Source organism: Drosophila nasuta, chromosome 3 (genome assembly GCF_023558535.2).
Source record: "Drosophila nasuta strain 15112-1781.00 chromosome 3, ASM2355853v1, whole genome shotgun sequence".
NCBI classification, from domain to species: domain Eukaryota; kingdom Metazoa; phylum Arthropoda; class Insecta; order Diptera; family Drosophilidae; genus Drosophila; species Drosophila nasuta.
The window spans coordinates 19,410,228-19,467,136 of NC_083457.1; the positions used below are offsets into that span (position 1 = coordinate 19,410,228).

General features: G+C 38.9%; 1 protein-coding gene and 1 long non-coding RNA gene across 6 annotated transcripts; both read right to left on the reverse strand.

The window, feature by feature from the left end:
* Nucleotides 1-8,918: 8,918 nt before the first annotated feature.
* On the reverse strand, nt 8,919-35,361 carry LOC132791201 (nephrin). 5 transcript variants are annotated; one of them, XM_060800039.1, is made up of 12 exons: nt 15,684-15,771; nt 15,009-15,542; nt 14,778-14,948; nt 14,420-14,710; nt 14,055-14,354; nt 13,705-13,995; nt 13,344-13,646; nt 12,999-13,283; nt 12,659-12,940; nt 11,792-12,594; nt 11,315-11,698; nt 8,919-10,515 (listed from the first exon to the last, which is right to left on the reverse strand). In XM_060800039.1, the coding sequence occupies exons 1-12, from the start codon at nt 15,754-15,756 to the stop codon at nt 10,507-10,509; spliced, it is 3,726 nt and encodes a 1,241-aa protein (XP_060656022.1). In that variant the 5' UTR covers nt 15,757-15,771; the 3' UTR covers nt 8,919-10,506. The 5 variants fall into 5 exon arrangements, with proteins under 5 accessions (XP_060656022.1, XP_060656021.1, XP_060656023.1 ...); XM_060800038.1 differs by having other exon boundaries at nt 11,315-11,719; XM_060800040.1 differs by lacking the exon at nt 15,684-15,771 and adding an exon at nt 34,748-35,361 and having other exon boundaries at nt 8,920-10,515; nt 11,315-11,719.
* A 7,468-nt stretch (nt 35,362-42,829) lies between these two features.
* LOC132790973 (uncharacterized) lies at nt 42,830-43,310 on the reverse strand. The gene is made up of 2 exons (XR_009632847.1): nt 43,175-43,310; nt 42,830-43,107 (listed from the first exon to the last, which is right to left on the reverse strand). It is a non-coding gene; the product is annotated as an uncharacterized LOC132790973 (long non-coding RNA).
* Between the last annotated feature and the right edge of the window lie 13,599 nt (nt 43,311-56,909).

Genomic DNA, 56,909 nt, shown 5'->3' on the forward strand with positions numbered 1-56,909 from the left:
CTCCTTCATAAGTGAGGATTATTAGATTTATTTTTATTTTATCAAAATGGCTTATCGACATAGGAAATAATTACTTTTAAATCGAAAAAGTAAGAAAAAAATACAGTGAGATACCTGCTATGTTTTTTAAATAAAAGTAAAACAGTATTATACTTAAAATATACCAAATTAATATACCACGAAAATACAGAAATATACTTAAGACTGTATATGGTGTATTATAATACTATTACTTTCACAATATACCAGATTGTCAAACAAAGCAACTAATACTCAATTAGAACAGCAGTTTTTTGACACACATAAAAATATTTCTTAAACAATTTGTATCTGACTTGGAAAAACAAAGTTATAAGACCCTTCGGCCCTCCAAGTAGCGGGTATAAAAATGATGTAGTAATAATGACTTTAAATTTAATTATTATTGTAAATGCAAATAGAAACAGTTTGTTTTCCCAATTAAATCATCAACATTATATATTTATAATACAAATCGAGAGCTGAGAGCTGTCTCATATGTGCTCTGCTCATTTGTTACGTCAGCAAGAAGTGTCGAGCCTTACCCAATTTGCTTTGTTTCCCCCAACTCTGTGAGCATAAAAAATGGAATCTTAAGCTCACTCTAATTCTAATTATATGCATACAGACTTAAGATTCTGTGTGTTACCACCACAGAAGACCCAAAAAGCACTCATCAACGCCTAGCCGCCAAAGTTTTTCACTTTGTAATCCCGCCGTTTGCCTCAAGACATTCCCATTTGCCTCAAAGCTCTTGCTGTTGTTGTTGTTGTTGTTATTGTTGTTTTTTGGCTTTTATTTTACTTTATGTTATATATATACACACATATATATATATATATGTATATATATACGAAAAGCAGCTCGCGCTTTTCATCATCGTCATAATCTCAACAGCAACATCAACAACTTGAAGTGATTTGTGTTTTTTCATCCGCCTGCGACGGCTAAGACTTACCTGTCCTCCCGCTCCTGCTCCTGTTGCTGCTTTAGCTTCAGCTTCTGTGCCAGCTTCTGCTTGTATAGGTCCTTGCAGATCCCTTTCCCCATCCCTATCTCGCTTCCATTCCCATTCCCAGCCATCACCACTTGTAGCAACAGAAGGCTGCTGACGCTCCTGGCTGTCTGCCTTTTTTACTTAATCACCTCACAAGGCGCTCGAGCACACAACACGGCTTTAATCTATTTTAATTAAAATTATAATTATTTAATATAGCCCAAGAAAGAAGTTGGCGCAGCATTGGAGATGCGATGCCAGCTAGTGTAGTGACTCAGTGTGGAACCTTCCGTGAATTCATTAATGTGAAGAAAACAGAAGTCCAGTCAGAAGCATGAGATGAAAAACCGACAAGGAAGCGGCATTTTTAGAAAGCAAATGGTAAACAAGATGTTGTTTTGAATTATTACTTGATTATATGATGGATATAATCTTTCTAAAATGTGATCACATCAGAAGAAAGGCATAGAAAGTGAAGAAAGATACAGAGAGAGAGAGAGAAGTGAACGTCATGCTTTTGCATATTCTGCTCGTTTATTCCTTTTACTATGCCACGTAAACGCAATTCACATCACAGGGTACAAAGTTTTGGAGTTGCTAGTCCAATTTGTAGCACTTCTGACTGTCAGAGAGCTCGAAAGTAAAAATGCTAAACACATGACGTCGACAACGTTCCGCATAAAATTATAAAGTATCTGTAACTGGGCCGGAAGAATGGGTAGATGTTGTTAAGCAGAGAAGGATGATGAGTGGAGAGGGAGGGTAGAGGGGATTGTGCTAAGGGTTGCCGACACAACTTGTGGAAACTTTGAAAGCTGTGCTTTGCTGTGCTGTGATGTGCTGTGTGCAAGCAACATTTTGCTGGCAAATCTGTGCAGGCTTTTGTCGCAAATTCCCAGTACATCATGTGTAGAATTCATTAAGGTGACTAAATACATTCAAGTGATTCAACGAGCTACAACGACAGAGCGACAGGCAGTTTGGCAGTTTCTCCAGCTGCGTGTAATTTGTAGCAACTGTGGCAAATAAAGCGACTACGAGAGAATCAGCCAAAAAGAGACAGAGAGAGACACAGAGACACCTCACTGCTGCTGCATCTCAGATATTAATTTCTTTCTGCTGTTGGTAAAGGCAAAGTAACTTAAGCCTCAACTTGTAGCAGCAGCTCGGCAATGAGATTGAGATACAGCCACCGCTAGCTACACTTGTACCACGCTTGAGCCGCCTTTGCTTCCTTAAAGACACCTCGGCAAAAGCAAAGCTCCAGCTCTTGTTGCTGCTCTTCTTGTTCTTGTTGTTCTTGTTGTCGTTGTTGTCGTTGTTGTTGTTGCCGTGCACATTAATTCGTGGGAATTAATTATTCTCAGGCCTGTGACGATTCCCAAGACACTCGCTCACTCATTCGTTCGTTGATACCCAGCACCGATGCCATTTCCCTCCTTCCCCTTCGTCTCGATTCGCAGTCGGTTCGTCACTTGCTTCTTCTGCTGTCTGCGGCAAGGCGAAAATTTTCGTATCACCTACTTGCCGCACTCGCAACACACAGCTCACAGCACACAGATACAGATACAGATACAAATGTATCTGCAGCTCTCCTTCACGCTGTATATAAAGACTGGCAAAAGTTTATGTACTGCTGCCGTTTTTCTTCAGCTTTTTGATTCAACGCAGACTGCGACTGAGACACCGACGTTGAGCTAAGCGGCACAATTACAACAGTGGCTGCAAATCGCTTCATCTTTCTTTATGGTTGCACTGCAATGGCCATTTTGGGACGGTCTTATGGATGGCCAGACACTGTTTGTGCCAGGCTCATAACAAATCATTTGGCTTGTTTAAATGGACGAGCATCGTTTGTTGCTACTCCCATATATCTCACACTCCCCTCCACTCCACCTGAATGTGGCAGCGAGCTCATTAAATGTGTAGATAAAAGATCAGAGGTTGTTTCGCTACTAAATTTGCATTATTTTCAAACATTTGTATTTGCAGCATAATCGCGTGTAAATAAATAAATTCTATTGAATTTCAGCTGCAATTGATAAATAAATTCGTGTATGCTAATTATATTTAAACGTAATACGACGTAGGTCAAAAGGTATTTAAAATATATATGCAGACTTGGACGCACATGTATTTATTAATCATATGCTTTAGATTATTACAGGATAATGTCATTCAACTGACCAAAAACCAATAATAATTGCACTAATTTAAACCAAATATTTGTTATGCTTTATAATTAAAATTGCGACATATTTTATCAATATTTGGACAATGCATTCAAGATTAGAACAAAAAGCATGTTTTTCGGCATTTCTATTTACCAATAATGAAATTGCAAATAAATTTATGTAATTACATAGTTGTTTTCCACATCGGTAGACCTCACGATTTGCGCTTTGAAACACATTAATTATGAGTAATTTATCCATCGAATAGTTGATGTGTAGCGCATCTCAACAGTCTCCCAGACTGATCAAAGTTCACCCCTTTTGTGTGTGCTGAACATACGTGCAACTTGCTGTTGATTTTCCTGAGCTCGCTTTAGCATAAAGTCTGCCAGTTTTTTCCTTTATTTTTTTTTGCGCTTCTTTAGGCACTCGGCATTGCATTATTTATGTATGTACATACAGAGCAGTTGTCTAGAATTTTTGTTAATAATTCTTTGTAGCAGCTTGTAAAAAATATAATTTCGTTATTTTTCTCATTCATTCTATACTGCGGCTATTAAGCTGATGATTTTAATGAGTGAATAATGTGTGTTCGGCCCCCCCTGCGGCATTAATGAAACATCAGCAGCAGCAGCAACAGCAACAGTTTTTCTGCTTTAATTTTTTAATAACTTTAAAGCAGCGAACTTGCCACTTGAAATGGGGGCCACATGTAACCCCAGACAACAACAACAACACCAGCAACGAAATAACTCCCAACTCACAAACCGACTCCATCTGCAATTGTGACTGTGACTGAGATCCCAAGTGCGACAACGACAACAAGTGAAAAAGCTACAGAGAGTGCTCGACTATGAGATACCCGCTATAATGAACGCAAAAAAGTGTGATATTATTCATTAAATATACCCAATTAATATACTGTAAAACTACTAAAATATACCAGAGCCTATATACCCACTACAGTGTGGAATTATTTTTCAAATATACCAAATTAATATACTGAAAAGATACTACAATATTTTGAAGGCTACTTCATATCTATATACCAACTTTCAATATAAGGACAACATTGAGGTATTGTTCTTTAAATATACCAATTTAATATACCGAAAAGATTATACAATATACTGAATATTGTATATCTATATACCAACTTTCAATATAAGCAAAACGGTGCTACATTATTTGTTAAATATACCAAATTAATATACTGAAAAATACTACAATATACTGAAAGGTTGGTATATCGGTATAACAACTTTAAAAATATACCTAAAATACCAAACACACCGATGGCTATTTTTGGTAAATACATACGCACACTTTCAATAAAATATACCGAATTAATATATTGAAACAGGACCAAAATATACCGGATATAATTGTTATATTTAAAATGTATCATAAGTACAAGATACATCTGAAACCATAGCAACTCCTGACTATAGGCAAGCCTTATATTATATATCGTCTTGGCTCTTGACGCTGATCAACAATATACATATGTATGTATGTACTTTATGGAGTCTGAGATGTCTCCTTCTGACAGTTAAATACATTTCCTGTTGGCACAAAGTTATTATACCCTACTACCTTTTGCGTAGCGGGTATGACAACTCCGACTTCACTTAAAGGTCAGAGGCAGCCAACGAACGCACTCCAGAGTCGTCTCGATGTGATGTTTGTTTGTTTTGTGTTGCTTGTCGACATGTGTCTGGGGTTGCCTGCCCCCCCAAAGAGCTGGCAAAGCGAGTGGCGCATTAAATTTGTCATTAGGTTTTGTGGCGCATCTAGAAAATTACATAACTGCCGCAGACACGCATCAACTTTTTAAATATTTAAACGTTCTAATTGCCCAAAGACACAAAATTCTGCTAGCCGTTGGCCACTTGAGGCTGAATAGCTAGCTGGCTATGGGAAAACATTTCTTTCGTTGACATAGATAATTATGCTGATTACGATTGTGTCACAGATTATGTACACACGGAGTGACAAAATGCCCGAGTTGGGGGAAATGTGGTTGAAGAAGCTTTTGTAGTGCTGCATTTTCGGGAGTGTCAACTGTAATGAGCCCTTGGCTTGACTTTTCATTGCTCTGCTTGGCTGACAGAAAGCATTTGTAGTACTCTGCTTTCGGCTTCAACATTTTTTTAAACGTCATTCTATCTGTTATTCTCACTCACCTCTCTCTTTCTCTTTCAGTCTTTCTATGTCTCTTTCGCTCGCGCTCTCATTTTCAGTGGCTTGCCACTGCATTTTTCCTCTAAGCTGTGACATTTTTTATGGCCTGTGGTGATGTTTTGACCTACTAATTTAATGATGCTAAATGGCGTGGCAGTTGATTGCCAAAGCATGCGGGCATTGCAGGCGCCACAGCCACACCCACTTCGCCTCCGCCTCCCACTCTTTTTCCCTCTTGAACTGTGAATGGAAGGAAGCTGTGAGAAAAAGCTCGAGTTGCGCTTCAAGTGCTACAAATGAAAGAAATTATATTTATTGCTTAGACTTAGGCCTATGAAATACTCAAGTAATGCACAGCCCAAGTGCCCAATATCTTACCAAAAAAACAACACAACAAAAGTTGTGCGACTCTTTGAATAAGATGCTTCCTCTTTTTTGAGGCTTTCCAAGTATAATTAAGAGCTTTATGGCGGACTAGAATCTGTGATTATGTATGAACAACCAGCATGGCTTTTTCTTTTGCATGCTTCTATTATAAATCCTCTTTCATTTCTTCTTATTCATCTAAGACAAAATCCTCTTAGTCTTCAGTCAGACTAGACTCAAAGTTGAAGCGCATTTCAGTGTCTCAGTGTGGTGTCCCCATCTTTATCTAGCTGGCAGCTTCATCTCCGGTTGGATTTTACACTCTCTGACTACGTAAAATTCCCCAGGTGCTCGATGCACTCTATTTGGTTCTGTTGGTTCTAGTTGCAGCTCTGCAGCAGCTCTTCAGCTCTTTTGACTTCGGCCAAAAGGAAGTAATCCATTCTGCGGGCAGTTTTCAATATCACTTTCAGCGACAACTTCCTGCGCGTCGCATCATCAAAAACTGTTGGCACTTTGCATACAAATGTGATACAGAGGAGGAGGAGAATGAGTCGAAGGAGGGGAAAGGGAACACAACGCGGCAAAAAAAAACTTATCGCAACATTTTAATAACTGCCGGCAACAGTAGCCAACTACTCTATACAGTGGCTGCTGTCTCCACAGTCCGCTTTGTCTCTGGCTGGTGGCAGCTTTCATTAATTACCAAGAAAAGCGAGTTTTTTTCTCCTTTAAGCCGCTGCACTTTTCCTGCCAGTCAGAACAGTCAAGCAGTCAACTGTGTTCGTACCTAGTCTATATATAAGTATTTTCCGCAAAACTGGCGAGCACGTCAACAGGTTGGCGTTGGCCCTAACTGGGCACAGCTCCAGGCTCTGGATCTGGCTTTGGCTCTGGCTCTGGCTCTGATTCTGACTGTGGCTTAGGCTCAGTTGAAGCTGGTTCTTATCTAGCGTCAACATCACGCAACATGCGCGTAATTTTATGAATGAAGTGCTTGCTGCCGGCCAGGATTCGACTCTGACTCGTATTCATACTCGCCAACTGGTCAGGCAAGCTCTTAATTGCACTCGCACCTATTTTTTACAGCAGCAACAGCAACAGCAGCAGCAGGCAACATGGAACATGAAACAAGAAAACGGGCAACAGTTTGTCAGTCAGGTTAACAAATTGCGTTAAAGCGTTGCAGCAATCGCAAACAGGTTTTCTGCACATCTGTGCCTCATTCTGGCGCACTTGTTGCATCAGCAACAGCAGCAGCAACAGCAACAGAAACAGCATCATCATCATCATCGTCATGAGGCACACGAGAAAGAGCGAACGAAGCCTTTTCACTTGCTGACTGCGACGCGCTTATTAAATATGATTATGCGTTCGATTGCAGCCAGGCTGGACTGGCCAGAAAGGCAGGCAGCAAGCAGCAAGCAGCTTTCAGTTTGGGGCAACTAGGGACTGACTGGCTACAATCACAGGAAGTGGAGCCGCGCCAGGCGTCGTCACATTTGGCGGGGCAATGCTTAGAACCTGCCCCCAGAATGAAGCGAACACAATTTCATGCAACCTTCCTTCCCCTTCCCCATCCCATCCCCTTCTACTGCCTCTGACACTGCCCCCGCTTGGGGCAGGCAACGGCTGCTGCCAACTGCTGCCCACTTTTAATGAAGTTTTCCGTTTCGTGCCGCTGTTTGCTGTTTGCTGCTCAGCATCCTCTCGGAGGTGGGTTTTAATTTACCCTGCAACAATTCGATAAATTTGCCATACTCTTAAACGGTTTGTAATTTAATCAAATTAAATGCATACATTTTATTACACAACAATTAGCAAGCCACCAAATAAATTCAAAAGAGTAACTATAAAATTCTCAATTGTGCTTTTCAAGAGTTTATCTTGACAATTGTTTTTTTGCAATCACTTGAAAATAAAAATACCAAAAAGAGAGCATGTGAGATTCGACTTTTTTTTTTAACAATATCTTCTCAATATGCTCTAAAGTCGAGCTAAATAAAAATCCATTGCCCGTTTCAAATGTTTTAATTAAAATTTAATGAATTCACTGTATTTAATTATGCATTGTGTGTGTTTCTGTTTTGTCGTTTTGTGCACATTCAAAGTATGCTGAAAATTAATTTTAATTGTTTTGCCTGTTATTGTTGTCTGCTGCTGTTGCTGTTGCTGTTGCTGCTTCTCTTAGTGCAACGAGTGGCAATCGAGGCGATTATAGTCGTATTTTGCAAAGACTCTCCCTGAGCCTAGGCAGAGCTCACTCAGCAAGCAGACAACATGATAATTAAAATAGCATTTATTGCATTTTATTTGATAACAAAAACACACAATCTGCTGATGCTGCTGATGCTGATGCTGATGCTTCTATAACTTCGTTTCTGTGAAATTGCAATTTTAATTAACTGACATTTTGCACAGTCGGAGCATAAACAAATACTCAATTTAATAAGCAATCATAACAAAACGAATATTTTTACGCAATGCACAAAATAATAAACACAAACTGCACAACATATAGTTTATTACATTTATTAATAATTTAAATAAAAGCCATGACGATGTAAAATCAATTAAAATATGCAAATGTTAAATATTGATTTCTATAATTTATTATTCTGCTACTGATCACTTAAAACTCTCCTCCAGCCTGAGGTCGGTGAAAGCAACGCATAGAATAACTTTTTGTGTGATCCGCTAATGTTGGCCACATAAATTAAGAAATAAATATTATTAAATGCGCTATTAATTAAGCGGAGCAGCGACGCTATTAATTAATAAAATTTCTAAACAAAAGCCGCCGTTAAGTCTCCGGCCCCCCAAAAACAATTAGGCGTCATTTAAGGTGCAAGTCGACACGCCCACTTAATAGAGCCCCAAAGAGCCAAATGAAATTGTGGCCTGAGAACATGATGAACGTGAACAAAAAGCCAAGCGCTGATTGATGGCAATAGACAAATTTGGGTACAGCCGCAAAGCCATATACCACATAATGAAGCAGGTGCTTTATCTCTGTGTGCGAGTGTGTATGTGTGTGGGTGAACTGTACCCAAAAAAACCATCCCAGAATAAAATATGTAAATTTGTAATTTTTCAAAGATTTGTAAGTTATTTATTCAAATACTTTTGTTTGAAGTTACAAAAATTTGTTGTGGGTGATTTTTGTATGTTTTTTTTTTTTTGTTCGTTTTTATTTTGTCTTTGATTTGGAAATATGTTTTAAATATTAATTACATATTTATATATATGTATATATATATATATAATTTATTAAAGTTTCATTTTATACACATGCTTATCTTGATTTAAATGCAAAGATCCCAAGTCTAACTTTAATTAACATTTCGTTTCATTCATGAATTATCTTTTTTTTTGTGTGTTTTCTTTAGCATAATTTTTGGCGCTTTCGCATGTTTTATCATGTATATAATTTATTGTCATGCATGATAAAAACTTAATCAATTTCATTTGTTCTTTTTGTAAATACGTATATATTTATATGTATATATTATGTGTATGGTATGCATGTACTTAATTATTAATTTCATGAGCTCTTACAACTAACGAAAATCACACTTACAATTAGTTTTATAATTGATGTTATGCATTTTTTCAAGTTTTCGCTGTTTGTTCACTTTTATTTATTTTATTTTTTTGGTTTTTGGCTAATTTATTGTTTGTGATTTCGAATCGTTTTGATCGTTTTTTTATCGTTGAAAATCGTTACGCTTGTCGGGCCTTAGGGTTGTAGACATATACATAAAGATTTATATATATGTATGTATATGTTTTACTCGTAATTGTGTTTATGTTGAGATTTATGTTGATATTGGTATGTCTAGAGCTTAAACTTGAACAACTGCTAATGAGAATGAGTCACGACGACGACGACGACGACGACGACGTCGACAGAGTCGTTAATATATTTATGCTAAATGCTAAAAATCGTAATTGCTACTACTTAATATCAAGAAAATGCCTACAAATTAATATTTGAGTGTTTTGTTCTTGTGTTTCATTTTGTTTTTTGTTTTTCTGGTTTCTTCTACGAATGCTGCTTTCTGTGTGTGTGTGTGTGTGTGTGTATTGTGTGTTTGGGTTGTAAGTATATAATTGTATTGGTTTCTTGGTGATGAGAGGGGCAAGCATTTGTAGAGTGGGTTGCGTACCTGCCCCAAAGGCTAATCCATTGGCATCCAGACACCGGCAGCATCGATTTCATTGATTGATGTGGATTCATCATTTGACGTGCGTGCTGATGTATATATGGTTGATGTTGTGTTTCGTGATGTGAGTCGAGTTGGTTTGGATTCGATTGGAGAGCCTTGGATACAGGTACTTATCACAGCCTTCGAGCGCCGCATGCAAATGTCTTTTCTCAAAATACATTCAACATGTTTCCTCCATTTGCGCTCCATAATAATCAACGTCATTTAGTAATAATTATAAACAGAAAACAAAACATAAGAAACTGGCAACAGCAGCAGCAGCAGCAGCAACAGACACAGTAACAACAACAATCGAAACAACGCAACATCTTAAAATCCCTATTAATGACTGAAATTGACTCAATTTCAATTTCTATATCTATCTGCTAATGTTGATGTTGTCTTTGTCGTTGTCGCTTTTGTCGATGTTGTTATTGCTGACTGTGTTGCTCTGTTGTCTGTTGTGTGTGTTCATGTGTGTATGTGTGTGTGTCAATCAGTCTAGCTGGGTTTGGCTGGTGTTTGTTGGTTGCCTTTCGTCTTTGACGCGCTGCACGGCTTAGTAGGTCTGTAAGATAAATTAAAGTGAAGAGAGAGAGAAAAACAAAAATATATCATTTAATAAGCCATTATCAATATTAGAGCTTAACGAGGGTCGCTCAAAAATGTGTGGAAACACTCACAATATTAATGGAACAAAATTCAATTATGTATTTAACTATGCTTTAACGCTTTTCTCTTCTTTCTGCTCAAGAAATTGCTTAAAATTAGTTTTAATGTGCTTAGCATATATATTTTGTAATTGAAAGTTTTTTAGTAGTCAATAAATATAGGAAATTTAAAATATTTTGAAGTATTATTAAAGTTCCTAAGCAAAATTAGGAAATTTTGGAAAATTCAAAAATATTCTTTACAATAATTCGAACCTTTATCTCTCACAATTGCAAATACATGCAGAGGAAAAATAAATATATGGTTTGAGTTTAAAATAATGTATTCACTAGAAAAAGCTGTTAATTCAGAATGTTCTAAAATATTTTTGAAATTAGCTAAGGTAGGTTATCATTTAAATTATAAGTTCATAAAATGCAAAGAATTTTAAGAAATAGTTAATACTCTGAAATATGTTTAAATGCTCGATATTTTTGTAACATTGCGGATAACATATATAAAAATATCTGATTTCATAATTAAAAAACATTCATGTGAAATATAGCTTTAAAGATTTCAACGAAAATAAGTTTAAATAATTTATAATATTCTGAAATATTTTTGAATAATTCCAATTTTAAGATTTTTCTTTCAGTATTTAATAGTTTCCAAAAAAGAAAATCCATAAGGATTTTTTGACAAAGAGTTCAACTTACCACTGGTGGATAGGACATGTACTTGTCGCTCATGTTGAAGTAGGATCCATCAGCGGGCGGCGCTGGCGATGGCGATGATATGTAGCTGCCCTTGATGACCAGCGAGGAGGCGGGCGACGGCGATGGTATGTACAGACCATTCGAGATCAGCATGTGATCGTCCTTGGCCCGCATGGGCATACCTTCGATCAGTCCTGTGGCGCTGTTGCGCTGACTGTGCCGCTTGGGATTGGGCAGCGTGCGAGTAAAGTCCGGATTGCACATCGGATAGGGCGGCGTGCACATCGAGCTCTCCTGGTACTTGGGTGGATATGCCGTCGACTGTATGATGTCCACGTTCTCCACGAGGTACGTGGATGCGGCTGTCTTCTTCTGAACATCCGCCTGCAATGCAGTGATGGGCAGCTGGTTATTGGAATTGGCCAAGTCAGTAAAGTCAGGTTAAGAGAAAATTTCAAATGAATTGCTGATAATTACCTTGTAGACTGACTGATTGTCGTCCTTGGAGTAGGCATCATCGTTGCTGGGCTCCGTCTCGCCCTGAGACTTGTTCTGTCGCCGGATGACGAACCAGGCCACAAGCGCCGCATTCAAAACGAGCAGGACCATTGCAGCCGAGGTGATGCCAATGATCATGACATTTGGCAGCTCATCCTTTTCCGTATATTCCGCCGAATGTGGCTGCGATCCTTTGCTCAGGGTTAGCTTGATGTCCGGCAGGAATTTACTAACTCCCGCCTCGTTGTGAGCCATCACCGAGAAGTAGTAGGTGCCACCGGGCTTCAGGTTCTCCAGCGTGCTGTTCTGTTGTCCCACCTTGGCGTCCAGATACTTGTACTTCTCGTCGCCCTGCTGCTTGAAGCGTATGCGGTAATACACCTGCATACCGCCATCAAATCCAGCAGTCCACAGGAGCTCCACACTCGTATCGCTCACGTTGCCCACGCGCAGCTGTAGCGGAGCATCCGGTCGAGAAGGTTTGCTGAACTCAACTGTGGTGCTCGCCTGACCCATCGAGTTGCGCACCACACACTCGTACTGTCCGTAATCATCCGCCGAGGTGCTTTCCAGCAGCAGTGCAGACTCAAAGTGCAGCGGATCAACCTGACGATCGACGCTGGTGAACTTGTTGCGACGCTGCATCTTCAGATCCTTGCCATGACGGCGCCAAATAAAACTAGGCTGAGGTGAGGCCAGCGCACGACAAACGAGCTGAGCTCGTACTCCTAGACGAGCCGCATACCTCGTATAGCTGGGAGAATGATCAATCTCAGGAGCAGCTGCAGATGAGGGAAATGCAGTGTTAACTACCATCTAAGATTGTCTTACTCCTGTTGTACTTACTTTGCACCACTAGCAGCACTTGCTGAGTGGCAACAGCGCCGCGTTGATTGTCCACGATGCAGGTGAAGTTGCCAATGTCGTCGCGCTGCACGTTCTCGATCTGCAGGAAAGCGGTGTTGTTCTCAAAGCTGGACGTGGTGCGCATGGCAAAGTCATAGCCAGGCCGAGACCAACGCACATGGGCTGCCTCCAAGGGACGCGCCTGAATCTGACAAGAGAGCACAGCCTGTTCGCCAGAGACAAAGCTTTGTCCCTCCGTCACAGAGGTGATGATGGGTGCATCTAATTTGGTAATGGAAATAAGCATATGCCTGACATTTGGAAGAATCTCTCTACTTACATTCAACCACCACCTGAATCTCCAGCAGGGCGGTGCCTTGAGTGTTGAGTGCTTCACACACATAGATGCCCGCATCGTTGCGACTGAGACGACTGATATTGAGACGGGGTCCATCGGAGATCAAGCGTTGCCCACTCAACGCATTGTTGCTGATGGGCAGACCATCCTTGGTCCAGGTATAGCTGATGGACATGGGATTGCCACTGGCATGCAGTTCCACCTGCATCGGAGCACCCTCAACACCCACAAAACTGGTAATCTGAGCAGCATCGAACTTGGGAGGAACTGTAGAGGCAGAGACTGTTGCTTAGAGAAGGGACAAATGGGTCAACTGAATGAACTTACAGAGTATGTCCAGGCTTATGGTTTCATGCACGCTGCGCTGCAACACTTCGTTGTGGCTCTGGCAGGTGTAGATGGAGCCATCGAGGTCCTGGGTAATATTCACATGCATCTCCAGAGTGGAGACCGAGCCACCCCAAAGACCCGGACGATTGGCCAGATTGAGTCCCTCCACCGGAATGCCGTCCTTCCACCAACTAATCTTGGCAGGCGGGTTGCTGGAGCTGGAGTCGCAGATGAGTTTGGCGCGTATGCCAGGCACGAGGTTTTTGGGCGCCACGCTGATCTTCACAGTCTCGGGTGGGACTATAGAAAGCGACATTCTTGTAGGGAAATATTCTCAAAAGAGTTTGTGGTTACTTACAATGCACGCCTAGGGTTTTTGTGGCAAAGAGCGGAATTTCGATGGCAGCATTTTGCACCTCGCACTTGTAGATGGCATTGTTGTCGGAGGCATTCACCAACAGCGACAACTCGGAGGTAATCTTGCTGTCCGTCACCTTAGAAGCAGCATTCACCCGCTTATCGTTCTTGTACCAAAGCAAACTTGGCGGCGGATTACCGCCCGCCGAGCTGCATTGCAATTTCAATATGGAGCCCGAGATAAGAATATCCCCATTGTTGTAACCGGTGAGCAGGGGAGCCGAAGGAGGATCTACAAAGGGAGTTGGCTAAAGCAAACTGCATAGCATCCAATTAAAGCTCTTTACTTACACAACACATTCACGGTGTGGGAGCCAACGACATTCTGTGAGAGCTCCGCATTCAGAGCATGACAGACAATGATGAAAGTGCGGCTTTGCGAGTCGATATTTAGGGTAATATTGGAGCTGCTCACCCAGCCGCCATCCGAGCTGCTTGTGGTCTTGAAGGTGCCATTACTCAACGGACGTCCATTCATGGACCAGTTGATGCGTGCCGGGGGATTCGAGGGAGCCGTAACACAACTCAGTTGCACCGCATCGCCAACTTTAGCTTGCGTCGCACCGCTCAGAAATACGTCTTTGGGTGCATCTACATACGAAAGATGTTACAACTGAGAATGGGAATGGGATTGGGGATGCAAATGAGACACTTACAAAGCACAGTCAGATTGAGTTCAGCACGCAGAGGAGTATTCGACAGCAGATTCTTCGCCTCGCAGACCAAATTGGCGCCATTGTCCGATGCGTTCGCCGTGAACTTGTACACATTCTCCGAGAGACGTCCCGAGGTGCGTTGTGGGGAGTTTAGGACCTCGCCATTGCGATACCAGACCAGTTGGGCTGGAGGATTGCCGCCACGACTGCGACAGGCGATTTGCACCTGCTGACCACGACGCAAATTCTCCCCCTGACTGTATCCCTCAAAGAATGGCGGACCGGGAGGGTCTAAGCAAGGGGAAGGATAATGTAAGTCAAAAAGGGGTAAACACAAAGCATTGTCGATAGGACTTACAAAGCACTGACAGCTGAACCTGAGCTCGCATTGGCACATCCGGAGGCAAAGCCTTGTGACGCGCCTGGCACGAATATTCCTTGTAGTCATCATCGGAACGCGGCTGCAGGTGCAGCGTGGAGCTGGTGCGGAAGCGTTTAGCTGACGTTTGATTCACCGACACAATGGGAACTGAACACAGCACACGAGTTAGGGGATTTCGTCAACGAAAAGAGAGTGAAAGGGACTTACCCGATGTGGAGACTGGCGTCTCGCCCTGATACCAGACAATCTCTGCAGCAGGATTTGCATTCTCAGTGATGCACTGCAGCGTTAGATTCTGACGTTCGATGACCTCAACCTTGGCATTGCGCGAATAGCCATCGATGTAAATGCTGCTGGGTGCAGCCACAATGCTCAGCTTGGCATTGGCGCGTATCGCAGGATTGCCAGCGGCAGGACCCACCTGGCATTGATACTCCGCATCGTCCTCGAGTGTGGCATTCTTGATTTGCAAATTGTATGTGCCATGGGCGGCATCGACGAGCACGGAATAACGCGGATAACCCGGAATAACCGCCGAGAATCCCAACGCAAAACCATCCTTGGTCCATTGCACCTTGCCAGCCCGAGCGGAGACCTCACAGCGCAACAGCGTGTCCGTGCCTTCCAGTATTTGCAGATCGTGCGGCGTAACCCGGAACTTTTGCACAGCCGCAGAGGCAGGCGCTGAGGCGGGGGGAGAGGCAGCGGGAGCGGTTACCTGGCCACTGCAGTCGCAGGCAGCTGAAAGAGAGGAGAATCGCATAGGAGTTGTGTTAATCGGCACGTTCGACAATTGCGCACGTAGTTGGGAACTGCAGCAGAGGCGAGTTGAATTGCCAACGCCATCGACAAGTCGACATATCGACAAATGGTCGATTCGACCTGTCACAGCATTGGCATCAGCATCACAGTCAGCATCGTAGTCACATTTACCTACTTTTCGCAGCCCACACATATAAAATACACATTACTTAAGCGTAAGACTCAACGACGCAGCTCAGTCACATCTCACTAATTTGGAACAACTTTTATTTTATTCCCTCTTCTTTTCTTTGCCTTTGCCTTTGCGTTGTCTTGCCTTTGCGTTTTTCTTTTCTTTTATTTCAAGCAACACACACTCAAACACATGGCTCACATGTGTCAGAGCACTCTGCTCTCAGGTTGTCATTGAGACATGGACATGTCTCAGTCACTCCCTCTCCCTCTCACTCTCTCTCTCGCTCTTGCTCTCTTTGTCTGTTCGTTGGCAGTCTGTGTGTCGCTGCTTCTACCCACACCTAACTATAAACGAAGTAGGTCTACAGCTTGCGGCTCATTAGCATTAAAATGTCTTAAAGAAAAGACCAGGCCACGTTCGATACCAAATTGAACCGACTACTTAGCTGTTCATACACAAAAGTGCGTGTGTGTGCGATGTAAGTGTGTGTGTGTGTGTTGTCGTCGACCTAATCAGCATTAGAGCAATCTACATAGGTAATATAAAAGCACGCACAGTGTGCCCGATCAACAAAAAAAAAACAAATGTCGAACTAAATTGTGCTACTTTTGCAATAATTCAACACAGATTCTTTTTTCATAGTTTCTCTAGTAGGTAATTAGACCGGAAATTTCACATATTTTATTGTGTTTTAAATATTTTTGATGACATGGTTATTCATTGCGAAAAGATACATTACTTAAAAATGTTGGTCATACGTCATCAAAAATATGAATAATGACAATATAAGTGATGACTTTTTTATTAACAAATTAACTTGTTTCAATAGCTGATCTTTTTCAATATTCAAATTAAATTGGTTTAACAAACATATAAACTATTCTGCCATGCCGAAAGCATTTAAAATTGATTATATTTAAAATCGAATGACTTAAAGTGATTAACTTATTGCGTCTGTCAATATATCGAATAAACAATACGCTTCAGTATTTTGCCATTTGCCAATTAATTATCATTTATCAAACATAACACAAATTTCTCATACATGATTGGCAATCAAAACAAGTTCAATTTGTTTCAGCCAATGCAATTAAGCCGAAGAAGCATTTTAGTTCGTTTTGAAAAACGAAATGAAACTGGTTTCCTGCGCTGCTTTTGTGCCACTGTGCAAAGGCAGAGCAAACCTCCGAACGCAGCGTGAGACGTGCCTACAAATGGCTCAACAAATAAACGTCGCTGTCGTGGACTTCATCAATGGATTAATTGATTATTTGTCGTAGACAAGACGGAGCGAGGCTACCACGCTCTTGAAATGAGTCCGATTTCCGTTTGTCTTGGCCACGAATCCGAACTACATTCGACTATATATACACATAATATGTAAATCAGAGTATATACAGACAATAGATAGATAGAGCTATCCATGGTATATGATTTAGTTAGCAGCGGAAACGCAGCGACCACCCGCAGTTGGAATTAGTCACCTCAGGTTCTTTATTTTTTTTTTTATTCGCTGGGTGCCTCAATTTGCAACTGGGCTGTGCTGCATTACTTGGACCCAAAGTTCAAGCAATTAAGTCCAGAGACCAAGAGACAGTTGACCAAACTGCACAGCCAGAACATTTCCTGCGGCAATTAACCAACAACAACAACAACTGCAGAAGCAGAAGCAGGCAACAAAAACTGCACAAGTTGACAGGTTTTGCAGCGACGACAATGACAACAAAAAACAGAGGCCAAGCCCAAGCAACGTCTCCGGTTGGCTACAACTCATTTAGTGTCATTACGAGGTGACTCTGTGTCGCCTTGCCTTGCCTTGCCTTGCCCTCTTCCCTCACTCCTCTCTGTGTATTTCGTTTACTACATTTACATACACATGGCTTGGGTAAGTATATGGAACGAGTACAAGACAATAAGCAGTGGGTAATTGTCACACACATATGCATGACCGGCAGGATGGCCAACAAAGAAATCCTTGAAGTGTGACAGTAGGAAGAAGCACCGGCAGTACACTCAACACAAAAAGATAGAGGAAGGAGGACCCGCAGAAGGAGAGAGAGAGAAAAAAGGGAAAACACACGCTGTAAAGTGAAGTAAAGTGCAAAGTAAATGAAAGACGAACTAAAGGCGGGTAAAGTAAACCGGTTTCCCATTTCATTCATGCCTTCTGTGACCAGTGACCAGAGCACAGTGGTCAAGCGAAGGCAAGGAGTTACTACCTCCCTCCCTCCCTTCCCTTCGTCCTGTTTCGCCCCTCTAGTAATTCTCAACTGGGCCCACAAATTGTACGCAAACTAAACTAACAGCTTAACCGCAAAACCGTTCCAAGCAGTCGATGCTGATGTTGATGATGATGATGCCGTTTGGCATACTCGATGTCGATGTCGATGTCGATCCTGTGACTCTGACTCGGCCACAAGTTAAGTGCGTATACTCTACACACACACACACATACATACGCACAGTCAGAGGCAGAGGCTAACACACATGGCTTGAGGCAAAAGCTTGCTAATAGTTTCGAGCATGGTCTGTGGACTACGTGTGGCAATAGCAAGCGATGCGCAACGCCGGATGTCGCACTAATGGTCAACGCAAAAGACGCCATCCCCTCGCCCCATGTTTCTCTCCCCAAAAGCTGCTGCTGCTGCACTTTCCCTCCCTTTTGTCACTCTGGGCTGCTTTGTAAGTTAAACTATCTACAAGTCATTAACTCATACAAAGCCTGCGACTGTCGCACAGCAGGCCTACGACCACAAGAGTGAAAGAGATAGAGAGAGAGAGAGGACAGTGAACATCTTTGTTGCTGTTGTTGCAAGACAATCCAGAGTGAAGTGGCTGGCCTGAACCTGGATCTGGACTCAACACTCTGCCGGACAACGCACATTTCGTTTTATTCTTTTTTTCTTTTTCTGCTTTTTTTTGCGCTCGCCTGCTGTTGTTCTTAATATTTTCCTTTTCTACTAGTTGTTGCTGTCTTATCAAGACCAGTTTCCAGTTTGTGCTGCTGGTTTTCTCTGGCTCTTTGGCTCTTTGGTCCTCTGTTTTCGGTTCGCTCTGTTTGCCTGAAACTTCAGCGCGTTAATGGAAAATATTGTGGCTTATCACAGGAAATCCGGTGAGGTTTTTTTTTCTCTCCTTCTTTCTCGCACTCCTTTTTGCGCCAGGACACTTAGCGTGCACACAACCATCAACAGCAACAACATCAACGACAACAACAACACGCACTCGAATGACTTTGACAAAATTAACGGTCACATAAATCTCTCGTATAGAGCTCTAGGCGCTCTTTGTGGCTTTGCGTTATAAATTTAATTAAAATTTCTTCCTTCTTTTTTTCTGTGTTTGCTGTGTTGGTTTTTGCCGTTCCCATTGTTGTTGTTGTTGTTGTTGTTGTTGGCTTTTTTCGGCATTGTTTGCTGTTGGTGCGGTCGCAACGAGTTCTGTTAATTTAACAAATGTCTTTTATTATATTGATTAAGCGGCTTTGGTGTCAAATTTGTTGTCAGCTATGTTAAGCGCCCACAAAGTGTTTGGAATTGTTTTAAATGGCGCAGCGAATAGGATTTTCGGTTCCATGACAATTATTTTCAACATGTGGCTTACGGCTCAAAACCCCAACCCCAACCCAACCCCATCCGGATATGTGTTCAAAAAGGCTTATAATTTGAAAACCAGCTAAATAAATGGTGTGCACTCAACTCAGTGGAAAGCAACTCGTCTCGTCTTGAGCCGCTTAGGTCCAGAGGCTTTTAAGATCATTTCTCCAAGCGGCTCTAATATTAGCTTAGACAACAATTCCTAGCAATTTTATTTATAGAATACGGTAATTGCTTCGGTTGCTGCTCTCACGAACGAACAAATTTCGCAGCATGTTGTCAAGTTTTAGCATTGATTGAAAATAAAATAAATCGCTAGCAGCCCGCATCGAAGACATCAATCTATCAAAATTCTGGTTAAACTTGTTCAGCAAAAAAACGAACTTTAAATTAATATATTTAAGTGAGTTTCTGTCTGCGATGAATTCATTCATTGTTATACACACACACATTTTGTCCTTTCGCATTTCATGTAATGTGTAATTTGCATGTGCAAATGCATTTCTCATATTAATATCATTTAATTCGGATTGCTTTGCAATTGACAGCCTTTTGGGTCTTCCCTTTCATATTTTACAATAAAATAAAAAATTGCTCAGCATCCTTTATTCCATTCGTTGTCATCCTCGTCGTTGTCGATTTCAATATTCTGCTCGGTTATTGTTTGTGCTCTTGGCTATCTTTATTGCTCAGTCCTTCAGACTGTGTCACACGGGCCGAGCGAGCCATTTAATGTGCGCCTTGGGCACGCTTAATAAATTCACAATAAAACGCATTTGACTCAAGTGAATCGCACAGCCCACAATAACGACCTCCCTCCCTCCTCCCCTTTCCGCTGTCTTGTATCTTGTGAAGTTCTGGGTAAATTTCACACAAATTGCCGCATTACCAAGTCTGTGTGTCTGTGTGTGTTTAGTTGTATGTGTTTGTGTGCTGTGCTCTCTGCACTGATTGAATTATAAAATTTGCAGCTGAACAAATGGGACCAGCCATATCAAATGGTCTCTCTCACTCTCCATCTCTCCCTCTCTCGTTCTCACTCTGAGCCTCTTTGGTAGCCACGTTAAACTAATCAACTAATTTGCTATGAACTTTGCGGTCTGCACAAATTAGAGCGCCATTGCCTGGGACAGCCTCCGACAGAGACGGAGTCGGAGACAGACTTGCGGGGGTGCCAAAGAGTGAGAGAGAGAGAGGGAGAGAGAGAGGCAAGCAACCCGGCCAGCCATAGCATTAACATTAATTATTTTCTGCTTCATGAGCATTTTAGATGAACATGAACGAGACCGAGCGATGAAGATGTGCGCCCAGCTGCTGACCGGAGTAGCTTTCATCTTTAATTAATTAATAAAAATTATTGCCCCTTTTGAACTCTCTCTTGGCCTATGTCAACTATTTTTTCAAATATGCCAACGAAATAATTTTCATTTTGTTCTCATCTTGTGTCTGATTTTGTTCTTTGTTGTTTTATGTTTTTTTTTTGTGTGCCGTCTGACCGCAACCGAAAAAATTGTTTTTGAAAATTGAAAGTATTTTGCGGGCAGCGGGCAGCGAATGCGGGCAAGGCAATTAGCTAAATTAAGGCTGGAATTTACCAACACAGAAAAATATACTAGTATACATATATGTATGTTAGTATATACTAGAATCCAAGGCATCGAATTTGCATGAAATAATATTTAGTGTCGAACACACACAAATATTAAAGTGTAAACAAACAACTTATAAACATTTGGCCAAATATGCCAAATTGAGCACATAAACCACAGAATAGCAACTAACTAACCCCAAAAAAGGGATGAATATAGCTGCAGCATCTACCAATATCTCTTTCTATCTCTCTCTCCCTCTCTCTCTAGTCTATAGGACAGCCATAAAAGTTGGGCAAACAAAAATACTAGCATAGCTTAACAACACTTTTAAAATGAAATTTAACAGCATTCGGAAGAGTCGGGAAAAATAACAACCCAACAACAATAACAACAACAACAACGACAACGACAGCACAAATACTAAATAAATAAATAAATCCAAACCAATTTCTGTGTATTTTTTGGTTGTCTTTTTTCTGTTGTTAATAAAACGACTGAGAGAGAAGAGAACTGTAATAGATTTGATGATTTTATGACTGTAAGCCACTCAACGCAACATTCAGAGGTTTATACATTCGTCCGGTTGTTTGTTGTCACCAGAGTGTGTGTGTGTGCGTGTGTGTGTGTGTGTTGGTGTGTAGGCTGAGGTTGAAGATCTTTAACACCCACATGCCCAGGCGGAGGCAAAAATAAATGTATTTCTCCAAAAAAATTGACAAATTTTATTAGTCATAAATTTTCGGCAGAGGCAGAGCATTAAAATCATAGGCAACACCTAGGCAAAGTGCCGCACAGCCCAAAAATTGGTAAGATGGAAAATGTAAAATGAAAGAACGAACCAACGAACGAACGCTGTGTCGGCAGTCTATGAAAATAAATTAGTCAGTGAAAATATTAAAGAACCGAAAGAAAAAGAAAGTTTCGGCCCAATGAAGCAATGAAGCAATGAGGAACCGCGAGCGCCTTAAAATATGCAACAAAATATTATTTAGTGCGCTCGTAAAACTTCGGCGGGTGTTTGTCTGCAAATGGGCAAAGTTTGTGCCACTTCTTGTACTTATTGTTGTTATATTCTGTGGTAGGCAAATTAATTTTTCGCTGGCTTTTTTTTTTTTTTCTTTTGTTTGCTTTTGCTCTTGGTGTCGCTCTTAAGCACTGAAAACGCTTTAATGCGCGAGCTGACATTGGGTTTAATGTGTTAAGTTTTTTTTTGGGATTTTCGAGCACTGTGACTACCGGTCTTAAAGCCAAAGACAAAGCCGCAGCCGCAGTCCCAATACTCCCACACACACACACGCACACACAGTGTGACACAGCCCACAGAGGTCCGTAGGCTATTTGAATAAGCAATCTAGCCAGAGCCCAAGCCATAGAGTAAATGGTACAGCAATAGACTCATAAAGAAATCAAAAGCAACATTTTGCGCTAGCCAGCTAGCCATGGCTTAAAAAAACCAGTTCGAGTGCCACTAACTAACTGAGCCGTCGTCGTCGCCGTCGTCGTCGTGGTCGCCACAACCTACGTGCCTCAAATACGGGTTTATGAATGGCCACCGCCATATGAATGGCTCACAAAGACGACAAAGACGTGGGCCAGCTATGATCCCCCTGCCCCTACACCTTCCTCTTTCCCTTCTCCTTCACCTTCCCCTTTAAGTTCTCTATATTGCCTAGCAATTCCCCCTTTTGTAGCCTAAAAGACAGTCGCGTCGAGCTTTCAGTTACGGCGCATATTAAACTGAATTTCAATTTAACTCAAGCTACAACTATAGTTGCACTATCTGTGAGTGTTGTCTCAGTGTGTGTGTGTTTGTTGGGCACCCAGAGCACGCACCTGGCTTTGACGTTTTTGCCCGGCTTAGTTTAATGCGCTCAGCGAATCAACGATTCGCTCGGATCGCTTCGGATCGACAGCTCTGGCTGCGATCGACGTTTGCACTTGTCGTTTGGCAAATGCCAAGACATGAAGCTATTGCATGCCACACTTGCCTCTTACTGTTGCCATTGCCTTGTGTATGTGGCAGCTGCATAATTATAATGTCTGGGCTGTGTATTAGTTTTTTTTTCTGTGTTCGTTTTTGTTTTTCTGAATGTCTTGTCTTTGCCAAGCTGTTGCCCGTCGTCTGTCTCGCCAAAAGGTCAAACTGCATATTTCTGTGTTGTTTTTTTCTGTTATTTTATTGACGTGCTGAACTTTGTAGACGGCTTAGTGTGAGACTATAAAATAAGTTTATCATGCAACTGGGTTATTTATACAGAATATACTTAAATTGAATTGAAATTTGATGTTATAAAATACTCAAAAGTGTCGTCGAATTCAATTTGCATAAAAATGTGCAAAAAAAAAACCATATCAAGGCAGGTTGAGAGAAATAAACTTTTTCGAATCCAGTTTCACAATGAAAGCTATAAAACACAATGAATTATTTTACGAATATATTAATTTATAGAGCTATTTTAATATCATCCGTATTATTCGCAACTACCGCGTACAATTTCAAGTTTCTCGTATTCCCCCATTAAAATCAACGGCACAGAAAATACTATGCAAATAATTTTGCCTCTCTTATTTATGCTATTTTGTATACTTTTAATTTTATTAAAAACACGTCGCATATCCATGAATGAATGAATGTGCTCGCGCGTCTCGTTTGAAAAGTTTTTAGTTTATTTTTGACTTGTTGTTTAATATTATTTATGTATGCAGATTGAAACTTTTTTGCCGGCTTTGGGACGGTTTCGTTTTTGGCTTTTTGGGAGACTCGACTCACGACTTGATTGTTGTTTTTGTAAAATTTAATGGCCATCTGATTGCGGACAAAACTGTTCAGATTACCTATTTATAATTCCAAGGATGTGTTCATTAAGCTATAAGATTTATGGTCATACTTATGGGCTGCATGTTTTTAATGCGTGTGAACAAAATGCGGGCGATGTCACTTCATTTGTGTGTTTCGATGTAGAAACATTGATGTATTTTGCACGTCTCCATGTTTCTTTTTTTTATATGTTGTGCCCAGTCTAAGAACTACAAATCCAGTCAAGCGCGTCGGGCCTGAAATTCAAGTTATCTGACAGTGTTTTAAAACTGCTCGAGCATAACATTTGACTAAGGGGGCCCCAAACCCAAATGTTAGATAATCGCAGCCAAAGCAAAACCGAAGTCGAAGTCGAAGCCAGTTAAAGAAATATGTTTGTCGTAGTCGGACTGAAATTCAAAACGCACACGGCCACACTGGTCAGATTAATGGCTTCAAGCTGATTAGTTTGAGGCCAAGACACAAAACACAGTCACCAACTGCGGCGACTTGACTTGAGACTTCAGATAAGATGTAATACAAAGGCCAACTAGCTTTGGTGGGCATAATTAGCCAAAGCTCAACACAAGTCTCTGTTTAGTCCGAATTTGTCAGAGGCAGTCCGAAGGGAGGAGCAAGAAGAGATATGAATAATACTCCAAATTGTGCCCCACAACCAAAATCTTCATTTGTCAAAATTAACACTCCAACCATAAGCCAAGAGCTACAAATCTCTTTGTTGTGTTTTGTTTGTTGCTAATGTTTTGCTAGTTAAGCAAAATAGCCGCGTAGGTGAGATCAACATTTCATTATTTTTACATTAATCTTTTAATAATTGATTTTGATCTCCAAAGTTTTACATTCTTCTAATTAATGAAGTTAGATATGTTACAACTTCTGAGTTGCTAGTTAAACTTTTAATTGAACATTGCGATTATGAACTTTTTAATCTTTAAAGATTAACATTCTTTTAATATGGTTTTATTTTAGATACGTTTTCTTTAAATTACAATTCATAATTGAACGTAATTTCAAGCAACTTTTTAATCTTTAAAGATTTACATTCTTTTAATACGGTTTTATGTGAGATATGTTTTCTGTAAATTACAACTTATAATTTACTAGTTCAATTCTTAATTGATTGTAATTTCTAGCCACATTTTTTGTACATTTCCTTTCATTATTTATTTATTACTTCCGATCATTATCAGCGTTTATTTTGTTCCCACACTCGATCAATCTTAATTCTTGATCAAATTTTCAACATTTTCGAGATCGACCTACTATTGCACACTTATTATTATTCGTGTTGTTAACATGCTTATACCTGTTCTTGCTAACTGAAAACGGCAAATTGAAAAAATAAGAAAAACCAAAAAAAAACTGAACAGAACGTTAAACAATTTTCACATTGTCGCGTCTTGTTATTAATTCAATTTTTTTTTTTTTTTTTTTGTATATTATGTTTTTTGTTCTTTTTTTTTTGGGCCAGAGTTACCGTACACTTTTGTGGGTTTTCAGACACGTCCCTGGCAGTTTAATTGAGCCAGCAGCGGAGGGGAAAAAGGCACTGACAACTGCTGTTGTCCAAAACCGGCATGGGCGCGTCACACACACACACACACACACACACACACGCAAGTCATAGCCATCCATCATTATGAAATGTGTGTGTGTGTTTTTATACAAGTTTGAGTCGAGCTGCACCTGCTCGCATTTTGTTGGCCTGGGAAGAGCGAGTTTGAGTTTGAGTTTGAGGCCTCCTTCATTGATAGTTTTCATGCACTGGGAGCTCAACTTTCGCATGCGCAAACTTGTCGGACAACATATGCTGACCATCCAGCTATAGTTCCAGCCTCAGTCTCAGCCTTAACTCCAGCTCCAGCTTCGCTCCAATTCAAGCTGAGATCTGTGCAGCTGGAACCGGACCAGCTGGCTTGCTTCAGCTACAGCTTCAGCTTCTGTTTTTGCCGTGATTCTGCGTAGAGTCTCCACTTTGCTTTTGCTTGCCTCACTTTTTTTTTGTTGTTGTGTTTGCCTTTTGTTTTTATGCTGTTGTTTTTTGTGTGTGTGTGTGTGCGACCAACGTAAGTTAATATGACTTGTAGCACGATGATTGCTTCCTGTGCCGGGAGAGTGACTTGAAAACTGGCAACTGGCAAACTCGCAACTCGAAAACTCGCACGACGCTTCGCTTAGGCGCTGACAGCGCTCTGACGACGACGCATCAGCAGCTTTTGTTGGCCAACTTTTTCGAGCAAACGCTTTGTTTTTTTTGCTTCTTTCATTTTATGAATGAAAAATCGTTGGCTGCTGATGTCGCTGCTGCTGCTGCTGCTGCTGCTGCTGGCGGAAGTAATAAATTAATTGAGTAAATATCGATTCGCACTGCGCTGGCAGGGCTGACTTGTTAATTGGCAGCACTTGAATAACACACACACACACACACACACAGATACCTACACGTTTACAGTAGTCGAGCATTCAACTTGCAGCTGTGCATTTCTCCCCCTCCATTTTGCATAGTCAAATTGGCTGGCAAAAGGGAATCCGAGCTGACATCGCAGTAGAAATAGAAATAGATATGGAAGTTGAAATCCAGCTAAATCATGTTAGTCAGTCGTACAGTCAACAAGCGAACTCGTCAAGTCAACACCACATCCAGCATTCAGCATCCAGCATCCAGATGATGCTTCGTGGTTGGTAGCTGGTGTCGCATCCTCCGCATTGAGTTGTCGCCTCGCTTTGCCCCTTCCCTCCCTTCTATCAACATCCAAGTGGAAGCTGGATGCTGAGCAGATTAATGACCATTGATAGCGCATATTCAACTGCTCAGCGAGCGTATTAATGCAGCTTGATAATTTATTGAAAGCGCTTCTAATGAATTTTTATGTTTTGCCTTAAAGTAAACATGAACATGACTCGACTTGCGTCGAAGCCAAAGATGCCCCCAATAGAGGAAGAGGAAGAGGGAGGAGTACTCAGTACTTTACTTTCAGCTTGGGGTACTTCTGGGGTGCTTCTAAAGCGCTTCTAAGTGCCTTTTAACGGCTGCTTCCGCTAGCGTTTTCAACGTTTGACTTGTAATTTGGTACGTAAAGCGTTTTTTATGGTAGCTTTTATGGCAGCATATGCCAACAAGCTGCCTCATCGTGCGTACTAAACTTAATTAATTGGCCAACGGCGCTGTGTTTGCCAATTATTATTGCCACATACATAGTTCTTTAACCTTTTTTGGCTTTCGTCTTAGCCTCTGCTTTAATTTAAATCTTCAGCGCTTAGTGTGAAAAACTGTAACGCATTAAAAAACAACAACAAAACACTCATATTCAGTTTCTCACAACTTCGACAAAGCTTTTAAACTTGTTTCGCCCCGAAGGCATAGAGTTTATTCACAGAAGAAAGTAATAGTTAATAGGTGTAATTAAGCTAAATAAAGTGCAAACATCAATTATTATTTATTACAATGATAAGCGAAAGAGACATACGTATTTATATAAAAATGCAATTAAATGATTTATTGGCGCCTGAAGTCGGAGATGCGATGCATCATAAAATACTTTATTTGCACGTGCGAAAAGTATTTAATACTCTAATAAAAACATGTAGGTTGATAGTATTTAGTTTTGGCATTTTTTAGTATTTTCTTCAAGCAATAGAAAGTAATATGCATAATTATGCAAATTAAAGTGCAAGCTTCAATTAATATTTATTGTTTTTGAACTGTATAGCCATAAGCTATCTGCATAAATAAGCGTATGCATGTAAATAAATACAAATAAACAAAAATCCACATATTCCATTATTTTGGCACACTGCATATACATACATATGTATGTAAGTGTTGCGTAAGCTTATTTCACTTCAATGAACAAGTTCTTTCGTTCAGTTTTGATCAGAGAACTAGGTTCTTTTCGTTCACAAGCAGGAAACAGGAGCGAACTAAAATGAAGTGAACAAATGAACAAAAATGAACTAAATATTAAAAGTGAAACGTTTGAACAATGAACTAAAACATTTTCAGTTCGTTCACCTTAGTGAATAGTTTGTTTGACATGGATCTGATTTATTGACGCCCTTAATTGGAGTTGCAGTTGTGACTTTACACATTACATATCTTGCAATATCTTTAACACAATATTTTGCAAAAATTGTAAGCGGTATTTTTTTTTGGCTCTTTTGAAGTGGCTTTCGCAAATGTTGCTGCTGTGTTGCTGCTTTATCGCATCGATCTGAGCTTCATGCATAATTGCATATATCAGATGCAAACACCTAACTGTACACATGTATGCATGTATCAGTTGCAAACACACACTCACGTATGTATGTGTGTATGGTCGTTACGAACGAGCCGTCATAAGCAGCGCTGGCAACAACAATCAAAAGGCAACAGCAACTGCAACTTGTTTGCTCTTGCAGCCGCTGATGTTGCTGCTGCTGTTGCTGTTTTACTGCTGTTGACGCCACCTAACTGTCAACTTTCTTTTTTCGCCGTCGCACATAATTACAGCTAGCAATACACATGTATGCACATATAATGCATGTATATGTATATGTGAGTGTGTGTTAAGTTTTACTTGCATGCAATTAGCATAAAAAATATCAACAGCGTTTGCATTTATATAACGCTACAAATTATGCATCATTGAAGCCTGCCACAGCAGCACCAAATTGCACTGACGTTGAATAATGACCGAAAATGCAACAGCAACAACAAGGCAACAGCCTCGACTCTGGCTCAGACTCCAAAGTGCAGCTCACAGGCCGCCAGTTGCCACCGCAGTTGCCACAGCTTCAGTTGCAGCTCCAGCTTCAACTTCAGCTGACGACAGACAGCCGACGATGATGGAAATGAAGCGCTGGCTGCCTCGAGACGCCACCAGGCACAAGCACACAACTGCCCCTGCCCCTGCCCCATGTGGTAGGTGCCACACCGTGCCGTGCCACTGACACCTCACGCACGCCCACTCCCAGTCTCTGCCGCATGCCACACGCCGCAGCCGCAGTCGCTGCCACAGTTGCAGTTGCAGTTTCAATCACAGTCTCAGACCCACTTCAGCTGCTGCTGCTGCTGCTGCTGTTGCATTGGCAGCAAATCTGCAATAGGCATAAACATTGCGCTTGTCGGATATAGAGATGGCAAGTAAGTATAATTTACACCGACATTAACAAGGAAATAAAGTGGTAAATTAATATTATACAAATAAAATGCATAAATAATAATTATGTCTAATTTATATACAGCACTGAACAATTAATAAATAATATTTCATTTTATTATTTGTACTGCATTTAGACAATTGAATAATATAGCCATATCAAATAAAACAAATACCAAAATACATATTTATAATCGTTTTCAACATCTCAGCTTTTTTTTTTTCACTAACAATGAGAACATAATAGACCATTTACATATAATCGTAAACATTTGTGAATATTACCAAATCGGAAATACGCTTTGAATGCCATGAATAGTATTTATTTTTGTGTTTTGTTTTGCGACTCCCACAAAAGCGACGATGAAGAGTGCGAAAGACAAACAAAGTAGGGTCACTAAAATAACAATATCGATAACACGAACGTGCTCATCTCTAATTCACATGCTCATATGCATGTGTGTGTACATATGTATGCATGCATGTATGTGTGTATTTGTGTGGATATGTCTGTCAGCAAATACATTGAAAATAGGCTGGAAAATGGGAAAATGGCGCGGCACGCATGAATAGAGGCATAGAGTCATCCATAGACAGCTTGGCGCTTTGAAAGGCGCATTCGATGGGTGCCCACAGAAGAGGTGGGGAGGGCGACAGGGTTTTCACTCACTTGACGCGCAAAGTGCTGCAAAATAAGCGCAGCAACATATAAAGGAGAAATGCACACACACACATACACATATACAGATGCACAGTGTGTACACATCTCATTGTGTGAGTTTGTAAAAAGACAAACAAAATGAAAGCGTAGAGCAGTTAAAAAAAAATAAGTACAAAACGAAGAGAAGAAGATGAGAAAAGTTATATAAAAAACACACAAAAAATTGGTTCAATTTAGCACAAAGACAACACGGTGCACACAGCTGAGAAGCTGAGATAGAAGGAAGGGTGATGAGGTGATGAGGAGGCAAGGCAACATCACAACATTGGCAGCATCGGTTCATGATGGGAATGTGAGATTGGGTTGGGGTTGGGCATAGGGCACTGACAGCGGCTAAGGACGGGGGCAGGGGTGGCGGGGACATGAGCCTATTTGCAGCTCAGTTCAGCTTGGTTGTCTTTATTTTTTTTTTTTTTTTTTTTTCTGCAGTCCAAACGAGCGACGACAACTCGTTAGCACAAATTTGCTATGTGGGGTATTTAATGGCAGTGGGATGGGCCAGTCGAGAGGGGGGGAGGAGGGTATTTTTCGATGAGGTCGACAGAGTGCAAAGAGAAGGGGGCAGAGGGCTGAGGGGGGCACTCCTCGTTGCTGTCAACGCCTTTTAAATGGGCAGCGACGAAAAAGCTTTTTACAATAGAACGAAAAAAAAAGCCAGCAAAACGCGTTCCCAAAAGCTGCCGCCAAAAACAGTAAAAGTCACTCCATTTTAATGTTGTTTTTGTTGTTGTTGCTGTTCTGATGTTGCTGTTGATATTTTGGCAAATTTTCATAAACTGTTATTTATTTTTATTGCATAAAGAAAATGTAAGCAAAAAGCCAAAAGACGCTGCAAAGTTGCGAGCAATTTTCTGCTGCTTTTCGTTTCTTTCACGGTGTGTGTCTGTGTGTGTGTGTGTGTTTATGTGAGCGTGCGTTAATTTTTTTTGATGTCGTTTTACTGGCAAAAGTCTGTGGCGGAAGTGAATTTGCAAAAAACACAGCAACAGCAACAACCAACAACAACAACAACAACTACACACCCAAGTACCACAGAAAAACAAGAAAAGTAAAATGCTGTGCGCTTTTGACCAGCACCCTAGCCAAAGGCGGCACAAACAGAAAATGTTTGCGAAACACACCGAAACAACAACAACACAATACATATACATTTATATATATAGTATACTAGATATGTAAAAAGAGTGTCAGACTGAGCAGAGGCAAATATGCAACAGCAATAACAACTTGGAAGCGCATTTTATTTACATAAAAACAAATGACCAGCATTTTGTGCGGGTCTCCTCCGAGTCTTCTTCTCCCCGTCAAAGTCAAAGCTGGGAGTGAGTTGTAGAAATGGAAGGAAACAAAAAAAAAAACACACGAACACAAAAAACACACACACACAGACAAAAAGAAGGTAAGACAGGGGTTGTAATTATCCCAACTTGGAAGATGGGGGCAGCGCCAGTTGAAAACCCTCAACAAAGTTGCACACGTTGGTAGGTCTATTAGGGAGATTGGCACAGACTCCTTTGGAATGTGCTGGGAAAGTTGCAACAGTCGCAGCTACAGCATGAGCTGGCAAATATTACAGAGAACTTTGTGAAGGGGATGGGGACATCATAAGCCGCAGATAGACTCTACTTAACTAGACTCTATGAAGTAGCCAGCTGAGAAGGCAATAAGTGTTGTAATTTAAGTTTTGAAAATTTAGTTCTAGCGTGTGTTTAAAATAACTGAAATCCTGGAAGATAACAAACTGTAAAGTATACAGTGCACACAAATGGAAGTCTGTTAGCTAACAGCATTCACTATGAATGGAAGTCTGTTATCTAACAGACTGCAGACATGTTAATTGACAGCACATGCAAAGCACCGACAATATCGATAACTCGTTCGATTAATTTATAATCGATATGCAGTCTGCAGTTAGCAAATGAAATGAGTTATTTATTTTAGCAAACGCTTGCTTATTGAATAAAAATTAAAATTAAAGTTTAATTTGATTTGTTTATTTTAATTGTGTAATTCGTGTTCTACAAACATCAAATAATGAATATGTGTGTAGAATAAAGTCATATATTGAATCACACCTTATTTTAAATTTAAATACATACTGGCTAAGAGAATTACCACGTATTTAAATACAAATTTATTTAAATATAGTTGCGAAGCTGAAAGTCGTAAATTGCAAATATTAATTATCCCTGCGAGTAGTTGAATAATTAACGCTTATCCTAGGCAAATGAACCTATCCAATAACACTATCGTACACACGAAAAACACTTTTGCTAAGCTTCTCTTGAGTTCTCGAGCTGAAGAGCTGAAAAGTTTTTGGGCCGGCTCCAAGTGGAGCAGAGGTCCATTACCATTTAGCTAAAGCAATTGCGGTCAGATGGAGCGTGTCCCTCTTTCCCTTCCTCCTCCCTCGCCCACTGCCTGCCCACTTTTAGTTTTCCATGTTGCCTAGCTAAATAATGTGTGTACTATGTGGGATGGGATGGGCAACTACTTACCGCTAAAACCTCCCCGCAACCTGTTCAACATAATTCGCAGCACTTTTTAATCAGAGCAAGTGGCCGAGTACTCATACACTCATACACTCACACTCATAGTCTATTCATTGGACGTTTTAGCTGCTGCTTTTGCTGCCCACCGATTAGCCAAGCCCTCTGAGCCGAGTTCTAAAACGGAGCCAGTTCAATGCACTGCGAAGAATGCGTTGCGTAGTTTTTAACCAGCTTTTAAAACGCGTCAAAAGTTTTATGCCAGCAACAACAGCAGACGACGACACGGCTTTAAGCCAAATCATTACTAAGTCCAGTCGAATGAGCCATGTGCCTTATGTTTGCCGAGGTTTTAGCTTTAATTCAATTTGCCTAGCTAAATCGCTGGGATTATGCATATATATAGCACAGCATAGCAAAGTCGGACAATCTCAGGTCTCTCTCTCTCTCTCTCTTTCCACACATAAACCTACATACGTCTAGTACATATTTGGCTTATAGCCTCTGCCTCTGCCTTCTTCTCCTCCTCTGCCTCAGTTTATGCTCTATACCATCAACGTTTATGTAGGCAAAAGAGATTTGTAAATTCTACACTTCGTTTTTTTTTTTTTTTGTGTTTTCCCCCCCCTGCCTCTTCACTCTTTCATGGCTTAAAACCACATCCTCAATTTTTCTAGTTGTGCCAAAAAAAAAAAGAAGAGAAGAAAAAAGTCTGAAAAACGTAATCATAATTTGTGTGCCGCCTTTTGTAGGTTGCAAGTTGAGCTGGCCGCTTGCTACACATGTTGAAAATTTGACTGCCTTCAAAAGTGAGTTGCCTGCCTGCCCCATTGCGGCAACAACTGGGGGCAGGTGTATTTCTTTTTACTGCCGGTTTTTCTCTACGTTTTCATATATATGGTATGTATGTATGTATTTCTCGGTTTTGTTTGAGTTTTGCAGCTTGGCTGGCATTAATTTTGAACGCGTGCAAATGGAGTTGGCTCTTGAGGCATGCCACATGCAGTGGCAGCTGCTCTTCACGACCATGTCCCAGGGCGTGTGCCAAACTCAGACGCTCAGCTCCTGGATGCAGCTTCATTCAACTTTAACTTCAACTTCCACTGCGCTATTAATGATGTTCTCCCTCAAAAATCGTTTAATATATATTACGAAAATATTCTTTAAGAAAAAATTAATTATTTAATGATAAACCGAGAAGCAGCTGCAAATTGAGTGTGGATATTAAATATTCTCATATATATTTTCGAATTATCAATTTAAGCAGATTGAATGAAACAATCATAAACATTAAGAACCTCCTTTATAATCTGCTTAGTTGCAAAATGAATTCAGAGATAAAATAAATTAAAGACAGTCGGCAATTTGTTTATTGCAGCTTGAACAAATTCTTCTTGAAAACTTTAAATTTTAATAAGAAATCCAAACACACGTTTTATCGAGTTGTTAATTAGAAATTCTCTATGGCCACTAATAGATTTGTCATGCGGTGTAAAATGATTAAAATTGTGTTAACTGAAGCTCGAATTTCAAGTTCTTAATTGCATTTTCAAACATCGGCTTTTCATTTTTGGATTTTCATAACTTTTTTCTCTTTGTTTTCGGTTTTGGTTTTTGATGTCGCGCTCAATTCATTAGCAGCTGCCCAATAAATAAATCAAAAACAGAACACAAATTGAGTATGGAAAAAGTTGGAAAAACATTTTACATTTTTTATGCAAATACTTTTCAATTAGCAGGCGAAACAAATTGCCAAACAAACTATGCAACAAAAGCCCAATAAAAATGCAAAATCCCAAATAATTAATAACAACGAAGTTGCTGTATGTTGCATGTTGCATGCTGCATGCTGCATGCTGCAAGCTGAATGGCTTCAGGCTGTAGGCAGTAGAAGAAGAGGTAGATAGAGAGCAAAGTGTTGTGGCTAAAATTAAATTATGTGTGCCACACAAAGTTCGCTTCGAATTATGTCGCATAAATCAAATAAACAGCAGCAGTAGCAAAAAAAAAAACGCAAAGTTGAGGCTGCAGAAAAATGTTGAGGAAAATTACTGTGAAAAAATTTATACGAAAAACTTTTGCATTTAAAGTGCGCCCGAGGGCGAGAGAGAGAAACGGGGTGGCAAGTGGCAAGTGTCTCCCGTGTGTTAGCGCAACACTTGTAGCCAAAAAACAACAAAATACAAAAAAATGAAAATGAAAGAAAAACAACAATTTTTATTATACGTTGTGAAGTAGAAACCGCAGTCGAGAAAACGCGACAAACGCGACGGCAGCGGGCAAAAACAAGTGTTTAAATGTCAACAGCAAGCGGCAAGAAAAACCAGCAGCAGTCGACGGAGCTCTGTGTGGCAGCTACAACTACAACGGCTGCAACAACAGCTAGACAAAAGGAGTTATATGCGAGTGTATCTGCGGAGTCTGCAGAGTCTCACAATTCATATGGAAAGATAACCGAGCGCGTCTGTTTCTGCCTCGGCTTCTGGGACTCATCTTCTATTTTTATGTTTGTGTAATTTTTTATTTTTTAGACTTTTGCGCCAGTCAAATGTCATGAACTTTTGTGGTCCACACACAGCGGTCAAAAGCATCTATGAGATACTTTTTTCTCGCTGCTGTTGCCGCTGTTGCACATGGCGTCGCTTAATAACTTACCCAAAAGCAATGCAAATGTCAAAGTTATCCAAAACTGCATCTTGCCGCCGTTTCTGATGATTGTATTTATCGTTGTAGTTGTAGTCGTTGTTGTTGTTGTTGTTGTTGTGGTTGTACTTATTGTTAACTTTTTGATTGGTTTTTTTTTAGACACTCAAACTCGCACACACTCACTTCGTTTTGGGCTGTTTACAGTTGCAGATACTTTGTGTATCTTTTGTTGTGTTTAATTGCAAGCCACAGCCTCTTTTAGGCTTGGCCACGCATTTGAGCCATGCATTTGGGCAAACATTTTGCGCAATAAACCCGACGACACTCAACAATTCACAAAGCACCCACACACTCGCACATTCACATATATAGTAACAAAGCGTTAGCGTTGTCAATTTGAATTTTGCTTGAATTTTGAAGAACTTCTTCACTTCACTTGTAGTCGGTGTTGTGTGTATTTTTGTTTATTTTATGTTTCGACTCTCGACTTTTGGTTTCGATCGTTGTTGCACTTGACACGCTTGCCACAGATACGCGACGAACAGATACAACGCGCAGACCGCTGAAGACTAAACGCAGATACAAATTCCGATTCCGATTTCGTAGCTCGCCCGCCAAACAGGTCCAAGTCGAAGCGCAGCTCACAGGCGATTGAGACGAACTCGAACCTTGAAGCACATGGCTCGCAAAGGCAGTTGCGACTTCCAACTCGAACCTCAACTCAAACACGAACTTATACGATGGGAAAAAAACAGGCGAGGTTCTGTGTGTGCCTTGTGGTTTGGGTCATTGCTAAATCAGTCATGCGACTCGAAGTTACAAATTGTTGCTAAGCATCCCATATTGCAATTGAATAGTAGATCAACATAATTTACGAAATTTTTAACTTTAATAGTAAATTCATTTTCAAATTACGCCTTTTCATTTGCATAGTTGAAATTAGATTTTCATTTGTCATATTGCTCTCAACAATTTCAAGTAATTCTTGTAATTTTCCTTCTGTAGAGCTCTCAGCATACCTAAAAACGATTTGAATACATTCACTTACTCGTTTCAACTTTTAGAACACGCACTTCGTTAGCATCTTCGTCGAAATAGTTCACGACTCTCACACAGCAGCCACGACGTCTGCGCCTTACCGTATTCGAAGAGGTGCGCAACTCTGCTAATTCGTTTCGAACTGTGCAGACGCACTCTTATACAAAACTCTGCTACGCAGGCAAATTCAATTGCTGAATATAATTTCGAAGTTGTTTAGCAGAGATCCAGGAGTATACGTCGAAAATGAGTTGTTGAATCGCATAATATAAGAGTATTGAATCGAGACTTATATCCGAACGTAGAAGAGCTCAATTAGAAGAGAGGTAGCAACATGTCTGAAGTGCGCCTTGTAACTGAAGTGTTGGGATTTCGGTTATGAAAGTAAAAGTGTCCGTCCCATCTATCCCGCTATTTCTCTAACCACCTATCTGTCTAACTCGGCTGGCTTGGCAGGCAACGTAAGTAGAAAAACATGGGAAAAACTTTATTGAAAATCGAGGCAACGCAACAACAACAAGCTTTTGAGCAAAAGATTCTAAAAGTTTCACACACAAGTGAAAGTGGCAGCAGCCAAGCCAAAGCCAAGGAAGTCAATTTGGATGCTTAGTGCACTGGCAAATAATAATACTATGTATGTATATTGAAAGATAGATTATGTCGAACTTTATGCACTTTACGCATTATTCAGATATCTTCGAGATGAATTTTATGCCTCACTGAGTTTCAATTGAACTCCAAAGTTTCAGAATTTTCACTGAACTCAAGACATTCATTTCAAACGTCTTCAGGTGTAAAGCAATTTCAATCGAACTTCGAAACTCTACTTGAAACATTAAGAAGTTTCACATTCTAATAGAAATTTTAATATGCAAACTAAAATTATAACATCATCGTGACTACTGAACTCATTTAAATAAAAAAAAACTCCCTCTTTTGAATTTGCACCATGACTCGAATAGTTTATCAACCGTGAATACGTGTGAATTTATAATTGTCTTATTGAAATTCATAAATGTGGTGGAATAATAATAATAATAATAATAATAAAAATAATAATAATAAAAATAATAATAATAAAAATAATAATAATAATAATAATAATAATAATAATAATAATAATAATAATAATAATAATAATAATAATAATAATAATAATAATAATAATAATAATAATAATAATAATAATAATAATAATAATAATAATAATAATAATAATAATAATAATAATAATAATAATAATAATAATAATAATAATAATAATAATAATAATAATAATATATATATATATAATAATAATATATAATAATAATAATAATAATAATAATAATAATAATAATAATAATAACAATAATATTAATAATAATCACCAAATTAAATTATAATTTATATAGATTGATTACATATTAAGTTCCATGTAATTTATTCTTTTCTTGAGTATAAGGATTAATTGCAGCTTTGTGCTTTCCTTTAATTATTGAGATGTTCTTCAAGTTTCACACACTTTATAAAAAAAATCTTCTATACAAACACATCTTTATTATAGGCCAATAAACTTCATCCAAATACATTTTTTTATAAAATATATTCCATTAAACCGCAAGTGAAAATTGAAACCATAATTGCTTTCAACAAAAAATGTGTATCGAATATTTTGGGTATTAAACCATTTTGGTTTTATCTACTGCGATATATTCAACATCGAATAATCTAATAAAAATCGACTAGAGAATAGAAACAAAGGAAAGCGCCCACCACAAAAGAATGAAGAGTCAAACAAACAACTGCGCCAGACAATTGGGCGCATCATCTCCATCTCCATTCACCTCAGTCCACGTGGTTGATTTTCGATGCGAGCCATGAGTTGTGAGCTGTGAGGTGAGAAGTGTGTGTGAGGAGCCCGCAGACATCAGACAGATAGTTATATGTATATAAGTACATTTATACCTATGTAAGCTAGTTGGTAGGGCTGCGGCTAGTCCGCAGCAGGCTTTATTAATGGCTCATAATGACTTAAGTGAAATTACTGAAGCATGGCAGCACATTCCCATCCCATTCCCCCCATCGCATCTGTCTCGCTCTGACTCTATTTGCCTCTTCCTTTGCCTTGTACCTTTCGCCTCTGCGTCTCCGTCTCCGTGTCTGTGTCTGTGGCAGGCGAGGCGAACTCGACTGCAGTCATAAACAGCGAGAATTCCCACGCGGCATTTAATATTCTGTTGGCCAAGTAAATTTTCGCTGTTCACATGTTGCTGCCTTCGCAATACCTATTGGATATCCAATGTCCCAAAAGGGGTATGCTTTCCAACTATGTGATGTCCAACAAGTAGAAGTCGAGTACTATCGATAGTTGGTGGAATCGATAGTAATTGATAGTTGGTCATAGAGCATCTACTATCGATGATGTTATTCTTAAATAAAAACAAGTTGCTTAATAAGGTGTTTATAATTATAAGAATAAAACAGGGAAGAACTCATTTCTTATCCAAATTACAGATATTTCAAAATGTTTATAGAGTTAAATTTTTATATTATTGCTAGTTGAATAGTTATGAATAACGTAGAAATTTCTTAGTCACTTAATTATCAGCAAATATACAGCATATCATTTAAAAATGTTTAATTTCTAATTTCAGCTAGACTGTATTTGATGGAAACTTTATACAGCATAATAATCGATAGTACCGATACCGCTATCGATAGTAATACACATCGATGAGTAATACAAATATGTGATATTCATCAAATTACTTTTTGTATTAAACAGTCATTTAAGCAAATTTGATAAACTTCATTAAATTATGTGAGAGATATAATCGCACTAATCGTATTATTCATTAATCGTTTAATGATATTTCATTATCAAGCCTAAAATCATAATGTTTCCTTATAAGAAACACTTTAGTTTGCTGCTTTAAGATATTTGGGCTATCTCAGAAAACAGAGCAAAGCAAATAGGGCATTTGAGAGTCAAATGCACGCTTAAGCACAAAACACTCTCACTTGTTGTGCTTCTCACTTGCTTTCAGTATTTGAAGCATAGTTGTGGGTTGTTCTTCTGCTTCTGTTGCTGTTGGGTTGAATGCCGTGCAAGCAAGTAGTTAAGGTCAGTTCATATATTATGCTTTGCCAGGCAAAAGGTGCCATAAGTCTATGAGTTTCAGCGAGCGAGCAACTCGGAGTCTATGTTTTTGTTAAAAGACAGAGAGAGAAAGCGACTTTACATATAGTTCAGTGTGTGCGAGTGTGTGTGTTTGGTCTTTGCCCAGCAGCTCTTATTTATTTTCCCAGTCTGCCGCAACTCGGCAACTGTTGCCTACTTTTCTGCGTCTCTCAAGTCTGTTCTCGCATCCTGGCATTCTGGCATCCTGGCAGCCAACCCGCCTGTCTGCTAATTAAGCGAAATTTTGCGTAATAAGCTCGTCTGTAATTTGCGCTATCTTTTCGCCTTTTGTTTTAGGCCAACATGCGTAGTTGTAGTTGTACTCTGTGTGTGTGTGTGTGTTTTTGGTATTGTTTTTGTTATGATTCTGGTTGTGGCCCTGTCGCCTTTTGTGTGTTGACTTTGTTAACTGTCATCAAGGTGTTCATTGGCTTTGTTATTACGCCTCAATGAATTTTCGGGTGTGCGTCGTCTATCTGCACAAATTGTGCGCCATTCAAGTGATATATGCGTGTAATTTTTCATACTCGCCACTCGCTTCCAAGGAAGATAGTTCGAGGGATGCGGCTGCTACTGGTTACAGTTGAGAGCCTCTCTAAATCATTTGCGACAGTCCACAGACTATATATATACATATATATATATATGTAGGTTGGATAAACGGAACAAGAAACAAGGGTCAGCCATGGGAGAAAATGAGAACAAATTTAATGGACTATCGAAATTTATTGTCTTTAATTTGTTTTATTGAGGCGAGTCCTTTGACTCAATGCAATGGTTAATCGAATTAGATCGATTTTCAGATACATTTATTCAAATGGTTTTACATTTCATGATTGAAATCATGCAGCATCAACGTAATTATGATATTGTGCAACAACAGAGGTCAACAGCCTTCTTCTTCATCTCCCCCTTCAACTCTCTTGGGGGCTAAATGCAATCTTTTGACTGATAAGCCGCATTATTAACGCCATGTCAAATTCAGCACACGCATAATTTCATCAAAAACTCACTTAGCTCTCATTGTAAATGAAAGTGTAAGTCGACCCCATGACTTTGGCTTTTTTTGCACCTGCTGCTCATGTTTCATTTTTATTTTCACAATTTGTTGAGCTCTTCTCCCCGACCGAATAGATATCAGCGGCAGCATAATAACAACATTATTTATACTGGCGCATGACAACAACAACACACAGAGTGTGAGTGTGTGTGTGTGTGTGTGTAAAACACACGCACAACATGCTGGCATTTTAAACACATGTAAACAAAACCGTTGAATTAAACCGAAAATTAGCATCGATTAAAGTCAAGAAGCCGCGACAGTGACTCTCACTCTACCTTTCCCACTCCCACTCCCCCACACACACAGACACATCCCGTTATCGGTAGCAAAGCCAAAATACACGCTCGCTATCTCACTCTCGCTCTCGCACACACACTTTATCTTGCACAGCCGCATTGCTTTAAACAAATTTTAACATAATTTAAACATGTGTTGAAGGCGCACACGCTGCTGCGTCTGCTTAATCCCCTTTTAATCCGTTTTTAGGCGCGCCAACGCAACGTGCTCGACTCGCCTCGTCTCGCTTCGCAACATAACCTCAACAACAAGAGCGAGGACTAACCTAACCTAATCTAACCTGCGCAACAACAGCAAACAAACACCAACAGCAGCAGCAGCAACAACAACAACAAGAGGAAGAGCAACAAAATGCAGCCTGTGATAAGGTAACGTCGACGTCGCCGCCGCTGCTGATGCTGCTGCTGACGTCCTTGGCGGGTCCATTGAGGGTGCCAGCATAAATAAATAATAGGGTGTATAAGTAACTGTCTGTGTCTATGTGTGCGTGAGTGTGCTCACGTGTTTGCGTGTGTGTGTGAGTGTGCGAATGTGGGCCGCATGTTGAGGTGTTTGCAAAACTGCAAAAATATTAGTGCGCTAGCGGGCTTCAACTCAGTTGTTGTTCTTCTTCTTCTCCTCAGTTGTTGTTGTTGTTGCTGTTCTTGTTATTAGACAGTTGCGGCCTCACTCCATAGTGTGGCGCATGTACTGCGTTTAGGGTTGCCCCCAGTGCGGTTATGTCTGCTTGCAAGGGTTGCCTGCCCGCCTGCCTGCCTGCTACTTATCATATGCAAATGCTTAAAAATGTTTGTGTGCTCATAAATTCCGCTGCCGTATGAATAGCGTTTGTTAGCGCCTACTGTGAGTGTCACTTCTCCACCTCCACTTCTTCTTCTCCTGCTTCTTCTTCTTCGTCTGCTGCTTCTGCTGCTCTTCTCCACGAATTATCCATAAGTTGAGGCTGTTTGTCTGGCATGTCATAAATTCATTAGCAAGTTTTTATGACGCTCGACTGGCAGCAAGGCTATTGCCTTGAAGTAAGTACTCGCATCTCACTTGAATTAGTGGCGCAAAAGTAACTCCTGCCTCGGATTTTATGCTCATCATAAAAAGTAAATAGTATAAAGGTATAAACTGACCAAACTGATCTAACATATAAACTACTTTTTCGTTATACGATGTGTAAAAACAAACTAACTATATTACGGATATCCCATTAATCGTAACTCGCTGTTTCAGTTCTCCAGCTAACATTATTACTTTAACTCCCTGCAAATGCGTTCATTAAATATTCTTTTTAAATTATCAATTTGAGCGTTCGCAGTTAATTTCACAACATAATTAAATTAGCTGATTTAGTGCACGTATCGACCACTCCAGCTAATTGGTTTAATTCTCTCAAATTTCAAAACCAAAATTGTACCATTAATCACTGGCAAATGAATCAACTCAAATTGGGGTAGAATATTCTCAGCTGGTGAAAGTTTAAAAAGCTTGAAAGATGCATTAAAATACTGATTATTATGATTTTTAAAGAATACAGAATAAAGTGAATGCTGCCTTGAGCAAATGAGCAAAAGAATTTGCTGAATAATATCTTTTCGACCTGCAGCTAGTTGTATAAAATTTATATATAAGTGGATTATATTCGATAAGCTTTAAGTGCTGTGTGAAAATTAAAGTCACCCGCTATAGTTTCCGTTGAAACGTTTACAAATTGCAGCACCTTTCCTAAGGTTTATTGTCTTTATAATAATAACAACATTACAAATTTGTATATCTTTTTTTTTCCAAATTTTAAAGTTTTTACTATTTCTAAACAAACGCTTAATGGAATATTCGAATCAAGATATTAGAGATATACAGATATATATCACCACCGATCTTTATGAAAAGATCGAAGTTTTTTATTTCTCGTCGTTATGTATAATTTAGTAATAGAAAATTTATGAACTTAATATAAATATGAAATAGAATTTTGTGTTTTAATGCTCTACAAAATCGTGAAGTCTTCTTGCAGTAACAACTATGATGTCACATAATTAAAATAAAAACCCAGCCTTAGTGCACAATGAAATTTTATCACGAATTTACGTTGTGTAAAAAGTTCTTGCCTCTTGAGCTATCCGTTGATAGTTCAGTTAGTTTGTAACTCTTAGATTAAAACTCTAATTTTGTGATTAAACTGAATTTTATCCTTAAATAAATATTTGTAAACTACTATATATAGTATTTGTTATTAAAAAAATGTTTTTGAAATTTGTCTATATTTGATGATTGTATAATAATATTTCAAATATTAAATGATTACTGTATTAACAAACAAACATTTCCAAATATTTCATTTAATACTGTGCAATGTTGAATGTAAAATTAAGATGCGCAGTTGAATCAGTTAGTAAACCAAATACTGAAGAGCTGCAGATGAAGAATTTACTATCCAATAGCAATAACATTTTCAGCAGCTTTGCTTTACATATAGGTTTAGACTTAAGTTTGAACTACACGTGTCTATCATTCTTATGCCCCGTAATAAAAACGTTGTGTGGAAGATGAAATTGGATGCACTTAAAGCAAACTTTATGTTTATCTTCAAACGTTGCAAAACTCTTGCTGTGCATTCCACTTCTTTGGCAATTCTAATTAATGTTACTATATTTCAGTGTGTTATTTGTGAAACTTTTTTAACTACTCGTGTGTAGTAAAATGTATTTTGACTGATGATAGACCTTTTCACATCTGTTTCCAACGTTTTTCACATTGCCTTTTGCTGTCCGTTTGCAGTTAGCAGCTAGAGAAGCCTTGGCCTGCTTTCATCATGTCCATCTTCAATAGGGCAAACATTTGAGCCATTTTTCAGATTACAATTTACAGTTTACAGTTTAGAATTTACAGCAGTATTAGATTGCACTCGCTTTTGACTATCATTTCTTTATTTGTTTTAATTTTTTTTGTGTTTTGTGAAGCTTGACGCGTTGCTTTCTTAGTTTTTAGCTTCGTTTTGCATGGCAAATGTAATTTATACAAAATTAATTTACGTCATAAAAAGACTTTTGTGACTGGGCAAGCGGAGGGGAAGGGCAGGGAAGGGGGCAGAGCTTTACTGACTGCCGACTGTGAGCTGTTGATGTCATAAATGTTGCATGGCACAAGCACACACACATGCACAAAGAATGGAGCACACATACAATGAGAGCAACAAATATGCATCGAAATAAAATAAAGTATAAGCCCAAAAGTAGTAAACCCAAAAGCCCTGGCCAAAAGGCCCAAAAGCTGTGCACAATTTATGCATGAACACGCCCCCTTTAGCGCCTCCAATGGCTGGCAACATTTTGTTGCACTCGCACTCCAACGAAGCAGAAGAAGAAGTCACAGTAAAGGAAAGGAAAGGAACAGAAAGGAAAAGGCAAGACCCGTTGCCTATTGTAAATGCAGCTTAGAATTTGCTGCAAATAAAGTGAAATGGCAACGGGCTGCTCCAAAATTCCAAACACACAGAGTAGAGAAAGCGAGAGGGGGACAGTGGAAAATGCAAGGGACAAACACGAATGTATGTGTGTGTGTGGAGAGAGTAAAGCCAGCAAGGCAGCAAGGGCAAGAAACAACAAGAACAACAACAAAAAATTGGCAATTTAACATTTGACGTTTTCTACGAGACTTGTTCAAACAATATACTTGGGAATTTGTTTTAATGCTCAGTCGAGGCAAGAGTTGGCGTTTGGCGGAGTTGACGGGCGACTGCCTTAAGCTCCATATGAGCACTATATAGGAGGGGGGCAGGGGGGGGGAAGGGAGGAGGCATGTGGGCAACTGGCAATAATGGCTTTAAATTTTTATTAGATGACGACGCTTATGCGCCTTAGTTGCCGTTGCCTTTGCCGTTGCCATTGCAAGCTGCCCCGGCACGTTGCAGCTGCTTCGAATGTTGAAATGTTTGTTGAAAATGCGATGCAGTTGTGTTATTATTGTTGCAACACAACTACTACACTTACACATTGTTGTGCTGTATTTGAGTGCGAGTTTCAGTTGTTGCCATCAAGCTGCTCATGTAGAAATAAGCATAAGCACTAATTACCTGAAATACGCCAGAACTAACAAAGTCGAAACTTGGCTACGCTACTGTGTTAACATATTTTCATGTTAACATGTTAAGAATAGACCAAACTGTTTAGCCGAAATGTTAACTTAACTGTTAAATGTTAACTTAACAGTCCAGTCTTAACATATGAACTGTTAAAGTCATCATTTGCATTTATTAATAGATTAAAATGTTAAATTACTTAAAAGAATTATTATCTCAATAGTGCAGCCGTGCATTTATTTATAGATAAAAGTGTTAAGTTGTACATAGCTGAAATGTTAACTTAACAGACCAGCCACTAACCATATAATATTTATAATGTATTATATGGTTAGTGGTCCAGCTTTAAAATATCGGCTGTTAAAATCATTTGCTGTGGACGTGCTTTCATTGGTAGATTAAAATGTTAAGTTACTTAAAAGAAATATTATCGTGCATTCATTTATAGATCAAAGTGTTAAGTTACATAACAGAAATGTTAACTTAACTGTTAAAGTTGAACTTTAGAGTCCAGTCCTACCTTGTGGGCTGTTAAAGTGATTACTTGCATTCATTAATAGATTAAAATGTTAAATTACTTAAAAGAAATGTCAACTTAACAGTGCAGTCGTGCATTCATTGATCGATAAAAGTGTTAAGGAACATATCAGGAATGTTAACTTAACAGTTAAAGATTTACTTAACAGTCCAGCCATGAACCATATAATATAATGGACCACTAGCTTTAAAATATCGGCTTTTTAACTCATCTGTTGCGAACTTGTATTCATTGACAGATTAAGATTTTAAGTTACTTAAGTTAACAGTGCAATCGTGCATTCATTGATAGCTTAAAGTGTAAAGATACGTAACAGAAATATTAACTTCACAGTCCAGTTTTAACATATTGACGGTTAAAGTCATTTGTTGTGAACGTGCATTAAATCTTTTAATTTAATTTAATTAATTTAAGTTACTTAACAGAACAGTGTTAAGTTGACTTAACAGAAAAGTTGTGCATTCATTGACCGATCCAAAGTGGTTAAGTTGCATAACAGCAATGTTAACTTAACAGTCAAGACTTAACATATGCATCTGAAAGTGCATTCATTAAAGTTAATTTTGCAGGGCATTTTCAAATGACTAAATTGAAACTTCAACTGGATGCTTACTCCACATGTATTTACTAAACTGGTTTTTATTTTGTGCATTTATTTCTTAAAATTTGTAAATTCAGCATTTGGTGTGCACTTTTAGGTTTTGGGAAATAAAGTCAAACTTTGAATAGAGTAAGGGTTTCCAGTGAAGTTAATTCCTAATCACACATGGCCACATTTCAATCAGCCGTGTCAAGCTTGACAGTATCTACGAATGTAATAAATCAAATTGCAGTAAGATGGGACATATTTAATTCCTATCTTCAGTATAGTAATTCACGTATTTAATTCCTATCTTAAGTAATTCACATTTACTGTGAGAAGTTTGTTAATAACCAAAGCTGTCGACATCTTATGAACTCTCTCGCTCTGCATTCACAATTTGTAAAGCAACGCAGTACATGAGTGTGTGTGTGTGTCTGCATGTGTCTCTCTGTGTGTGTGTGTGTCTGCTTGCTTGTGCATTTAGCCAGCTGCCCCTGAGCGTATGCTACACTTTATTTAATGTGGCTGCTGTCGCCTAATTCGCATAATTACGCGCTTATTATTTTTGCAAACTGTTTGTGCCATCTCTGTATCTCTCTCCCTCTCTCTCTCTCTCTTCCCTCTCTCTCTCGCTTTATGTATGGGAATTTGTTGTGTATGCGTAATTGTATTTCGCTTTGCGTGTATCCAGTAATTGTATTATTTGCATGATTTTATTATATGGTGTTCCACGCTGCCGTTCAGCAGCAGCAGCGAGTCGAGGAGGCACAAAACGGCGCGCTGCGGCCATAATTAACCAAATAAATAAAACAGTCGAAAACTGTCCAGCAGATATAACGGCATTATACGTAGAGCCTAAAGGGAAACGGAAGTGGGCAAAATCCAAATACAAATACACGAACACAACAAGAACAAACAAACACACACTCACACATACACCAATACATTCACATACTGTACTTGTGGTTGTATTATTGAGTATTGTCTATGCCCCGTGGGTTAGATTTGGCCTTTTTGTTCATTGCCGCCATGACAACAGCAAATTAAATGGCTGTCATTTCATTTTTTATACCCTTTGGAAACGGACGAAGCTCTTGGCATAGATATTTCGACCACATAAACTATAATTATATCAGTAAAAATTTGATCACAAATAACACAATAATGCATTTTTAAAATCTTTACATTTTATGTACAATTTTATTTAGCGAATTTCATTATTATTCAAACAGAAATAGTAAAGAAATAAAAAGCTTTGCGTAGCATTTTAAAAAGTTTATGTATTTTGTTAATACACTGCGCATAGATTTATTATAAATTGAATTGATTATTGCAATACGATTGCCAAAAAAAAAAAAAATGCCAAATTTCAATTTATGCAAATAGTTTCTAAATAAAGATAATAACAAAATTAATAATTATCTCATTTTGTATACTTGATTATGTTGTATAAACAAAAATGTTTGCCTCAAGAAAAATATATTTTTGTATTTGATTTAAAGTGATTTTAAATATTTTGTGTTTAATAATTCACAATGTAAAGCGTATTTGCAATTCTTCTCAAAAGAGTTTTCAATATTTCTAGTGATCCATAGTTTGTTCGTTGGATTACTTATTGGCTACTTTGCAAATTTGGCATTACTGTTTGTTCGCTTGTCATTTTGGCTATTGGTATTATGAAGTTGTGAACATAGCTAATTGAAAACTTTTTGTCACATTTAGCACTTTGCAGTGCTTTGCTTGGCTTGTGGACTTTCAACTTGCAACAACGAGATATGGATTTATCTGTTTTGTTTTTATGCGTTTTGCGGTCGTCCTTCTTGTGATCAACATAAAAACTGTTTAAGCAGATTAGCAAATGGACCCCAAAGCAAATAATGCGAATTGTCAATGATGTGCTATACGACTTATGCACTCGTATAAACTTAAGATTACTAGTTTAAGGAGAAATTTAGTGAGAATTCTTTAATAACATTATTTATGACTGAGAACTAATATGTTTTATATTTTCCTCGAAAATGTTCATTCTATATCTGTTGTAGACAACTCGGGATTTCTGAGAATCTTTTGGAAGTTGGTTCCTAGAAATTTAAATTAATTTTGTAGTCCACTCAATTGTTGAAATATGATATTCTTCGCTGTCAATCAATTTGATAATTTAGTAACTGAAATACTCAGAGACTTTCACTGCACATTTTGATTGAGTCGCTCGAATTTTTTATTCTTCTACATTTTGGATTTGCTAATTTGTATAATTACAAATTCAAATAATTGTTAAAGATATGTTCTTGATATTTAGTGAAAGGAACTTTATATATTTATCATTAACAATAATTGAACCTTCATATAAATAAATAAGTAAACTGCACATTTTTAGATTTGAGACATCCATCTTTTAGTTATGTCCAGCAGCTGTGATAGTAGACAATTTCCAGCTTAAGTCCTCTCCTTTTTTTTGTATATGCATTGCACAACAGCTGTTGTTTAGCAGCAATAGTCAACTCAACTAGTTTGTAATAGTAAAGGAAAACATTACTGACACCAACTTTAATTCAATTTCGGAACGTTTCCACTTAAAAGAGTAAAATAAAAATAACAAACAAACCAAAAATTTTAGTAATAATAAAAATATTTATAAAGCTATGAAAAAACAAGTAAGAAAATTACAGTAGAGTGTGCTCGACTGTGAGATACCCGCTACCCATTTTGAATAAAAGCAAAATATTGCAGTATTATTTTAAAAATATACCAAAAATAAAAATATACTTAAAATATACCAAACGGTATATTTGTTATATCGATATAGTACCACATTCAAAATATACCATAGACGGCACAATATACCAGACTGTCGGCCAAAGCAACTAAGACCCCTCGTAAGTAGGCGTTTTTGCCCATACAAAAGTATTTCTTTCTTTACCAAAATTTCAGGAATAACGACTACTATTGTTATTATTGTATAATATACAATGTATATACCAAAATTTGTTGGTTTGCGGGGGCCGAAGTGGGCGTGGCAAAATTTTGAAACAAACAACAAATGCTGTCGAATAAAAATTATAGCTCTATCTCTTTAGTCTCTGAGATCCAGTGTTTTATACGGACAGACAGACAGACAGACGGACGGACATGGCTAGATCGTCTCGGCTGTTGATGCTGATCAAAAATATATATATAATATACTTTATAGGGTCGAAGATGCCTCCTTCTACCTTTTACATACATTTCCTGCCGGCACAAAGTTATAATACCCTTCTACCCTATGGGTAGCGGGTATACACATACAATTACATATTATACTGCTCTTAAGCATCTTTATTAGCTGTCAAAGACTATCCAGATTATCCCATATTTCACCTCTTATAACCATATAAGATCTCATTGTTCACTTCTTAGTCTGAATCTGCATTGATCAGCCATTGGGTCAGCAAACTTTGCTTGCATAGAGAACAAATAATAAGTTGGCACTTGAAAGCGTGTTCGACTTGTAAATACTCTGTGCGAAAAGTCACTTGGAAACTTGGGCTACTCTGGTGACTAAAAGTATGCACACACTCGCTGCTAAGCCACCTTGTAATACTATTATAGGGATTTTATCTTATTTCAAAAGTTTTTATGAGGCTAATTCGATTGTTTATTGTTTATTAAATGTCTACTCAAAACTTGTAACTTGGGCGTCCAGGCCAAGCCCCATCCGGTTCCGCATACAAACAGGGAATACACACAATTACACCCACACACACACACACACCTAACACACACACACACATTAAGTGAGCAATTCAATAGCCTTTTGCAGGCAGGCTGTTAGGTTATGGGCTCATGGCTCACCGCCGCCAATAACCACACAAATTACATTTATTTAAGTTCCGTCACATCAAACGTTTACGGCCCTTGGCCACAGACCTGCACACATACATACACACACACACACACATACAATCTGCTCTCTCCCTATGCTCATAACTCAAAGTCTCCATGCAACAATTGCCCATCTAATTCACTCAACTGCTCACCTGTTGGCACACTCTCCGCTCTCCATTCTTCACTCTCCACTCTCCGCTCTGACATCGTCATTTGCTTCGCCCTTCGCTTTTCGCTGTCTCCAGCTTCGTCATCGTCAACGTCTTTTTTCGCTGTCTCTGTCACTGTCGCTCTCGTTGTCTTGGCTGCCGGCGGCGCAGTTAATGTTGTCTGATTTCATTAGCGCAGTTCTCGAGACTTTGCCTCGTTTTCAACCCTCCCTCCTCTTACCCAGGAACGGAACCCAAAACGCAAACGCGTATTGACAGTTTTCGTCGGATGCCTTGCTCGCCTTTAAGATACACGCGTAATTTATCTCTTCACGTTTCTTGACTGCTTCGCACGCCAATTAGACGACGTCCCCGTTTCCCCTCCCCCACCTGATCCAACAATTGCTAAAGCATTTTACATGAGCTTGAATGAGCTTATTATTGGTTTTGCTTTTGTCGATGGCTGTCAATATTATTGATACCCATATTAAACGCATTTGTTTTCATACATACATACTAAAGTATGTATTTCTGCGCTGTTTTATAGGCATCGACATTTTCCCACTGGGCTAAGCTGCCTCACCTCACCTCTCCACGCCAGCTCATCAATGCCAGAAGCAGTTCCAGCCAGACGCTTGTTGTGGCTAATTTGCTTTTATTATTCGCATTAAATTTTATGCTTATGTTTATGTTTTTTTCTAATAAAATCCAAAAGAGCCAAACCGAGAACCGACTGTCGACTGCCGATCGAAATTGAGACATTGTGTTTGGCAGTGCGAATTAGCCGGAAAATGTTTCGCCCTTATCCGCTTCGTTGCCGTGCATTTTAATGGCCAGTTTAGACCAACAGTTGCAACACCAGCAACAGCCACAACATCAGCAACAGCAGCTGCTCATCGGCATACGCAATGATTAGAAATTGGCAGCAGCGATGAAGCTGACAGCTGAAGCCTACCATAAGGTAATAGTACTATTATCATTTTCTGACATGTGATTCGGGCATCGAGTGTGAACAGCACACATCGAAATTGGCCATCGCCATGACAATCTGATTACCATAAATTACAGCACATTACAGTTGTCCGCTGAGGCTTGATTAATTAGATCAATAAACAGCCAATAATTTGCATAAAAGAAGTTTAGTTTGTTGAGTTTATAACTATCACAAATGGAAATCAAATTAATGTTGATATGAAATTATAAAACAGAATATTGCAATAATTTAAAAATATTATATAATTAAAAGTATACTTTTAGAATTATTTTAATAGGTAACATATATTCTAACTAAAGGTATATACAAAAGAAATACAAAATTTGAAATCGCAAAGAAATTCCTTACTCAGTAAAATGAACAAATAGTTCAAAATTATAGTTCTTTCTTGTTCACTTTACATTTTTAGTTCGTTCTTTTTCACATGCTCGATTTTTGGTTGTTAAAATTCATTTGTCAAATTTATTATACAAAAGCAAAAATTCAAATTGAATAGGTACTCAATTTTCTATTCAAATCATTTTACAATTAAAATTAATGTATTATACAAATTTAAAGTAAAAATTCAAATTGAATAGGTACTCAATTTTCTATTCAAATCATTTTATAAATAAAATTAAAGCAACATCAAAATGTGAACAAATTTGACTATTAGTTTTTACAACACTATTCTAAATTCACAAATTATCAATATGATATTGATAATTAAATACGTACCAAACAACATTAAATTTCAATATTTTACTCCTCGAAATGAAACAATTCACAATCGAAAATAATTACATGTCCACATCATTGATATTAATAAAAAAAAAAAAGTCAAAAAATATAATATGAAATATTTGAGATGACAGCTTGCAAAAATAAAATCAATATTTCTCTTTACATGTTTTTTATAAATCATAGCCAACACGCCTTCAAGTATTTGCTGTGCTTGATTGACGAAATAAAAATAGCATAAAAGCATATTGCTGAAATAAAAAAGCAGAGATAAAAACAAATGAAATTCAATCTCTGTTTTAAGGACACACATAGCAATGAAACATTGCAAAAATATAACTGGAACTGGAATTTTTTGGTTCTCGCTGTTCAGAATTCGCGAACAAACATCAAAATTTCTAACGAAAATCAAGCTTGACTTGTTGACTTTGATGGTAGTCTGGTCCCTCTGTTTTTATACGGAGCTAACAGGTTTTGTGACCCAAAACAACCCTAACCCACCTTAATTAAAATCTCGCTGTCTGGCAAATTTCAATTATATTTTGTGACCTATCAGTGACAACAATAAACAAGGCGAATCGGTCGACAACAGCAAGCATAAACATACCCACACTCTTCCTTGTTTTTGTTATGATATTCGCATATATCTACATATATAATATATGTGTGTGTGTATAGGTAAAAGACTCCCTCCCCCTCTGCCAGGCCGTGGCAAGCGCATATGTGTCATAAAAACAGGCGTCGCATAACTCTGGCCCCAACATCGCAACGAGGGAGAGAGAGAGTAAAGGGAGCTGCCTCTGGCTGGCTGACGCTGTCCCCTGCACTCGGTTGTTTTGTTTTTTATGCCACACCTCGATGCAAATCATTGCCACATCTGACGCACATGTGGCACGTAACAGACACAGCGACAAGCTCGTGTACATCGCTGTTCCCGTTGCAGGATTTTGTCTGTTTTGTGATTGTCGTCGTCGTCGTCAGCAGCAGTGGCTGGGACTTCACTCCCTTCTGCTCCTCATGCTCCTCTTGCTCCTACTGCTCCTCCCTTAGTTATGCTCGCCATTGCTCTTCCCTGCTCCCTTCAGCTGTCTGCTCTGACATTTTGTAGGCGCTATGGCGTGCGAAATTGTAAATTTTTGTGTTGTCTCCTGTTGTCTCGCTGTGTACCTCTCTTCCTCTCCCTTTCTCTCTCCTTCTCTGGTGTGTTGCTGTCCATGTTATGCTTTGTTGTTGCCTTTTTTGGGGGTATATGCATTATTAAGAATATACTCAGCTGTCAACAAGTCAGCGTCTGGTATCCCACGCATCTTTCCTCCCCCTTTTATTCGGGGCGTTGATTCGCCCCGCCTTTCAATGCCCGAACAACATTTGAATTTGTGACGCCTTTTTTCACCACTTCACTTCAGGTCGATGTGGTTTTCGGTTCGCTGCCTGTCTCGACTGACCTGAGGCTGCTTTTAGTCCGAATTTAGCGTTTAAATGTATTCTCGGCCAGCTTGCGTGGCAAGTGTGGGAAGCGACAGCTTAACTAATCCTTGATTTAGCCACAACGCGAACAACTCGACTGCTGGACTGGTTTAAGTGCCTTAACGACCATTTTGTGTTTCACCCCTGCGACTACTAATGATCGCTGTTATTGAACTCCCAACGCCCCAACTCTTAGCTGACAGCTTCAGTTCTGCAGTTGCCAGTTTCCAGTTTCAGCTACCATTTTGACTACCCCACCTTGCCAACTTGCCAGCAGTCTAGCCCATGGCCTTAACTGGCCCGCCGATGAATCATGAGTACGTGCCGAAAGTTTTACTTTTGAGTTTTTCCGCTTCTGCTGCATGAGCTGCAAAAAACTTGACACTGCTTGACCTGCACCAACAACAGCAACACAAAGACACACAAACACAGTGAGCGCCTTTGCTCGAGTTTCTACTTAAAAATTTATTTCATATTTTCGCTGACAAAACGAAGCTCGAACTGTAACTGGAACTGGAACTAAAGCTGAGCCAGCCGCTTTTGCTATTTACTTTTCATTTATAGCATTAGACCAGCGAAAGAGAACAAAACAAAGAGAGAAAAGGGAGTGGGAGAACAACGAAAAAAGCGCGATTGTTGCAGTTACGTGCTGCGTCTCGTTCTCTCTCCCACTACTGGAAAGGCTAACCACACTTTTTGGCTCGTCACTTTTGCTCATTGGACACGTGTTCACAAATATTTGTGCTACGTGGCTGCACACCTCTGTACACCTTTTTCCCCGCGCTCTTTATTCATTGGCCCCTTTGTGTATCCTAGACTGCACATAAGTGCAAACGGGTATGCTTCACATTAAATTCATTTAATCAGTGGAATAACTTTTATTTTATTCAGTTAGCTATAGTTAAAATGTATACTAACACTATTGGTAAAGCGATGGCTACAAAGGCCTTCGGCTATTTTATTAATTATTTAAAGAATTAACATAATTATTGTGTGTCAAAACATGCTATGCTTTTGCTGTTCGAATGATAAGCTTACGTATGAAAGCTCAGCTCCTAGTTGTTCTTTTTTGCTCACTAACTCACTCCTCACTCGTTCACTGCTCACACAATGTGTGATAGAACTAGTTCCATTGATGAGTCGATATGATGTTTCAGAACTAGTTATCGAATTATCGAACCATGCGCATGAACTACATCGACTGCTACAAATGATGGAGCTATTTCTGCAATTTGTAGAGGGTATTTTATTTACAGCAATTGTGTGCCATCAAAGCTGTTGCCTTATGGGAATTGAAAATTATTTTATGCTATGGTTTTAATAATCCAGCGATTTTTTTGCGATCTCGATTATTGACATAGCTTGCTCGTATGTAAACAAACAAGCAACGCAAAAAAATGGGAGACGGAAGCGGAAGCAAAAAAAAAGTTCGCCAAATATCGACAAATTTACCGGACGCACATATTTCCATGTTGTTTCCCTGTCTCTTTTTTTGTGGCACGCTGATTTTCAATAAACACGAGACACACTCAACACACTCCACAGACAGGCGGACAGACAGAGAGAGATTCAGACTAGCGATTGGTTTAAAACCATTTGCCGGTCGCTTGGCAGCTGATAATTTTTCCATTTTCATTCTGCGGCCCGTTGCAATTTAATTTTTGTTTAGCGGCAATTTTAGGCGACGACACACACACACACAGACACACACATACACAAAGTGTTCTCCAGTCCATTCATGTGTGAGTTTTCCTCTTGCATCCCTCTCTTTTTGTTGTTGCCTCTACGTTTGCAGTGTTTGATATTGAAATTTAATTTCGAGGTGAAATTGTAAACCATTGACGTATGTAGGTTTGGTCTTTAAGCCCAAAACCAAACGATGTGGCCAGGAATGTTTGTTGAATGTAGAGAAGCATGTTTATGTTTGTACTCTTGCCCCGTATTGAATGCTGCCTGGTTTTGCATACAAATTCCTGTCGCTTTCGGCGAACAGCCGTTTATTGTTGCCTCTTGTTGCAATATTCGTTTTCCTATTCGTATTCGTATTTGCACAAGTCAGCTTTTTGGCATCTCGTCCTCTTATTGCCGGGTTATTACATTTTGCCAATTGCCTGCATTTTTGCGGCTTTCTAATTGATGCCACCGTTCGGACCAAACATCAATTCCAATGCACATATGAAACTACGCACTAATTTATGGTCTTAAAGTAAGTTCAAACGCATTTCGAAATGTTGCAATTTCATTTTACAAAATTTAAGTCTTATTTGTTATTCAATATTTTGCTTATAAATTACATATAAATTCAGATATGCAATATGAATAATATATGTATGTATTTGCAAATTAAATATATGTGCTTTGTTTTGGTTTAACTGTGCAAGGAGTGGGAAAGAGGTTTGAGAATAGAAAGTACAGTATAGAAAGTAAGTTCATTTTAATGCTGACAAGCTAAGAAATGTGTCTACAACATCTCCTGAAATAACTACAATCCAATTCTTTCTATATCGTCTATCTATCTTTCTAAGTGTATTGCTCATTGGCTTATAAATTCTTTTGTCAAAGCTGCTTTAAACTCTTTCAATTTAAACAATTGACAGACATAAAATCACATCTACATATTACATTCTTAATTAAAAATGTACACAATTTTAAATGTAAACAAATGCGTAGACCCATTAAGTGTTTATTGTTCTATTTAATTTATTCAACTTTTTGTTGAAATAAATATACAGTGTTTTCATAGCCGAAAGCAAATAAAAACAAAATCATGACATCACTAATTTTATGTCAAATAATTCCTTTTATTTTCAGGGTATGAATTACACTGAAAAATGAAAACCAACTAATAAAATCAAGAACATTCTCATTTTAAATAAAACCACTTTAAAACTAAGAACTTTAGTCTGAAGAATGGAACATTTTCAAAATAATACCAAATACTAGATTTAGGTTACAAAATTCTATAATCTTTTGAAAATTCTATAATGTTTTTAAATACGTTTGAATTTTTCAATTCAACTAAGCTAAGAGAGAAGGTCCTGGGTTCAAATTCGAAAATCTCTGATAAGTATTTCGTAATTAGGGTGATTAACATACTAAATAACTAAACTAAATTGCTGTTAAATCATAAAATCGTAAAATAATAAATAAAAAGTAAAAAAAAAAAACTAAAGGATTCTCTCCTCTTGTTTGGAACTTGGGTCTTTTATTAAATCTTCTTAAAATCAAAGTGTGTTTTCTAACATTAATATTTTTATGTACGCACTTTTGAGACCAAAATTCTTAGTAATAAGACCAAAATGTTGAAGTAAGAACTATTTTTACCAGTTATAAAGTTCTTGAAATAATTAAAATGCTGAAACGTAGATAAGAGATGTGTGAAAACATAATTTCAGTAATATTAAGCATAAATTCAATTATTTATTTGCCCCAAGTACTTTGCATTAATTACTTTAGAGACTCCTACAACAGATATGCACATATCCATAAGTATAAATAAAGTTGGCAAGCATTCAACGACTGTCAATGTGCTATCAATACTTGCTTGTTGTTAAGCTCTCAATTTATTATAGTCTGGTTTTAAGCTGTCCGTTTAATATTTGCCAACTACCTCACTTTCCGACTCGTGACTCGTTACTCATTACGGGTGCATTGTATTTATTATTGATGCAGGTCGATAGGCGATAATCGATAGGTAATTGGCAATGAGAAACGCTTTAAGTGCACACTTTATTCCACATAATAAGGCTTCAAATGTTATCTCTGAATGGACAGTCGTGTTCTCCTATGGGGCAGGCTTCCTTCTTAGCTCGTTACTCGTTTCGGGTGCATTGTATTTATTATTGATTCAGGTCGATAGGCGATAGCCGGTAGCCGATAATCGATAGGCAATTGGTAACGAGCAACGCTTTAAGTGCACACTTTATTCCACATACTATGGCCTCAAATGTTATCTCTGAATGGACAGCCGTGTTCTCCTTTGGGGCAGGGCAAGTTAGCTTCTTAGCCTTGGCATAAACAGCATGTGCAAAGGATGCACAACACAGCTACAACAGCTGGGGCAACACACACATGTGCAACGAGACGAAATTCAATTGCATAAAGCCGAAGACATTCTATTCAAAAATTGTTGGTGGGGAGCAAACTTAGCCGCCGTAACTTTTCGACTATTTGCACTGACTGCACTGACATGCAAAGTAGCAGAAAAATTGTCTGGCAAAGTTGGCAAT

Bases quoted from the DNA above. Each gene is read 5' to 3' on its own strand.
- LOC132791201 (XM_060800038.1), bottom strand. From the start codon at position 15,756: ATGTGTGGGCTGCGAAAAGTAGGTAAATGTGACTACGATGCTGACTGT. The intron at 15,543-15,683 runs GTCGAATCGACC...CCTCTCTTTCAG, and splicing joins TGATGCCAATGCTGTGACAG to CTGCCTGCGACTGCAGTGGC. The intron at 14,711-14,777 runs GTAAGTCCTATC...CCCCTTGCTTAG, and splicing joins GGTTCAGCTGTCAGTGCTTT to ACCCTCCCGGTCCGCCATTC.